The sequence below is a fragment of the Taurulus bubalis genome (assembly GCF_910589615.1).
Source record: "Taurulus bubalis genome assembly, chromosome: 1".
In the NCBI taxonomy this organism is placed as follows: domain Eukaryota; kingdom Metazoa; phylum Chordata; class Actinopteri; order Perciformes; family Cottidae; genus Taurulus; species Taurulus bubalis.
The window spans coordinates 35197235-35264594 of record NC_136589.1 but is presented as its reverse complement, the minus strand read 5'-3'; the positions used below and the strand labels follow the sequence as shown (position 1 = coordinate 35264594).

Genomic DNA, 67360 nt, shown 5'->3' with positions numbered 1-67360 from the left:
CTATGCTACGAGGATGAAAACCTCAAATAAAACCCATTCTACTTTTCAATCTTTTCTTGATTTGAGTGATTAACATTATGGCCGCCAGGACTTTGCTTTACTGAAAGTGAAGGCAAGTCAACAGTGAGAAGTCTGTCAGTGGGTGCAACACAGGCAGGGTCACTACAAGCGGCAGCGATGCAATTTAAATGTTCTATATTGTTGGTATGCCAGTGTTTTATTTTGTTTTCTGAATCAATTAAAGAAACACAGAACTGTACCTGCTGACTGCTCATGAGGTGTGGAGATATCATTATCCTCCAGATAATAATCCTGTTCAAATTGAATGGCAAAAATAAATACTAATACACAGGCTAGTGTGTTAGAACAGGCAGTATGGCAATTATTGTGAACTAGGATGCAATTTAATCTCATTAAAACACCGTATGTTTTGTTCGAAGGTTTTTCATCCGTAATGTTTAAATATTACATATATATATCACATACATATATTTTATGCTCCATGATAAAAGCAACTGCAACACTAATAATAATAATAATAATAATTATGCATCCATGTTTAATTTATTATGCCTTTTATCAAATTTTTCATCACGATTTGAATTATTTAATGAACACACCGCACCTCTTTACGCAGCCAAGCAAGGTGGCCCTTTGCCACCTTCTTGAGCCCACAGTAATTATTAACACATTTTTGTAATCAGGCTTCTGTGCATTTTGCATGAAAGCAATCTTACAAATGTGAAAACTAAACTCTCTCTGCTGAACACATTAAGATAACCAAAACATTCTTTTTTAAATCAAGAATTTATGAAAATAAGCTAATAATCTCATTACCTTTGTGATTATATATATTTTTTTAAGAAAACAGTGGCTCGTTCCCTGACTGCCTCCAAAATTAAGCTCTTGATAAGAAAGGAAGGCACTCGGGTGGATCAGCAGCAGCAGCAGCAGCAGCAGCAGCAGCAGCAGCAGCAGCAGCAGCGCCTCATCTATTCCGGCCTGCGCTCAGACAGGCTGTTCCTCCCCCCTTGAATCAGACAGGCCAGGCTGGTACGGCCAGAGACCTTGTCGTCTTCTCGCAGATCAATAGTGATAAGGAGGAATGCAGTTCGAGCCGCAAACAGTGAAGACACCAAAGAGGCACTCCGGACGCAAAGGAGCTCTATAGGCACTTTGTTTCCGAATGCTATGCCGGGAATATCACACAGTGGGAGATGATGATTTGATCATCTTTGCTCATGTGGATAACATGAGGATAACTTGTCATTGAGGTGACGTGTTGCTGTGCACATTAGGATTTTGCTGTACTTGTTTGATTACGCCATGATTAAAAACTTTGAATAATAAAAAAATGTTTGCCTTGTGAGGTTAATTGTTAAAGATTTTCTGAATGACATTTATTCTATTAATTAATATCGCGGTAAACGACTATTTTCTATATGTAAAGATATAGTTGAGTGATGTCTACCTGAGCTGAGAATGATGTCGCTCCCCCTCTGTGTGTGCTGTAATCTTAGCCGGGCCGGTGATCTGCCCTGCGCTCACGCGGCGTCTAGCGCTGAATTAGCACCTTTAACTCTGAATTGGCCGTTGGAGCGAATGTTTTTGCATCAGGTCGGTGCAGATTGGCGCTGCTGTCATTGAAAGTTACGTGGTATAATAACGGGTAAGTATAAAAAGCAAGAGTCCACTGAGGGCGGATTGGAAGAGTCAAACAAACACAGGACGTTCACTCGGGACATCGCTGTTCATGTCCAGTGTGAAATTAACAGTACATGTTTACTTTACGCCTGTGATGTAACTGTGCTACATTTGTTATGTAAAAAAGCGCTGTTACATTGTTACGTTATTGATTTAACACAAATCACAAAGTAGTGTTGCTGCTCAAACCTAGCCAATAGTTTGTCGTTACTGTGAAACATATTTTTGGTCCAGAAACGTCAACATTCAAAGTATCCCATAATTTGCAGAAACATACAGTGCCAAAAATGGAAATCTGCCGACTGGGTTGTGTTGTAGCAATACTGGTCTGTGTGAGTTATTTTAATCCAGACAACTCTCAACAACTGTTGGATGGATAGCTTGTAGAAGTTGAATTTGTTGAGTTTGGTTTATTGCCAAACTAATGACATAAAATGCTAAGCTACGTTAGACCTGCTGAACATCAGCATGTGGGCATTGGCATTGTGAGCATGCTAGCATGCTAATATTAGGATTCAGCTCAACGCACCGCTGTGCCTCGGTGCAGCCTCACAGAACCACAGCACCACCGCAGGCTCCTTCTCATGTTTCAAAGAAGAAAAAAGAAAGACTAATTCAATTTCCTCTATTCTACACTGCCATCTCAACGTTGTTGAATCATAAGTACGGGACATACTTGATACGATGATGAACAAATAAACAATAAACAATTTGCATGCAAAGCAAGCTTCTTGGGCGTGATTGGTTGGAAAGGAAATACAGGATAACGAGTGAGCGATGAATAATTGAGACGACCGGCTCTTTTGCACACACGCTCCGTTACAAATCAATAGCCTCACTTTTATTGCATCACTAACCGAGGATGCTCTCTTCTCTTCTTGGGTTGCTCTGGAGTTCAACACAATTTCCTTTAATCAGGCAATCAATCACTATTAGATCTGTGTGCCACACCAGCAAGCAGCAGGCAGATGTGGCCCCCAAGCGAAAAACTACAGTCCGTAAATTGGGACCGACACACACTTGTGTGAGCCCTGTGACTCAGTAGACGTCTGAGCTCACAGAGCAGCATTTTGCCTTTTTCTTCGTCGACAAGGGGGTGGTGCCAAGCTGCTTCCCTGACACGTCCTTTCACCAGAAATTACAGAGCGAAAAGAAATGCTCAGCCGAAATTGCCCGTCTCTGTCACTGTCACTTTGCTATGTTATACAATATAATTAGATCCTCTTTTTAAGGTTACACATGTTCCGCAAAGTGATTGTGCAATACTTTTGTCTCAAACATGCCGTGCATTATGTTTCGCAGAGCCTGACATGCTGTGACCTCGCTGTGAAATCCTTGTGAAAGCCAGACACAACATCAAGCTCCATACATCTAAACATATGTGTGTGTGTGTGTGTGTGTGTGTGTGTGTGTGTGTGTGTGTGTGTGTGTGTGTGTGTGTGTGTGTGTGTGTGTGTGTGTGTGCGTGCGTGCGCACCCTATTACACACACAGCTCTATTTGGCTCCATTGTTCAAATAGCATAAAAGATTGAATGAGACGATCTGGCACAAGAGGAGAATAATCAGAGCAATGCTGCGGTCCTCAGAGATCTGTTATTGAATGCATGACAATGGCGCTTGATTGGAATTGACAATGGCTTTGAGGACGGGGTTGCTCCTTTCCAGTCACTAATTTGCTCCAAAGCAACCTTTGACTTGGCATGGGATTGTCAATGACGAGGTAATATGACCAAGTTGAGAGGGGCGTACATCCTCCCTCTCCGATTGAACACTGGTAAAACTCTGGCCCCGCGCCTCCGTCAATTTACATAAGCAGCCAACGATTTCAAGAGGAGGGCTGCATGCATGCGTGTCGCCATCTATATTTGGCTTTCGGCAGGAATGACTGAGCTCTGTATTACAGTATGTGGGAGCGGAGTGTGAACTGTGTGATATTCCTGTATCAACACAAAGTCAGCATGAAGAAGTGGATGTGAAAGCGCTGCTGACCTCGCCCGTTTTTTCTTCCAGTGCCATCAAGGCCGCACCTGCATCCAATTGTGCGTAGCAGAAGGCGTTGAATGGAGGGCCCCCTCCGGCCACGAGTCCTTCGGACACGGGCGCTTATGAGGGAGTCAACAGCAGAGTCAACAGCAGAGTCAACAGCAGTGTCAGCAGCGCGACTGACATGTATCACCCGGCCGCCTCACACTTTGCCCGCAAAGCAGCGTTATCTGTCCACACACGGTGCAGCCCGGAGAATGTGTTCACCACAGACCGCAAATCGACCTTGAATTGCACATTTCTCCTTATGATTGCACATTTTGGAGCATGCCAAATGCAGGTATATGCTGCACACAGGGGGGGATTTTCCTATGAATCATGCAATATGATATTGTTTGATTGAAAGCACCAAGTCCAAATTGGATTACCACCAACGCTGCCCCCCCCCACCTTTTTCTAGACAAGTGCTGATGAAAGATAACCGCCTCTGCATTAATCAAAGAGATGGAGCATTTTGATCCCACTTTCAATTAGATTAGATTACATAAATTTGTACAAAACACGCTATCAATTATCATCAGGTCATTCGGTTTGATCTCTTGCCCAATTCTGCCAAAGTGCACACACGTTGAATCTGACTGCCATGGGTGAAAACAAGTTTCTTAATAGCTGTGGGGAAAACCAGACCATGAACAGTCTCTCTTTGATGCTATCTTAATGTTGTTTATATCTTAATTTTCTTTTCTTCTTCTGATTGCATTAATTACCTCCACAGAGAGTTTGATTATTACAAAAAGTGGATGATCAGGCTTGTTGATCAATGACAAGAGTGTTAAGTGACATGAGGGCCTTATTATGAGATGCAAGTGTGTATGTGTGTGTGTGTGTGTGTGTGTGTGTGTGTGTGTGTGTGTGTGTGTGTGTGTGTGTGTGTGTGTGTGTGTGTGTACTGACTGTAAGTGGGATGTGATAGTGCTCACTGTTTGTTTAGGATTACAAGACACTCTCAGGACCGGATGGTTTGATTTGTAGGAGGAGGGGAGCAGCATCGCTCCCATCACTTGCATGCGCCACAAAACGCCAATAACTTGGAAAACAACACATTGCCCAGGAGGAGGTGAACGAAAAGTCAGCCCTTGTTTATTAATTATTTGGAGATGCAATTAATATATAGATATATATTTTTCCTCGTCTGCCAAAACTGAAATATCTCGGTGTCACGGATGCAATCTCTTCCATGGGCTTCTTGGTATTTAATTAGATGTCAGCAGCACAACCAAGGTAATTTAACCTTCATCAGCCTGTATCACATGAGAAGATAATGTTAGGGAATTATTCATTGCATATTTTAGTGAGACATGAAAAAGCTTTTCTCACGGATTCGAGGATTAAGCGATGATGAATGAATAGAATGCACAATTCCACAGTGATAGTTTGCGAAACAGTGAGCTTCTTTGGTAGCAATGAGGGAGACTGCGTGTGTGTGTGTGTGTGTGTGTGTGTGTGTGTGTGTGTGTGTGAATGGCAGAAGAAGACACATACACACATACACAAATCTAGCACCAACACATTGACTATTAATAATCCTTAAGATCAAATGTGCAGTAAACAGCAATTATCTCAGGGCAATGTGATCAACATCTCCCACCTTATGATCAATAGCGGCTACTCTTTATGCAGGCAAAGAGACAACTGATTGAATCCTGAATTGCTCATGCCCGTGACATTCAGAAAGGGCTTTGAGAGCAGAGGAGTTTGTCGCTAATAACCATAGAATTTAAAACAATCCGGTGTATCATGATCAGAAATAACAACGGCAACGCAGTACCAATTTGATAACTTCAAATGTAACTTTCAAAATGAGACGCTGAAAACGTGTCAAGTAGTGCGCATAACGAGGTGCAAACACTGCAAAGTTGTGTCTGGTTTTTGTTTAGTCTTGCGTCGCCTTTCCATGCCAGCCCCGTTCCAACATAATGAGTGTGAGTAAGTGAAACCGGATCATGAGCAAATAAATGGTGACCTCAAACTGACCTTAACGTGCTGAAGAACTACTGTGTTGTGATCTGAAACGGTGAGACGGCGAGAAGATGATTTAATTTGGACCGGAAAAGGACAGCTCGTTCCCATCGATGAGAGTCATATTACAATTGGTCGGTATTGATATTGTGTAATTCAAATCGGGACATACAAAGGCTGTATCAGCAGTTTTGCATTTTCTATACAAAATAGCCAATGACCATAACAAATAAAATAAAAATAAATATGGATTAATGAATTCATTACAATCATTCACATTACTTTTATGAATTACTTTATCGCAACAAAAATACAATAATCAACAAAAATAAATACATGCCATAAATGTAAATAGCAAGACCACCATGAACTTTAACACTGACGGCCACACACTGTGAGTGAACATGACTATTATGTGTGAATGTTATAATACTCTGTCATTTGGGATGAAGGTTTAACAAAGGGGGGATAAAGGGGGAGAAGGGAGGGCTGCTCCGTCCCTGCAGTGAAATTGGCTGTGTGACCAGTAGGGAGAGACAGTGAGACGGGCGGTTTATCGACTCTTTTTTTCTGTTTTTTCTTCTCTCTCTTCGTGTTTTGTGCTTGCCTGGGTGGGAGGGAGGGAGCTGCAGCCTCAGTACCAGGCACCGCTCTCCCTCAGTACGGACTGGACAGAGACCGAGGAGGAGGCTGCCACATGCTGCCGCCGACGCCGCCACCACCACCACCACCTCTCCTCCTGCTGCTGCCTTTGTCGTAGAGGGATATTTATTTCTCTCCCCACCGCGGCCACGCTTTGTACCAGACGGATATTGTTTTGAATTTTTTTTTTTTCCTTGTATTGCTCCTTTTTTTTATTTTGAGGGGGTTACACGGATTCCAAAAAGCGAGCAGAGGGGAAATAAAGCAGTCGCGGGCGCACCAATGTACTCACTACACGAGGGCAGCGGTCTGTTTCTGCTGCTGGTCTTGGCAGGACTGCAGGTAATGTGTCTTCTTTTTTTTTTTAATATATTTTTTAGCTTTATTTGTCCACGGAGCGGTTTCAAGCAGGAGTTCCACCGGACAGTGTTTTGGGGCGCTTGTTTTGTTCGGCGGCGGCGACATTTGTTGAGTTCCGAGCTCGCCGTCGAGCGTGCAGGTTTTTTTTAATATTTTATATTCACGATAAAGTAGGTCTGGCACGTGTTGTATTGCCTGGCTAACGGTTCTTTTTGTGCGGGTATTACATGCGCACGAGGTGCCTGGTGTAGCTCAACCGCTACGCACGTTTGACTGAATTAATTCCAGCCCCCCCAAAAAAAGAGTTGAAATTGGCGATGGCGTAGCCTCGTTTCAGAGTTGAATCTGCTAAATCTTTTATTGTCGGAGAAGTTGGGCGACACGGGGCCCGCACTAACCCAGTTCTCATTTGGTTATATTTAGTGTAGGTTTAATATTTATGCAGACGGCTGCAGCGTGTACCACCCACCCCCGGCGAGTTAATTGCCTCTGGTAATAAAAAAAGAAGGAACGATGAAAAGTAGTCCAGTACAAAACACGGGCTACCCAGAGAGCATACACCATCACTGTAGGAATTAAGTGTGCGTTGTTATTAATATTGTTTTTAGGAAAGTATGTGACTATGTGGGTGTTTTTGCTAAACAACAGAAACAATAGCCCCCACAGTAATAATGCAGCTCTGGCAGCGGTGGTGAAGCACTGGTGTTTGTGTGGACACTTCTGTCCACAACTGTACATCTTGTTTGCTGAAACTAGAATTTCAGCTTTTATGCTAACTCTCCCCTCTCTGAGAGCATTTTCCATTTAAATGCCTGTGATTAAAAATGGCAAGTGGCACGGATACCCACAATGCTCTCTTTTTTTTTTTTTTTTTTAGCAGGACTCCTCACGTTTTACAGCTTTTTATGTGCATGCAAAGAGAAAAACAGGGCCAAGCCTCTGAATCAATGCTGATGTTGTGTGATGGGAGTATATTTGAACATGGACCTTCAGTTATGCTCTTCCTTGTGGTTTTCTTACTGTTCGTGATCTGTTTATCTTCTGCAAAATTCATGCGTAAGGGAAACACCCAGTGATTCCGCTACTCTTTTTTTTGTTGCTTTGCAACATCCCCATTATTCTCCAAACCCTTTGTGTTGACACCCTAAGCAGAGTTTTTCTTTTCGAGACGAGGCAAACAAAACAAAAAAAGCACTATATTGATCACAGTGATCGCCTTGCAGTTGTTCTTCCTTGTTTGTTCAGCTATTTACACTTAAATGTTTATTCCCATGACAGTGGATCGTTAGCATTTACTTTTATTTTTTTTATTGCTTTGTTCCTGTACTTCAGAGTGGAATGTTTGTCCAGAGTAAAGAGTGTGTTGATCAGAGGGACTTGGTCGTGGCCCCCTCCCTGGGCCCGGGCCCCTCCAGGGGTACAAATGGAGCTTGTTCTTGCCTAGCCATGCTTTTTGGCTAATGCTTAACCCTTTTGGCCTCATTATCCTAATTGCGGTCCCTGCTGCAAAAACAACAGATGCTTTTGTACAACTGTTGGGGACTTTCGGAACGTGACCAAGAGGTTTTTGGAGGGCAACAGAGTGCAATTTTTTTTTTTTTTTTTTTTTTTCAAGGTTGATTTATGACTCATTGTGACCCCCTCCCCTATCCCTCCCCCACCATTACAGATTGCAGCAGAGGGCAGGGGCGCCCCACCATGCAGACCAGGCTTCTCTGAAGATGTATACAAGGTTGTGGTGCCAGATATCACAGAGAAAGGACGTCCCCTTTTCAACGGTGAGTGGTGAACTATTCCCACTGCTGGATGCTTGTTATGTCTCTGTTTGCGCGTGTGTGTATGTGTGCATGCTCGCCGCCATGTGTTACATTTCTGGGAGGATCAGAACAAGCCTGACATATTTAAACAATTAGCTTCGGTGTAGCCGTGTTGTACTGCAAGTGGTGTAGTTTGCCTTGTAAACCAGCTCAAATGTGGTTCAACTTAACCATGTCGCTCCTGTCAGTTTTGCTTACATGCTGTTTTATTACTTTTTCTTTCTTTCTTTCTTTCTTTCTTTCTTTTTAGCTGACTCAAACATGTGCACGTTGTTCCCTAAGTCCTAGATCATACATTGCGACTAAACAGTTTGTGTTTTGTTTGCGAGGAATATTAACCACTGTCGTTAAAAGTGGGACAACTGTGTGATCGCACAGGTCAGAAAAAAAGTCCATTACACACTGATTTGAACACTTTTCACGCACAACTTTGATCAGGCAAATTATCTTGCTCCTAAAACGCCCCGGTGCCTTGAATACTGGTGCATTTCATTATTCCTCTTACCATATGCCATTATTGTGCATCAGCCTTGTTCTAATTTAACATCCCTTCAGTCCAGATTCAAACCATGCGTGAGGACGTGTTTCGGTCCGTTTCTTCTTTTTTTGAAACGAGTTTAAGCCTAAAAGGTTCCTGCTCGAATCCCAAATGGTAACATATCCATTCGCAGTGTTGCACCGCTAAGCCCACTCTGTGGCAGTAATAACAGCAATTTAATTATCTTTCAAAAATGTTTGTTACGGCAGTCGTCTTTCTGTGCCAGAGCTTTACAAAAACACATAACCTGGTGCAAAGAAGAAAGTGAAAAATAATGATTTTTTTTTTTTACATTTATTTTCCGCAGTAGCCCATTACACTGCAGCGAGCATGACCAATACTGCATCTTTGGAATTTAATATTGTCAAAATGAGGATGTAGGAACCATGAAAGAGTACGCAGGCCTACACACAGCAATAAAAAAAAGCCTGGAATATATCACCAGCGTGCTATTAGGGAGGATGGAGCCTTGAGGTCATTTGGACCAGAAGACATTCTCACTTGTGTTGGATTTCACAGTTTGTGCCTAAAACTTGCACGCTGTCGTTAGTGTGAGTCAGATAGGGGAAAAGGGGAGGTAGCAATGACGAGAGAAGAAAGGGGAGAGGGAAGAGTGCTTGCTATGGATGGGTACGGCTTTCATTGGGCTTTACCTTGTGCACAAGTTCCCTCCGTTTGATCCTGCAGGTGATGAATTTCCCTCTGTTGGCTTGTGGATGAGCCGTGACCTGGGGTAATCAGGTTCCCTTTTGTTTGCTGCCCCCCTCCTCTTTCCTCCTTTCTCTGACTCCCACCCCCTCCCCCAGCGAGCCAATGCTCTGTGGGGACTTCCTTGACAGAGAGAGGCACTCCTGTGTCATTGTAATGCAGCGGGGCTCAGCAGCACTGTGGGCTGATGTTAATGAAACTGCATTCTCTAATGAAAAAGCTCCTGTGGCATGTTTTTGAAAGACAAAGCCCCCACAGTGTGGAGGGCATGCACACCGTTTTTGTACTTTGCCTCCACCATGCTGGTTGGGGATATTGTTTTTTTGACCAGGAGCTGACGGTTGTTGTTTTTTTCATTTATATTGATGCTTCTATAGCCGCATGTAGCCTTCTTTTGCTTTAAGTTTCCTTGCATTCCATTAGCTTTGTTAATGCTGCCCCGAAAGGTCTCGGCCAAAGATTGGAGAACCATTGAGTGAATCGTGTTGGGGTTGTTTTTCTTAACCACACCTGAAGGTCTGAACCCGTTTCAACAGAATAACCCAGTCGACTAACTCCAGTCTCCCCGGGCTATTGGCTGGTAGTTTAGCGAAGTTGAAGTAGACCTCGCTCGCATAGCCGTGTAATACTATCTGTACATTGTGTGAGGTGTCCGTAATGGGAGTCCATCGCTTGTATTGTATTGCCTTTGACCCCGGTTTATGCATGAGATGCAGCAGGGGGGGAGCTGTTGTATATCTTTGTCCCATCTAATTGCAGTTTCTCCATTTTGTTACTGATAAAGGCAATACACATCATGCAGTTTGTAAAAACCTGGAAATGGGTTGGGGGAGGGGTGGGGAGCCATTCACATGTAAACGGTTGACATTGTATGTGCTAAACTAAAGGCATCCTGTGGATTTGACAACAGCAATTGTGGCCAATCAGTTAACGTAGCTATTTGACTGTAAGATTTTAATCACATTCCTCGATTGGGGGGAGGGTTAGACTAGACTTTAACTGTTAGTTGGCCAAGTGATGCCCCATTAATTCTCAATAGATGTGTTAAAAATGCATTTCCTAAAAGTTGCTTGGCAGAGCAGCACGGGGGAGAAGCCAGGAAAGGACAATTATTCCTGTTATGCGAACTCCTCTCCGGTGATCCATTAAAGGGAGGTTACGCTCATTGTTTGCAGATGCAAAACCGCGTCAGGATTAAGGGGTTACCCACTGTCTACCCTCTGGGGCCCCATATGACCTTGCTTTTAATCTCGGAAATATTTGCTCTGGCCTGATGCTGAGCGAAACCACCAAACGCGAGTTAATCATTATCAGACCATCGCGCAGATGAAAGTTTTGCGATGTTTTGTGCGGCGTTTCCTCTTATCTTGTTTAGTCGCTTGATAAAGTGACTTGTTTTACAGAATTACATTTAATTTCAGGTCTGATTGCGGGTGTTTTGCCTCTGGGTGTCTAATGGAATTCTAGTGGCTTTGGATAGCTGACACACATAGCATTTTCTTTTTCTTTTTTTTTTTTACCAGATGAGGCTTTTAAAGTGGGGTTGCAAAGTGAGTCAGTCGGTGCATTATTCAGCAGAGGTTTCCCTCCCTAAAAAGTGGGTTAATGAAAAGCCCAAAAGCCTAATTGAGCCTAATACACTCTCTTATGCTGCTGCTCGGCCACCCCTCCCCCACCCCACAACCATGTATTCTGCTTTAATTTTTCATACCTCCACCCCCCCACAGCCCTGTGTTTTGCTGCTGCTTCTCTTTTTTTCTTTTTTTTTGTGTGACTATTATGGCTATTGTCTGCTCTAGCTTCTAGGTTGAAGTGCTTCAAAAGTGAGCGTGTCAAGAGAGGCCAGGGAGCCGGTTCCACAGAATGAGTCGAGGGGGAGGGATTCACAGTTGTCCAGTTTAATAATGTGAATATGTAACAATTAGTGTCAATGTCAGTGGCAAGAACATAACCTCCAAAGTGCTGTCGCGTTATTTATATATATATATATATATATATATATATATATATATATATATATATACACATACACACACACACACACACACATCTCAGAATGTTCAATTAATCTATCATTACCTCTCTTTGCTGTGCTTGTTTAAGGCAACCCTTTTAAACAAACCAAATTTCACCCTTTTGACAAGAAAAACACTGCATTTGCGAAATCTGGATTTTTGCAGCGACCAAAACCATTTCTTGCGTCGTTCTGGCTGTCTGCACCCCCGTTCAAGATTCCGACGGCCCTGGGTACAGCTGGGGCCACTCAGATGTGTTTAAGGGGCCCCAGTGTTTGGCGAGACGTGACCCTGCTCGACCCTCTCCTGTAAACTAGGCCGAGTGCTCAGCAACATACTCGGGCCTTTTTCTTTTTTCCTGCTCTCGGATTTGTGATGATGGGGGTTTTCCTGGTGAGGTATAGATAAAACACCAGTCAAAGAGGCCCTGACCCGTCACTTGGGGAGGCACCACCACCTTGTGTTGTTCTGACGGAGTCGATCGTTCATCTCTTGGAGAAACAAGACAAAGACAAATTAACCAAGAAACATTGGGCATTACATCACTATTATGGCCCTTGTAATATGGACCAAAGATTATAAAGGGCCGTCTCTGGAACATTGCAGAATTTCCATTTTTGTGCAGCTGTGTCCCTTTTTATTGAAATATTCAGCTTAGGCGACAACCTCACACCAAGGGGATCTGCTGAAGTCCGGCGTCATAAAGAAAAGAGTGGCTGCCATTGAGATTGTTTGTGTTTGAGGTGTAGGAGGTCTTTATCGACGTCTGCGCTGATGCTGAATAATTCAGCAGTCAAACATAACTTTCTTAATATTCAAATCCCCCGTTTCAAGATGAGATCCATGAGGAGCAGTCATACAGCAGATGAAGCAAGATGACACACACACACACAGGTTTTTTTATTTTTTTCTGGAAGTGGATCAATGAGTCCAGGGTCTTCGTTTGCAGTGATCGATATATATTGTAATGTAGACAGCGCTCCAATTCCCAGCTCAAGCATTGCAGACCGGCTGGCTGGCTGGTTGGAGTGGAATTTGTTTGATTCTTTATTGTTTTCCGCCTGCAAACATTTATTTTCATTTCCTGTCACTGAATCTATTTCTTTTTCTTGGGAGCACCATGGCCTAGATAACCGCCACATATTGTGACAGCAGATTGAATCTCGGCAGTGCGAGGTTTTGGGAAGTAACCTTTGATGCAGTTTGCCTCCAGTGTGACGGGGGAAGGAGACTGGGCCGAATGCTCGTGCTAGGGCCACCGCAGCCATTTGCCAGAGGATCGCGGCTCTGTTACGGTCCTCGGGCCATATTGTAGAACTGAACGAGTGATGTTAGCGCATTAAAACGCAGGCAGCCATCTGTGGCTAATGTGTGGGTGTGTTTTTCTGAGTCTGCTGGGTGGCATTACAGAATGAGACTTAGTTTATGTATGTCTGACCTTTTTTTTTGTTGAGACACTTCAATTCTGGACTAAACCAAACGCTAGTCTGATAATACTGCCGCCACATTTGGATGCAGACGGGTACTTGAGCAAAGGCTAAATGTAGATAAAGTAGGACTGACGCTAACCTGATGGCTTCTCATCACCTCTGTTCATGTTTGCTCTTATCAGTTGCAGGCCCTAACCCCCGGCACCCGACGGTGTGCGGCTCTGACATTGGGCTGTAGTTTAGGTGTCCCTCTCACATGCCTGCCATGAATGTGTGTGGGGGGGGTTGTCCTTGGCATATAATTAGCTCATTCAATCCAGACAGCTCTTGGTGGTGGTGGTGGTGTTGTTGTTGAAGGGCAGTGCCTGGTAACAAGAGACTTCTATAACTAGCTGGTGGAGGTTAATGGACCTCGATCGCTTGACGGAAAAATCAGCAGCCAGGCTGCGCTGTATAATCCGACTGGTTAAATGCAGATTGTAATTTGTCTTCCGTAAAGGTTGCATGCAGCACACACACACACACACACACACACACACACACACACACACACACACACACACACACACACACACACACACACACACACACACACACACACACACACACACACACACACACACAGGATGTGAAAAAGCAGACCGTCCGCTGCATTGCACAGTCACACGGTCGCGTGATGGTTGGAGGGCTTTTATAGGTTATTTGGTTCTAGATCACACCTGGGCCCCTGCAGCCCTGATGCCCTATTGCTATGGAGGTTTTCTTTCTTCTTCTTCTTTTTTTAAATTGGTGTGTGCGCTTCTATTTACAACACTGTCAAAAGAGAAAAGATTTATATATTCTGTTAAAACAATAATTTCCTGTTTGCAGTTTGGCCTCCACATAAGAGCGGGAGCTGGGATCCTTCTCGCCGATTGTTGTGTTGCCTAGCTGGCCCACCGGCTCCGGACGTGTTTCTTTTATATTTATTTATTTTTATTTAACGTGAAGAACGCCCAGAACGTGCATAACATCACCCCGCTATGTAATGAGGCTGTGTATAAATAGCTGTATTGACCTGGCTTTCTGCATACATGCCTCCGTAGAACTAGGCTGGGGATATTTTTCAAACACTAGAACAAGTGTGGGAAAGGAAATGCCAGCTTGCACCTAGAAGACAATACATCAGCACTATGGAGTGAATTGTTTACTTTACCTGGGACTGATTTGTAGATTTGAGGGCCATTTCTCTTCCGTGAGACAGCCCTTTTTTTGTGGGGGGGGGGGGGATATGGAGCAAACAGCTCCATATCTCTTTCACAGATCCTGTCTCTACAAAGAGAGCTCTGTTTGCAGTGTTGCCCCAGCTGTTTATTGTGCAATACCCCTGTTCGATTAATTTTTTTGCCCACGGTTTCTCCCTCTGCCGGCCTTTTTTTTTTTCCTCATTACGTTTGGCTAAGTGAGAGTATAGAGAGCCTTGGCTTCACTTTTTACATTGACAGACCTGTGAAGACTCTCTCTCTCTCACTCTCACTCTCACTCTCTCACACACACACACACACCAAATCTTTTGTTCTAAAGGCAGTGCGTTTGGCTTCTGGTTTTGTTGCTTTCAGGGAAGAATGCATTCACTGGCTGCCCAGATGTAAATTCAACGAAGCTGAACCACAGACAACGGGCAGACACAAGGTCTTTTTGTGCAGGGTCAAACCGGGAAGCCAATACTCAAATGAATATATTAATGAGGGTTTAAACAAACGTAGAAAATAGACACAGAACCGGCCTTGTGTTTAGCCTCCTTCTTTAATGCGAGTGACACACATAGCTCACATTTTCAAAAAAAACTCTCGTTGCGTTCGAGGGAGGGGGACTACATGAATCGGCACGCCATTATTCCTCCTGCCAACAAAAGAGAGAAATTTGAAGCAGGGACACGTTAATTGACCCAGATACTGTAACCATGTTCACAAAAGCCAATATCCTGCCTGAGGGAGAGACGTCTACCTCCTGCAGGGTGGGGTGGGGGCATGCTGACTATTGTGTTCCGGCTGGGGGGGTTGGGCTTCAATTTCAACGCACCAGCGCCTCTCTGGACACCGGCCTCTGAGGAGTCGCTGGGTCGTATCTTGTGACATTCTCCATACGTCCTCCTTCCCATCCAGCCCTCCATCACCTCCGCCACTCCCCTCCTTCCCCTCCCCCTCCCCTGCCACTACTTGAGCTATAAGATGGAGCAGCTCCCTTGGCTCCGTACAATGATTGATGTGACTTAATTGAGTAATGCAAGGACAGTACTGCAGCATTTAGTGCTTTATTCTTTAACTGAGTTTGTCTCTCAGAGTGACCTTGGTCGCTCCACGGCTTCGGCTGTGGGATCTAAGTGGCGTTAGTAATATGTTTTGAAGGATGGATGGCGGAAAGTTTTTGGTTGTTGTTGTTTTTTCACATTAACTTTGTGTGTCCGCGTGATCCAAGAGACGGGATATAAAGGATATCTTTACTTACAGTAAAATTTAATTTGTTCTTTATTGGATTGATGACTCTGAACACTTCCTTCCACACCCCGCCCTCCACCCTCCCAAGCCGTTGACTCATCAGAAAAGCATATGTAGTCCGTCATATTACTTGTCTCAAGTGATCTACTCTTACCGGGTCTTGCTGACACCAGTGTCTGCCATCACCGCGCAGGTATTATGATTGACCTGCGGCAATATCTAGTCTCCATTTGAGCGCGCACACTATGGCAGTGAGCAACACATCGCTCTGCAGCCCGCGTTGTCTGGGTTTATATTATCTCTGCCTCTGTCGATATTTACTGAGGCATTAAAGAGCGTGCAGCATGTCGCCACTTTATTTCCTGTAGCACTGCCTGCTCAGCAGGACAGGAGCTTCGGGGGGGTAGAGAGGGGGGGTAGATTCCTGCTGAAGAGTGTAACTGCTGCTACAAGATGAGGGGCCTGCTAATTTCTAAAACATGTCGAGTCTGACTGAGTCTGCACAAACGAGCTGTCGAAGACAAAAGACACGTGGCATAACGGTCTAATTGCGATTTTTTTTTTTTTTTGATTTCTCCACTCGTAAACGGCTTCCTGCCTAAAAAGTTGTGAGCACAATGCATGGTATTGTGGAGGTGATACAACGGTTGTATTATCAACCGCTCGAGGTGGCTGTGTTCGTAAATCAGGTCGCACTAAAGACTTCATCACAGACCTCGCTACAATTTACATTTTGGTCTCCAGGCTCTGGTTTCCCTTCGGCTCTCGGTTCTTTCGCCCCTGGCCGGGCAGGTACACGTCCTGCTTGTGAGGTTGTGAGCTGGGAGAGGCCGTCCATTTAGAGCTGTGCGATTAACTGTGTTAAAAATCAATATTTACGTTCAAATCTCATTCGCACACGACAATGATTCTGCTTGTGTTTTGGATTAGCGGGAGATCATCATTTTCTTGCTAAATCGCACAGAGTAGGAAACTAGTGAAAATTACCGGCCAGGAAGTGAACGTATGCAAGCCAATCCAGCATGCCCACAGTCCATGCTTCCAGTATGGCAACATACGGGTTACATCGGCATGAAAACAGCTTTTAGATTATTCAATGATTGCTGTTAGCTGCCAATATGATGAAGTGTTCAAGTTCGTAGTATGACCAGAAACATCTGATAGGATCTAATCTGAACGTGTTTCAAGGAGGGGAAGAAGGAGAAATGGTCAAATGCATTACGGCGTGACGGTGTTACTATTTTCCGTTTCCCCATCCATCGTACGCTGGACATCGGCAACGCAGGTTTCCAAATGTTTACCAGCCTCCCATCCAACTGTCCTTCCGATTCCTCCAAAGTGCAACGCACTCGATCTTATATAGATCATGTGTCAGCCCTTCACTCTCACACTAAGTGTTCTAAGCACCGTGACCTTTGTAGAAGATAAGCTTCCATTCGGCCGACTTGAGGAGTTCGGAATAACGGCGTCAACCATTAATTTATGGCAGTGCTAACCATATGAGGGCTATGAGCCAAGGTTATTGACCTTTCACGCCTGTCACTGGTGATAGGGGAAGCGAGACCCAGCAGGGAAATGAATTGGGCTTATTAAGGAGCTGGGCTTTGAATCTAACCGGAGTGGAGTGGAGTGGGGGGGGGGGGGGCAGGGCAGAAACTTTATTCTCCAGTTTTCTCTTTCATTTAAATCATTATTTTCTTTTCTTTTTACACCGTTTGACCAATTGATAGCAGGAGTTCTACTGAATCATAATGCTTCCCTGACTGTGTCTGGGAGAGATCCGGGCGCAGTGCGTGAAATGCCTGAAGGATTAACACTTGGAGCACAAAACGCATTACAGAGGCACATCTTCAACTGAGGTCATTATTATCAGATGAGGGATTTTGTGGACTCGGAATCAAAGCTTTGACGCAGAGGCGATTTTGCAAGACTTTTAGCCGTTTTTTTAAGCCCAAAATCCTTTTTGCCAATGTGGGTCTTGTGCTTGTGATTTACTTTAGGTTTGCAGCTGTAAGACAAAGGGGGGATAGAGAGAGCTGCACGGGCAGATACAACAACAACAACAACAACAACTACAACATTTGAATAAAATGAAGCATGTAAAGAATGCCGCGGACAGAGGAGAACGAGCGCATGTTATTTCAGCCCCGTCCTCCCTTCAGAGCTCCCCGTCTGCAACAACCTGGTGGGAGGCAAGGAAGGCATGCATTTATATTGGATCAACGTGCTATGATATTTTTCCCAGTTCCACGTGTTTATAATCATACCCCGTTCCCTTGTGGGAGGGGGGTTCAACTAAAACCCTTTTTTATTGACTCTGGAGAAGCTCTTCTCTGCCTGATGCATTGTTTGTACATAGGGCCACAATCACATCCCGGTGGATACAACTTGGGAACTTGCACCGTGAATGTGCTTCTGTTTATTAGAAGCACATCCCCCGGGGGTCCAACTTTAAGGACGTTCTTAATATTGTGCATTTGTTCCGTTCATACCGCCGATATTACGAGTGGGCTTAGCTATAACCTCATTAGGAGAGCGAGAACAGAGACGAGGCCACTGATGGTGCTTCAGCCGCCCTCTGTAGTGTTCATTGAGAGCAGCCTGTTGAATTTTTCAAGTGTTTGTTTATCTGCGACCAGATAGCCAGAGGATCAGGTAAAAGGACTATTGCATGAGAATTGTGTGTGTGTGTGTGTTGAGGGGCGGTGGGACTTATTTGCATGCTGAGGTGGACTACTTATCAAAATGGACAGCGTGTGCAACAAATAAAAAAAGTTATCTTTGCCTGTGGGCAACAGCGGGGTATGTGTGAGTGGGAGGGCTATTCTGGACCAGAAAAGCTCCATATCGCAAAAAGCTTGTACCTCGAGGATGGACTGTGGACAAGTGGGTGCCAGCTGATTGGGGGAAACATGCACTCCGGGTATGATCGCACCGCGGCCAAATATAGCTGTCACTCCGAAGCTGAAGATGTTCACACAGTTCAGTTGCATACGAGGGGGGGACATCAGCTAATACTGGGGGGAAAAAGAGCTTTTACGAGAGGTTTTTTTGGGGGGGATTTAAATTATTTTGTACACAAAGGAATTGCCTCTCCCGCTTGGCATTCCTCCTCAGCTGTTGCTCCCACTGCGGGACACTTTGTGGTCCAGGACCCAATGCGGCACTTTAACACAGAGCGCTTTCCTCATAGGCACCATCGTTGGTAATGGATAACAACATTTATTGCGTTAACCAGACTCACCATGCTCTGATGTAGTGAGTGATTTTAAATCCCTGTAAGTGGTTGATGGAGCTGTCAATCAGCCACTCTCAGTGTAAACATCGAGGCTGCTCCCCTGAAGTCGGTGAGTCATTTTTAGTCAAAGATTGAGGTTTTCTTGAGACTGAGCCATTATCTGTTATTCCTCCCTGGAAACCTTTCAGGCAACAATTAGGGCGGAGCAACATGTCAACATCATATTGATCCTGATATGAGACTGGATATCGCCTCCAGATGTGGATATCGTACTCTGGCACGTGTGTTGTCACTTCCTGGTTTTAAGTAATGTCATTTCCTGAGTGCACCAGACTGCTCTCGCTGTTATATCACTTGCCTTTACACACATTACATCCATATTACTGATGATTATCTATCAGATATATCATTGTGTAAATATTTAGTAAAAGCACCAATGGTCGTTCGTACTATAAAGTAGTACAAAGTATTTGATCAAAAACAATTTGACAATTTTCTCCATATTGCCCAGCCCTATTTTGACATGTCAGTTAAAGGATGAAAAGATGAACTTGTTATGGTGGAGAATGAGCCTCATCTGCCGAGAACAGAGCACCTTGACTAAGTAAACTGTGGATGACTGGCCAAGAACATAAACCATCAGGTTGACACTGCATTATTACCTCAGTATTTAGTGTTGATTTAAAGCAACTCCCCCCAGCCTTAGTGCACATGCACAGCTTGACTTTTAAAGGGGCTCGCATTGGATAAATAGCAGAAAAACAACTGTGGTGATCCCGTTTGAATGTTTCCCCCTCTGTCCTACCAAGAATGTGTTGTCTCGGAGAGCCGAGGTCAGAAGACACAAACGGGGCTTTGTTCCGCCTTCACCGGGCTTATTCTGCACGGAGCGTCTGTGGCGGGCAACACTGGCACACATTGTTCCTTCATCCGTCCGCAGAAAGATTGGTGAGCTGATCGACGGAGAATATTTATTCATGAGTTTTTATTCATCATCATTTATTCATTTAGCCACACATTCTTGTCTTCCAAATTGGAATAAACTGAAGTGTGTGCATTTAAAAAAAACTAAATAAAAGTCCCTGACGCGCAGTAGCTGCATATTGATGTGTGGAAGAGATCTGTGGCTTTTTCAGTATCATAGACATTTGATGATACAAGACAGACTACAATAAAATCCACTTGTGTTTGACATTTCAGACGATGGGTGTAGTGCATGCCAGGATGACTTGAACAGTAACAGTTATTCATAGTCTTGAATCCGATATTTGGTACTAAAGCACAAGTGCATGAATGACAAGGCCGGCGGGTCATCCTGGTTTTTGAAGATGATTCGTCCAACGGTATCGCCGCCACTGACGAGTACAATCGGTTCAATCTCGCAGGAAAACGGTGCGGCCGGTGTTTCTTTTAACGGCAGTCGACCCAACAACCAGAGCCGTCTCACGCTGCGCACCTTATGAACAGGGCTGCTGCAGGCATTAAAGGGGATGAGTGTGTGGCAGTAGGTGTTGGACCCTGCTGACGGCTGGAACAGCATTGCATTGAACTCGGGGCCCCACAGCAAAACGCAGTGTCTAGACTCTCCTCAAACCTATTCTCCGATCACCCCCACTACCGCCCGACCTTCGCGCATTGGCCCGTCTACGGTGCGCTCGGAGAAAATGCAATTGCACCAGCATTGATTTGTGTCTGTTTGAAATAAGGCGGTCCAGACACTGTACTGTGCACATGCATAAATGGGAGTGTTTTTCATTCTTTCTCCATATCCATCCCCGTCTCTCTCTCCCCACACATACACACTTCTCGCAAATCCACTCTCAGTGTGCCGCACAGACAAGACGGCGGTGCCTCAGTCGCTTATCATGCCTTCCACCAGACCACCAGAGGGGTCTGAGCATGTGTACACAGGCAGCTGTGCACCACTGTTAAAGTCCACTCTGTGTGGGATAAGTGGGGATTGGCATGTACTCTGCCCTTCAGAGCAGGTTTCATCTGCTCAGAAATGCGACGGCTGGGCAGAGCTTCCTTTTGTGTGTGTGTGTGTGTGTGTGTGTGTGTGTGTGTGTGTGTGTGTGTGTGTGTGTGTGTGTGTGTGTGTGTGTGTGTGTGTGTGGCTCCTCCCACATGGTAAAGATGGATGGATAAGTGAGACGTAAAGAGAGAGAGACGGAGCGAAAGGAGGGACGTGGAGAGCTGAGCTGCCACAAGCTTTCTGGCTGTGGCTTGGGGTAAAGCAAATGTTGGCACATGTGTTATGAGTTAGCGCTGACATGAGTGTTTTTGAGAGCGGCCTAACACATTAAGGATGTGTGCCTGGCTCCGTTACGTTCTTCCTTTTTACTCTTCACGCCGTAAACCCTGAGCAGTAATGGGAGGAAGGGCATAAGAAAAGTAATTTATGTGCGGAGAAGCCTAAGATGAGTCCTCCCTCCGGGATTAATGGAAGTCTCTGTTCACAGGAAATATGAAAGGCCCTTTGTTGGTAAAGGGCTTTCTGCTGCCAGCAAATAACTACCCCCCGACATATTGAAAGTCCCCCTGCCCCCCCAACCTCTAAATTCATTGAATCCTCTGCTGCTCATCCTTCACCCCCCCCTTTTTTCTTTTTTCTATAATCCTGTGTTTTCTGTCAAAGTCGCTCATTTATGATTCTACGCTGCGCCTGCTGTACAGAAGCCCAGGAGACACCAGCTCACGTTGTTAGTATTCACTGTCACTTCTAGAGTTCCGGCCATTGGGTGAGCAGAAGGAAGAGTGGGAGAAAGCGAGCTGTACAGGTGGTGATTCATACTTTCACTGCGTCCAGTCTTTACCCTCTCTGTTTTTTTCTTCTTTTTTTCCCTCTTTGTCTGATGTGTTTTAATTCAGAGACTGGTTATCATATCGGGCGGCGAATAACTTGTTTGCCGTGTTTAATATGTGACCGGCGGGGCTTTGCTGGTAGTAAAAGGTGTATTTGTGTGTATTTGTGTGTATTTGTGTGTGTGTGTGTGTGTGTGTGTGTGTGTGTGTGTGTGTGTGTGGAAAAAGCATAGCTCCTTAGGCTAGGCTAAATAAAGAATGGCCTATCAGTGAGGGGAGGTTTGTCACTACTCTGGCAGTGTGCGTTTCATCAGGTCACACATCGGCCTCCTCACACCTGCGGTTCAGGACAGGAGGGCAAAAGGCAGTTGGCAGGTGTTAATTGCTGAAAGAAAACAGAGGCTTGAGAACTCCTTTCTCCTGATCTGATATATCAAACTGCTCAGAATAATTTCTGAACAGTATTCTGAAACTCAAATGGGAAGACTAAAGTATTTCACAATCGCTCTGTTCTGTTCTGTTCTTGATCGGCCTTTTCATTTGAATTTCCTCTCGCACTTCAATACAGAACAGAGATTAACGTTTGGACAAAAAAAGAAAACCTTTTTCCGGGGCTCTGAGGCCCTCCCTCATGTCCAGCTTTTCATTTCAGCACAAGGCCTGTTAAAAAAGAAAAGAATTTGCTTGTACATTGCTCGGAAGAAAAACAGTTTACTGGAACATCGGTCACACCTGAATACATCTGAACAGACTGATGTGTGGAGAAATTACAGTATTCTTCTTCTTTTTTTTATTTATGTATACCAGCTCTTCCCTAAAAAATATTTTTTTTTAAAAAAAAAACGTGCACAGTGATGGTTGTTTTGAGTTGTCCGTGATAGTTTCAGCAGTATTTGCGATCCCTGCCTCGGGAGCGCCACAGTGAAAAGCAGAGAATCTATTCGCTCCATATTGACTTCCCCAGGCTGTCTCCAATGGATTTGACATGGATAACGCGGTTGTGTTTGTAGCGAAAGGGGGAGAGGGGACTTAATAAAAGCAGGAGACCCCCAACTATTTAAAAAAAAAGGAGGGAGGGAGGAATAGGGAAATGAAGAAGAGGGGAACTTAAATGAAGAGGGCTCAACTAGGCAAAAGCCTTGGGGTTGTCAGGGGCAACTGAAATGGCTTTCACCCTCCCCTTTAAGACAGCTCAGATGGAGGCGTATATAGCAGGACTGAATATGAGCCCTGACACTGAAAGGCTGAAACAAAATACACACGTTGGATGTCTGCCTTTTTTATAAATGATTTATAATTGAGTTTTTGGAGTACATGGAGTTGGGCTTTAATGAGCTTCATGTTATTCTATGCTTTGATTGTAATACTGAATACTCCATTCATTTGTTTAATTCACTAGACCGGGAGCTGATGGTTGGGTTGGGCGGGGGTTAATGGCCATCCTCTGGAAAGGATAAGGCTTATTGGGTCTGATGGGCCTCCTGTCTCATATAACCTAATGTGGCTATGATAGACAATGGATTCTGGGTTTGGCTACATTGGAACTATAAATCGAAAGCATTTTCCCAGGCCCTGGACTTTGTAATGGCCCATTATGAGCCATGTTTGTAGATGGAGCGGCCAGATGTCCCTGATGTGGCGGAGGGTCCAAGGTGGGCTTTGAGGCAGCATGCTGTTAAGCTGGACATGGCTCCTCATTAAAGCGTGCTTTCTGCAAGGAGACTCATACAAAAATCCCTTTAATGTTCTTACCAGGGAAGATCCACAATTTGCCCACAATTCCACCGCCGTAAAAGAAGGGAATTGAATGCCATACAAATGATCTGCTGTCATAGCTCACGGCACCAGCTGTCCGTCCATGTTAAAATCTAACCCCTGGGCGCCACTCCCCTCCCCGCCAGTTTGGTGTGTTCCATATGTCGCATTGATCTAAAAAGCTCGGCTCCCACTGGTCTACTTGAGTGGAGGACCTTAGCCTGATTGAGTGGGACATATGCAAGGGCAACATCAAACATTTCAGTGTTTGGTGTAAGATCACATGGCCCTGGTGATGTTATTGTGATTGATTTATGATGCAAATGGTCTTTCTCATGTTACCACTCACCTCGTTTTCTCATCCCCATCCCCTCTTTCTTAGTGTACTATTACCAGGGGTGCCCAATATGTCGATCGCGATCGACCAGTAGATCGCGAAGGTAGTGCGGGTAGATCGCGGGTAGATCCCATGGCATAAAACAAAAATTTGACTTTTTTCAAAACGCTGTCAAATCTAAGAGCCAATCAGCTCTCTGATGTGGCGACAGCCAGGCATTTCCCATCATGCACTGCGCCACAGAGTCGGTGGAGAGCTACTGCAATGCCAAGCTCTGAAATCGGGGGCTGCCTTGCTCTTGTGAGAATAACGTTGACCACGTGTGCATGACATCAGAGCAAGTCGGGATCAAGGCACAAATCTAACCGGCAAGCATTGCGCGCCGATCGCTGCCAATGGATTCTGTGCAGAACTGACTCGAATGGACCTATTCTTGTCAATCACCACGGACTGTGCGCCCGCAATGGTTGGCTGCTTGAATGGATTTATTGCCAAGCACAGGGAGGACAATGTTTTCCCCGACTTCCTTAATTACCACTGCATAATACACCAACAAGCATTATGCGCTACAATGCTAAACATGAAAGAGATCATGGAGGTGGCAACGAAGATCGCCAGTTCTGTTCGAGCGAGAGCTCTTCAAAGATCTGGAGAAGGCCGACTGTATAATAATATTATAAAAATATTAAGTCCAAACACCGTTCCACTATGACTGATGACCATTTGGAAGTCTGCCTTAGGCTGACCAGCAACTACTGTCCGGACTATGCAACCCTGCTGGTTCCATTCAGTGGAGTCATCAGAGTAAAATGTAATGACCAAAAATGTACAGAATTGTGTCATAAGGGTTCATGCAGTTATGCAAGGTACGTCAATATTGTAAATATAAAGTATACTCGGTAGATTTATACCTTAATAATGATAGATATATATATATATATATATATATATATATATATATATATATATATATATATATATAAATAGGTATTTATCATTATTAATGTAGGTAGATCTTTTTGATTTGGTCATTTTAACCCCAGGTATATACACTTAAAAGTGCGCTTGATTCCATTGAACTGGCTCTCATCAAGTGGTAATTTAAATTAACCCAGGTACGTCGTCATGGATAGTGTGCCGGTGTCTTACTGTACATGCATGGCAGCACCCATCCATCTCTGGCCACCCTATCTCTTGTTTGTTTTTGGGCTATGAACCCCCGAGCACAGCTGCCACCGGGTAATGCCGATGACCTCCTAATGTGGATTCCAGTCAGGCAGAAAGGCAAATGTTTGTGCTTCCAGGTCTTCCTGGTATCCCGGGTCGCTACAGCTGTCATGTTATCCCCTTCTTGCCCAGACCTTCCAGCTCGGGATGCAACACAATATCTGCTAGCGTCACAGCTGCCGATGCGTTAAGATATCTGCTGTTATTTTGGCAGACGCCCGCATACTTGATCAGCAGGCTTCCTGCTCAGTGCCCCCCGCCCCCTCTTTGAGGCTCAAGTCCAAACCGGAAAAACAACGAGTGTACTTTTCAGGGTAGGAATCTGATTGAATACCCTCATAAAGCCATGCTCTTTCTACTAATGCCCAACGAACGACACACTTTAAACAATGTACACTCTAAAAGTTATTCAGGGTAAAAGGTAGTAAACGCTCTGCTTAGATACGCTTGGTATCGGTGTGCAAACCCACCTCCCCCCATGTCTTTAATTTCATTGTTTTCGGTTCTGTGGAATGTTATGGCCTAGTTTATATGCTGGGCATGACGAGTGCCAATGGAAATCTTATTTACACTAGACGGGTTTAGAAGTTCTAGCCAGCGCGGTGGAAAGTGTTCCCTCTCTGCCAGTCTGCGGGGACCACACTGAACTCTGTTTCTGATGGATGGGTCTTTTAATGTGACAACTGAAAGAAGCCCCGCCGTTTTCGGCCATGGTCCGGGACACAATATAACTGCTATGAGTGGAGCTCTGGTTCTTGTGCCCTCCTTTCTCTTTGTTTCACAAGTTTTTTTCTCTCTTCTTTCTTTCTCCCATTGCCTTAGATTCTTTCCTCTCCTCCAGAGCTCTCCTTACTCTCAGTCGAAAACTGATATGCAATAGACGGCTTCAGGTTACAGCGCAGGCTGCAAGAATCTTTTCAAATGGTAAACTCCAAGAATAGGATGCAGTGGAGGTGCGGGTAAAGGGATGGAGGAAGGCAGCACCGAGGGAGGAGCCGTTCTCCCCTTTTGCCGCTCGGCTAAAAGCATTCAGCTCCTGCCCATTGTGAGTCCTGGCTCAAAGGGATTCGAGATGGGGCTGATCTTTGACCCCTCTACGCCCACAGTATGTAAATTAACGTACAAAAGAGGGGGATGATACGATTATTTTCCTACACACACACGCTCGCACAATGTATTTGGAGTACGTGTGCGTCGATTTTTGTGAGTTCGCAGCACGCAATGTATCCAAACCGATGTGACATTATGTGTCTAGCAACATTTCAACACTGCATAGCAGTAAACATTAACGCACATACAGGAAATAAAGTCCTGAGGCAAGATCAGGGAAGATGAACCTGTTGTCATCTACTAAGCTTCCTCCATATGTTGTTATGGCAGTGGTTGGGAAGGTAACCGGATACCTCCCTCCCCCCACTTCGACCCAAACGCTGTTATTGTCCCTGTGCACAAAAGGATGGGGTGTGTGTGTGTGTGTGTAACAGAAGATAGAGCGACACGCTGAGGTTCATGGACAACGCCCTTTCCCAGACCGTATCTCAGCGTATCCACTGACCATTTTTGGTCGTAGAAGCTTCATATTTCAGTTTTCTGACCTTGGTCCCTGTCTGGGATCTGCCTGATTTTGGTATGAACGGGAGAACACTGGTTATCATGCAACTGCACCATTGCAACAGCACTATTTATACGAAGCCTCGTCGAAATAATCTGACCCCGTATATCATTGTGAAAAGCTTGTATGTCGGCCACTAAGGGGGGACATCTACCAACCTCTTCCTTTCTCATTGATGTCGAGACAAACCGGCCTAGTAGCGCTTAAAAAAAGGACCTAATACGCGTGGCTTGAACCTCTGTACAGTAGCTGCTTCAAAGCAAGGTTCAGAGTGTCAAAGGGATAACGGCCTCCACAGTGACTCATTAGTTTTCTAACATGTTCTCGAGAAAAGAACCTATTTGCTGTGTTGGTTTTCCTCTGCCTTCTGTGTGCAGGGTTAATGAATACAACACTACCCTTCTTCACGCTTCAGTAATGAAAAGTACACAGCTGGATGGAATGGCTCTCAGTATACAGTATTGTCTTTTTATGTTTTTGCTCTCACCTTTTCTCTGCGTTATATGTTGATGTTTGCGCAGTATAGCGTTGTTCTTAAGAATAATGCATCGAAGATTGGATGGCCAAACTCAATGAATATAAAGAAGCGTTTTTACCTCTGTGTGGCCGGTAGCTGCTGGTCACTGTGTGTCTCCGTCTGCTTTTAACAGCTTGTAGTCTAACGGTGGATTTCCTCAGCTAATGAAAAAGGGCTGTGATCGCTGTATTCAATTTAAACCACTTCGATTTTCTTGAATATTTCCCACCTGAACAAAAGACGTCTCTCGATACAATCAGCACTACGTTATGGAATGAAATCCATGATTTTAAATTCACTTCAAGTTTGACCTTACTGTCGCATGCTGTTAGGGTTTTAACTCAAAACGGTTTACACTGAAATAGTTAGCAAAGTGGATTCTTTTCTTTTGAATTATGTGGTCTCATAAGTACACGGTCAGCATTTCTACACGTCAAGATGCATTTCATGACGCGTTCTTGAGTATTTTAATGAATCCAGCATTTTGCAAATACATGGACCCATCACTTGTTTTTCTTCTTCAGTATGACTCTGATGTTCTTGATTCGAACCACATGTCGAAGGGGCTTCAAAGGGTTCTGCAGCATCAACGGACACAGCTGGCTGGATCTCATAGCGTGCCGTGCTCGCCGTGTTTTGCTGCGCCCGCCAGTCTCGCCAAATGCCCCGACCTCCGCAAACTAATCTCTTGCCCTCGTACGGCGGATCTCGTGCCACTGAATAACCTTCACAAGTCATTGGGCATTCCTGAGAAAAACAAGGCGGGTGTATCCGACAAGAGTGGTAGCTTTTTAGGGATCCGCGAGTTCAACGCCGACGTCACAGAACTGGTATGCGTGTATAAAAAAATATATAAACCTGGTTAAATCGTTGTTGTTTATGGGCGCTGTGGAGGAACTTCCTTTTCCATGTCCACAAATAGTGTTAACATGAGAATTAAAGTCTGCATCGGCAGTGGACAGTGAGTTACAGCCCAACTGCTCTCAGCGCTGATCATTAACAGTTCTAACATACTGGGATATTAAAGTTTGTTTTACTGCGCCCATCAACTACCAATGCAGGGCTACAGACACGTGTTATTGAATTCATATGATATGAGTTATTATGCCGTACATCTTGCGTGTCCGTGTATATTGCCGGATCTGTCCGGCGGGGTCCTAGAAGATATAGAGTAGAGGAGGAGATCATATTGGTTAATAAGCAGCTGTGCTATAACCTGATCACAGAAGATGGGAACAAAGAAAAGCTACGGTTGTTGTTATTAGTATTATTATTATCACCCCTGGACTGCTTGTTTAAATCCCTGCATCCATCTGAGCATGCTCAGATGCCTGGTGCAGATGGACTTTGTGCACAACAATAAATAATACGCTTACACTCAGTGTAGGGTTTCATCAGCCAATGAAAGTAATGAGATTAAGCTAGTAGAAAAGAAACATAATTCCTGTACCCACTCCAGTGAATCAGAGGCATGTGGATAAGTGGGGAGGACAGCCTAAGATCAAAAGCAGTGTAAGTCAGAAAAACAATTTACAAACCATGTGACGCGACCCCTGTCCTCCTGTTGGTCTGTTTGTGCGCTTTAAACAAATCGGATCAATTCCAGCCCTGTGGAGCGGACGTCTGAAGGCACGTTTTCACCAATAATCTACTAGTCATAGTCAAACTTTGAATTGTAACTGTTCCAGTTAAAGTACGTGTGTGTGCGTGTGTGTGTGTGTGTGTGTGTGAGAGAGAGAGACCTATAGGCAGCCTCGTTACAAAATTTGAAAAATAAAGCCTTTGCAGTGAGTGATGAAACCGCTTACATCTTTTTTAAAAACCAACACAGCGTTTCATCATTAAGTTAGCTGTAGCTTTTCTTGTTGGCAAGTAAACTGCAACAAAGGAACGTCGCCTGTGTGTCACGCTGCCACGTTTCAAACGCATCTTATTGTGGGATTAATTCTAAGTAGTGTTGGAAAATCGGCTCGTCTCTACTTGTATGTATGTATGTATGTGTGTGAGAAGGAAGAAAGCAAGACAAACGGGGTGCAATGGCGCGGTTTGATGTCTCTGAACACTCTTTATGCGTAAGCTCTTCTAAGGGGATAGAGAGGCTTTTCAGTAAGCTCTAATGGTGGTGGGACGTCTTCCACGTGAGGCTGGCTCCTCTGTTGGCGCACCACTTTGTGAACCTGCACTTCGTGTTTGGGCCCGAGAGGTTCCTTTGAAGCAGAATGACAGGACGGCAGCGGCCAAACGCAGCACCTCGCAACAGCGTAGATGCACTGTCTGGCCTGAAAGCATTGTGTAATTGGACGACAATTACACAATGCTTAATGACGGATCAGACTGCTTTGAAAGCAAAGAAACAGCAGGGACCGCCACGTCATTCGCTATTAAACAAAGGGCCACCATAAATACAGTACTGATTTGTTTCCTTGACACACACACACCAACTGCACCAGATGCTGATTTGCGTTCGTGCCACCTGCTTGTTTGTGCCGTCGTGTCGATGCTAGCGCGACCCATGGCGAACGTCGCCATCACTGCGAGGCGACAGACTACTCCTGAGAGTCTCCCCCCCCCCCCCCCCCCCCCCCCACCTCTCTCCCAAAGGTCTGGAAAACGTTTCCGCAGGCGGCCTTTTCAAGCGGAGACAGATTTGTACATGGCCGTGCTTGTGGTTTGGTGTTATAGCTGCAGACAAACCGGGGACAGATGTGTTTGGAGTCGTTTTTCTCCCTCCATCCTTCTCCTCCTCGCACCCCTTCGCGATTCCTCTCTCTCCCCCTCCCTCTCCAGTACCAGTTCCCCTAATCTGGGACTCATTGTGTCTGTAATAAAGCACAGCTGCACAGATCCTTCTCTGAACCCACTCAGTTCAGCTGATTACATGGGAGTAAGAGGGCTCTCCTCTCAGAGTCCAGTCACACAGCCGTGTTCCCCACATGGTAACGCTCTCCTGTTCCCTTAACACAGATACGGCTTTTGAGAGAGACTCTTCCTTATGTTGGACTCATGCCAAGACTAATTGTTCACACCTGATGTTGCATGAGCGCCGGACAACTGTTACATTCATTTGTATTTGGAATGCGTAAAGCACATGTTGCTCACATGAGGGGGGGCGGGGCATGTTCGTTCATTTATGTTCATGTGAAAACATTTTTTGAATCCATATTTTATCGTCGCAGATGTGTATTTTTATTATGTATTTTTTTCAGTCGAGACACATTTTAATGAGAAACTTTTTCCGAATTAGTTTATGGTTTAAATGCTACTCGATCGCGGCTCCGATGCAATACGCACGTTTGTCGGGTCGGAGTCTGTTTAAATTGCTTCTGCTCAGAAATACAAAAAAAGTCATGCATATGAAAGTGAGCAGCCCTAATAGAAAGATGTGTCTCTCTTACAAATTGATTGCCGCATTGAGCATCAGAGGCTGAACTTCTGCATTTAAAGAGATATATATATATATATATATATATATATAGTGATTTATTTGTCTAACTAGAAGTATGTGTTTGCTATCAATTTGAAAATATGACTCATTCCGCCTTGAGAGGATCATGGTTTGCTTTGCACGGATAGAATTTATACCACCATCTATCCACAGAAGAACCTGCCTGCTCTCCTTTTTTTATTTATTTAAAATGATTCTCCCTTTCCGCCCAGTCGATTTCTTTTGAGCACCAGTTATTTGTGTGTGTGGGGGGGGGGGGTCAAGCAGGTCAAAGTAGGTTAGCAGCGCCTCAGCCGCAACTCGATATCTCCGTAGTACAAAGGGGATACGCTTTGGCGACACGTTAAGACTGCGACGTACAACACGCACACTTTCCTGCAGCGGCACATAACAAGCTGTCATGCATCTGAAAGAGCGACGTATGTGTTGAATATGAAGGCTTTCGAGGGGAACATCGGGGCCCCGTCTTTAATCTCGCCTCTGTGTATTTTTCGTCTTCCCTTTTAAGGGCGGACTAATTGTGTTGCAGGCGGAATTTGAAACATATTGATTCAAACGCGCAGTGGCAAATGCGCACATCCCGTGTATTGGCAGCCGCCCTAATCCCTCTCTTTGAAGAAGCTTCTACTTTTTTTCTTCTTTCTTCTTCTTGCAGTCATTGTTTTGCCGATGGATTTTTCTTTTTTCTTCATTTTCTGTTCTCCTCAACCTTTTCAGAGGAGGCATGTTTCTAAATCCAGTGACGCTACAGCCATGGGGTTTGTTTTGGTCTTATGATGGGGTTTAGAGCGAGATTATTATTTTTTTTAAGTGTCTTGTGATGTGTGGCATGGGGCATGTGTGTAAAATGAGATTAATGGTTGGTAGCTGTAACTGTGATGGTCTGCCCACCACAATGACTCAAAAGAGAAGCATTCACATATCCGTGGGCAGGCCTCTTCAGAATATTATTTATTTTCTTGTTTTCCATCTTTTTTAATCTAGGAATATTTGAATTGATTATCAATAAATGTACTTTTTCGTACAATCTACAGAGGTTTCTGTAAGCAATAAGGCAGAATGTACCATTTTATGTTATGTATGTGCAAATGACCCAGTAAGTCACGTTTCTTTACTCTGAGAGAGACGCAGAAACAACCCCTACTTTACAGTATAATGGTCCTCTCCAGAGGCTGTCAGCCTCATCTTCCTTTGTCTGCCCGCTTTGTTTCCCAGCCAAAGAGGATTCACATGCCTTCTCCTTGTCCCCCTCGCACCCCGACTCCTCCAAAGGAAAAGGCAAGGAAGCAGGAATTCCATTAGCTTTGTTCTCAAAAACTCAGCATGAACCCGTGACTGTGCTACACATGACATAATGGCCCCCAGAACTGGTCCCAGATCCCCGTTTTTCCCTCTCTTCCGACAGCTTTCATTTTACATCTCATGATGTAGGTGAGTGCATCATACCCCACCGTGTCTTCTCTTGTTACAGCCACTCCGGGTGTTGTATAAAATCCCTCACTTTTTGAACGTTGCTCAAATTGCAATTGCTGCATCTTTCTGCTTTGAGTACACAAAAGGATAAATTGTGTGTGTGTGTGTGTGTGTGTGTGTGCGCGCTAAAAAGAAAAGGGGGAGGGAGTGGACATAAATTGTATGTTTGTGTGTGCGTGGTTGGGTTTGTAATTGGATTCAGTGGACTGTATCAGTCTTTACCTGAGCTAGTCATTTGCATGGGTTTGATTGACAACAGAGCTATGCAAAGAAGGCGCAAGTATTATTCCCTATGAAGGTAAAGAGGAAGCACAGACCATGTCTTTCTCATAGCGTTCACTTGTTAATTGGTATTGAGTCATTATTGCTAAGGAATTTGCCTTTGTCATCAAACTTTACATACCAGGAAGAATCGGAAACATTTGAGTTTACACCATGTAATGAACATTTAAATGCGTTTTTAAATTGTTACATGTATCATTGGCAGATGAATACCTTAGGATGAGCATGAACCACGTACTGCTGCGCGTCTGCCCACGTCACTCATGGTGGTGATTATTTACGGTCGCTGAACCTGCCTCCAGTCAGTATTAAATGAACTCTGTGTCAAGTAATGACACAGGAGGTTAAAAAATGTGTCGGAATTTATTCACGCCCCCAACATGCATCTGTTTTTTTATTTGATCAAAATTGATAACTTACAAATAGCTTCCTCGGTGGTCCATCTCCCGGGAAATGTATTTTGTCTTCTTGAACATTCATTTTCCCAACCTTTGCCCTGTTCAAATCAAAGTTTTAATGAACAGTTTAGTTAACAGCGCTGTGTTTTCTCCCAGCGGAGGTCCCGTCTGTCTTCTAACCGTCTCGGAACATATACGATGTGAAATGTGGTCAAACTTTTGTTTTTGACTTTCCGTTTTCATAACCATTAGTGGAAAACTTAAACAAAACCAGCAGTGTGTATATATGTGGAGAACTGGTAACATGTTTAAGAAGAAAAAAATGAATCAAAAAGCTGTTTAAGCTTCTCCAACCACTTGTCACTAGCGAGAGTAATCAGGATTTGATTGACACAATATGTTTCCACCCTTTTGTTGAAACATGCAACGTTTTTCACACACTGGCATTTTCTGTCTGGCACCAGACGTCTTCGGCCACAGAGGCACCAACGGTGCGCTTTCCGCAGTGATAACAGTTTACTCTCTTTCTGAAATGAGTGAGTACCGTCCGTGGTTTGTTGATGTGATTTCCATAAACACAAACTTCTGACTGAATCAGAACGGTAGCGATCCTGTGCCAGCGCACAGCCGTAGCTTTGGCGTTTGACAGACAATATTTACTACAGCTGGAGACAGTGAAGCCTAGACCCTAACAATGTGTGGTTTTAACACTATTACTTTTCCACTTGGTGAGAGCAGTGGGCGACACTGACATCATTACGTAAGTCACCTCTTCAGTTTCCCCTCCCAACAAGAGCCCTGGATAATGATTGTCCCTGCGGAACAATGATTGGTACAGTTCTGGGCAGAGGATATATTTGTCTCTGCTCTCTGCAACAAATCCAATACAAGACACTCTCTGCTGCTGTAATTTAAAGAAAAGAAAAAGTCTTACAAGGCCCAGCGAACATGCCAGCAGAGGTTACCTCATCACTGGTCACTGCCTCCTTCTTTGTCTCTTTGATTTTTATGGGGGTATTTTGATGGGAATGATCAAGGGGAAGAACTAAATAGATCTGAGGCCTCGCTTTCGAGATCAAAAGGAACTAATAATGTCACATTACAGGTTGCACTGAGGCAGTTTTAGTGCCCGGCCCTTGTCACGAGCCTCTTCAGAAAATATCAGCTCAGCTTGGAACCGGAGGCACGGGGGGGGGGGGGGGGGGGGGGGGGGGCTCATAATGATCGGCTGAGCTAGCCATTGGCTGCTGCCCTTTTTAAAACGTCTTTTGAACATTAACTGCCAAATATATACCACCAATTCCTTCATCTAATTCAAGCAAATTCTTCCCTGTATATCTATGCAGAAGAGTGATGAAATGGACATAACAAATAATCCATGTTTTTGGGGGATCTGACGGTGCCACAACACTTGAGCTCTTTTCTTTCAAGTAGCATCTTTGCTTGCATCTCAGTCGATGCATAATAAATGGACGCGATCAATATCTGATGTTTTAATATTCATGCTTATTTTTCACCCAACGCGAGCCTCAGGCACAAGTTCGCTTCCTGTCTGGCTCAAAGTGCCCGCCTACTGAGCACGGAAACATCAGCACTGTAGTGAGGCGGAGATGGATGCACGGCGTCCTCTAACACGTGTAGTACTGCGGCGTGCGGTCACCAGAGAGTGACCTCCGTGACACAGGAACCATAAAAAACAAAACTATAAGACGCATGTGGCCAACTTTGAACGGCTGACTGTTCCGACACTGATTTGTAAAAGGCGCCTCAACTCGCCTCCAGCCTCACACACACATCGCTTTATTTAAAACCCCGACCTGCTTTTGTTCTGAGTCCCTATCTTCATCCGTCCGTTAATCATGAACGCCTTTTGTAGATTGAACAAAGTGACCAATGCCAGTAGTTATCAGGTGAATTAGGGAATAGAGAGCAATTAAAAACGCCTGACCTTTTTTCAAGGAGGACAGAAGGCGGTCAGAGAATAGCTGTTGTGGTCATGAAGTTCAACACCTCATTTTAATAGAACTGTGATTTACTTCTGTGCAGTTCTGCCAACTAGGCGTTGTAGACAAAACGGCTTCAGTGATTTAGAGACGGGAGGCGACGTCGTTATAAATGGTCACATTTACCTAACACTTAGCCCCATCACAGTCCACAGTAATTAGAAGTTTCATTCGACACAGGAGTATCAATTATTGTCCTTTGAACTCGAAAGAGAAAGGACTCTGGGAGGCAGATTTTCTGTCGCTCTGTACAGCATCGGCTTTCGTCATTTCAGCAGTTTGACCCCCCTCCAGCATATTCATGTGACGCGTTTCATAATGCGCTGCAAGCGTTCTGCAGAGCTCACCCGAAAGACACCACGAGTGGGGTTTGACATCCTGGTAATGTGGTCAATTTAACGCCCCACTAAAGTCTGCGTATCAAGCCGCTCGTCTCAATAACTTGCGGAGCACAATCCCAGTAGCTGTGTGCTGATAAGTGCAGAAGGATGTAGCTTAGCCTTATCAGCTCTTGGCTCCAGTGACACAGTAATCCACACAATGCTCGGCTGTCATTGTGCTGGAAGAACACCGAATCATTTCATTTACACAACAAAGGCCGGAGAATAATTGTGATGTCGTCCTCCACCGCCCCCCCCACTACCAACTCATCCAGATTGCTAATTTTCAAAAGGGCAAATATTACTTATTCAAAAGAGCCCAACTGTCATCATGCATTTTTCTTTTTTCTGCGCAGAGAAACCTGTTTTTGCGAAATAAGAGGCTCTTACTGAATGTCACAGCCAGGTTTTTCTTTCTTTTTCTTTTTTTCTCAGTCAGAACCCAGCAGCTATTTACCAAACATGTAGCTGATGTGTAGCCATGAAAACAGCCAGTGGAGAGGGTCGTGCTAGTTCGTCGTCCTTAAGGCCAATTGCAACAGAGAGAAGTGTTGTCTTTCTAAAGAAAATGGCGGTGACTCTTGGGGAGTCTGCTAACTTTTGAAATGTCCTTTTTTAAATGCGATATTTGCCGAACGTGTTCGCCCTGCCCGGATGTGCCAATGTGATACCAGTGCACCTCCTTAAAAAGGAAAGAGGGAGCACATCAAAACAGTTTTCCCTCTCCTCAGGGCCACTTGCTACATCAAGGAAGCTTAAAGTGTGTGTGTGTGTGTGTGAGGGAAGGTAGTATTGGTACGTCCTTTTGAGGGCCTCTTCAAAATTCTCTAATTGGGGCATCGATTTTAGGGAGGAAAAAGTAGCTCCAGCAATATGCATAAACCACGAACACCAAGTGTTGGGGGGGATTGGTCACTGCAATCACGCTAGGAACGCAAGCCAGCCGCTTATTAAATGTGTTTATGCTCTGGTGCAATCCCTCTTTAGTTTTCTTAATTGCGAGAGACATTGAACAGAGTACAAACACTGCATGTCTTTTTTTTTCTTCATGCAAATCCCTTTACATATTTTAGGCCAAGCTATAAATGCATGGAATGCTTTGCGTGTTTGAAGTGCAGCCCATTTGTAAAACGTCTTCAAGGGCTTAGTCTGGCAAAAGGCAGTTTCGTCATTCCCAGCTCCAAGCTTTAGCTACAAACGGTTTACTTTCTCTCAAGAATACCCTATTTTCTGAAAACGGACAAAGTATCTTTGTCTCGTCTCTGCGTCCCATCTCAGAGGAATACGTGGATATTTTAGACTCGTCTCGAGTCAGCATTGCAACATAGCGTCACCTCAAGCACCACGGTTGCCCCCGCCAGCACCGGCTGTTTTATTAAAAAAGAGATTGATGATGTCTTCACAGCCCAACGTTTATTGACTTCATTCTTGACACAATAGAGCGCTGCTGGAACGAGTCCTGAAACCCGGGAAAATGTTTTGCTCTTGCGGTTCCCTCTTCTCGAAGTCTGTTTTATTTAATTGTGTTTCTTTGATTAGATGCCTGAAAAAAGGTCCGCGGTCAACACAAGCCGAAGATAATTTCATGTTTGTTCAATAAAATACATCAGCGAATACCGCTCGTATTCATATTTTAAAGCTGTAGCTTGTCGCTGACGTCGTGCACACTGCCGCTTATTTTACCGTGGCGTAGTTCCTTTAATAGCCCAACGTCGGCGCTTTACTCCAGCTGATTGTATACGCGCTTCAAAAATCATAACAGCGGGGTTAATTTTTGAAGATTATCTTGCGGGAACAAACAGTGTCGGTTTCATACTCTTGTGTTTGTCACAGAGCTTATGTTCTGCAATAAGAATCCAATGGAAAAATGCCATTGGCATTTTTTCGAGGGAACCCGTGCCACGCTGACTTCCGGGGCTGGCCTCCAAAAATACGTTACCCATGCAGCACTCTATTGGTAACGGTGTTTTTTTCCCATTAATTTAAATGCGTATATCTTATACATATTATTATTATTATTATTATTATTATTATTATTATTATAGATCCATCTTTATTATGGCATCAGATCAGAGAGCAACAATACAGTCATTTTTCGTGAGGCAGACTTACTTTTAAAGTGTTTTTTAAGCCTCCACATGGAAATATCCCGAATTGTGAAAAATTGAATGTAATAAGTTGCTTCCCGGCCTTAAAGCTGTAGAATAGACATTCATAATAATACATTAGAAAAAAAAGTATAGTTTGAGAGAGATAATACCATTTGCATGCACAATTAGACATAGCAAAGCAGTCATTTTTTTTATGCGAATTAGGGAGAAAAAAACATGTGTATTGTGCTTTTAACATTTTGTTCAATAATTGGGCAATTACAGAATACACTGTGAAGAATGTTTTTGTGGTCGTGTACAAAGTCTGTACGCTGTAAAAACAATGCTGACCTTAATTTGGCATGTTCTCCCCAATTTTGGACTGGATTAGAATTTCATATCGCAGCACTTGTTATTGAGGTACCAGAGTGCGAGCTCCACCGGGGCTTAACAGGATCTTATGAAAAGCGGCGCAGCGCATTCAGCTGGAGCCTCCGCTTCATATTGCATTGTCCCGTTGCCAGTGCAGGCCACCTGGTCACATTCATTTGCGAATAATGCATTTGGTCAGGGGGTGTTTTACCATTCGCCAGGGTTGAGGGCGGGAGGACCGCCACTGGGGTATTTGCCTGGGTCGGCATTTATCCTCGGCCACTGATGAAACACCTATGCCGGGTATTTCTCGCCTGCCAGTCACCTCACTTCCCGGCAATGAGTGACGGTTTATTGGGATGATCTCACATGAGAGGTTTCTGTCTCGTCACATTCACAGCACATTAGAGGGACTTTCAGCCCGCTCACTTGCAGCCAGCGTATATATTTGGCGGGCAGGCGTAAAAAGCTAAGATTGTGGAACGTTTTCTTTTTTGCCTCGGCGCAGTCTCGTAGCCCACATTCCATGTTTGAAATTAAATGTCTGTCTCTCTCTCTCGCTCTCTTTCCCCCCCTCGCTCCCTCCCTCCAGCTCTCTCTAACTATTTGTGTCTATCTGAGTTAGAGTCATCACGTGACGGAGCAGACAATAGAGGCGCTCTGGCACTACGGAGAGGTTAGCCGGGGGTTTTGTGTTGCTTGTCAGTGGGGAGGGGGAATTGGGCATCTAAGCTGTGAATAGAACCATTGAGTCGGAGGTAATTTTGGGCCCCGGTGCAGGGTATTAGTTGGACAGGCCTTTCTGCTGACAGGCCTGTTTTTTTCTTCTCTCCCCTCCCCCCTCTTTTTTTTTTTTTAAACCCCCAACCCCGAGGCCCCCGCTGCTGCATCGGCATTTCTGTCCAAACCAAAGGCCATTATCGTTGCACCCATGACGACATGTCTGTTAGGGTGTGGCAGCCAGGAGCTCCTCTCGCCCTGCACCTTGGGGAGCCAATACGTCTAGATGTATGGATAAGTCGCAGCAGCCGGGCTGTTGCCGGTGCCACTCTACACATTCCTATGGTTTTTATAAGCCACCAGAGCGAGCCTGATAAATGAATAGACACATGCTGGACACGCTCATTCATTATCATTTGGAACGGCCGTGCCTGCTGGGAGTTTGTGCAGCGATTGCCGTGGGGGCCCGGCCGCTGAAGAGGCCTCTCAGAGGGTTCCTGATGGCCAAAATTTCAGACAATGTTAAAGAGCCGTAGCGCAGCTCTTGGGCTAAAATAACTCACAAGGGGAGCGCTGCTGTCAAGTTCACCGCAACACACGTTTTTCACGAAAGAAAAGAATGAACAGTCAAAAGTGCCATGAGGACAGAAAATAGAAGCACATTGTCTGCGGCTTCAGTGAAGCCAAAATTGTGTTGGACACTTAAATACATTTAGTGATGGCTGTGCTGATAAGGAGTTGGTTAAAGGCATACATGTTTTGTCTTAAACCATATAAATCAAGCCAGATAGACATCTGTGGTCTATAAATTACTGTTTGTAAGATAAGAAGAATCGGTGCTGCATTACTTCCTCTTCGTACTTAGTGGAGAACGGATGACTGGAATGCCCGAAGACGAAATAACCCAAAACATTGAGCCGTTCCTTTTAATCATCAGCAAACTCAAACCCGCATGGAACTAATTTACCTGAATGCAACTCATTTATATACATTTATTTAAATTCTTCATATTATCAGACTAATGGGCCATAATCCAAATATCTTTAATTTATTTAAGTATCGATGAATCAACTAACGTTTTGGCTCTCCTTCCACCTGCTGTATACCCTTATAAAGCATCACCGCCTCAGTCGGAGCCGTGGGAGTGAGACATTCCCCGGCTATGGACTGTGTTCTGCTGCATTGTGAGTTATCTTGACAGCCCCTTACTCTGTATTCTCCCTCTGTCTGAGGATCTGCTGACTTTGGCTGGCCGGTGATTGCCTCAAGGCTTTGAGTTTACAGGCGGCTGGCTTTGGGGGAAAACCTCCAGAGAAAGAAGGTCATCTATCTAATGTAAGCTGTGTCGGGTTCAAAGAGGAGGAAAAAAAAGAGAAGAAAAGCTAATTGGTCAAGGGTAATTAAGCAAAAGCAGCCAGGAAGGAGATGGTCAATATCAAGTGTATTCCAGTATGGAGGAAAGATCTCGTCATGATCTTCTATTTTCATCAAGCGCTGTTTCACCGGCAACGCTGTTTCACCTCGCTGTGCTGTTATTTAGACACAATTCTTCAGTACAGTTTGCAAACTTTTGCAGTGAAAGTGTTCTAGTTTCGTCAGTGTTTTAAATCTTTCAGCAGTAGCCGTAATGGAGTGCAGCTCACGGGCCTGTTCGATTTGTTCTCCTCATTTCGGTTTTGATGAAGTATAACAAGACTGCATTTCCATTCATCTGGGGTGGAAACGTTGCGGCTACACTGCATGACAAAGTTCCCTCACGTGGCCTTCTACTTTTGATTCATTCGCCGTCTCTTTCTTACTTGCATTCTGTTTCCCACATTCAAAAAACAAAATAAATACCAAAAAAACAGGCTTTTTATAAGAACATCGTCCTTAAGCGTTCACAGGTACATCTGGCACCAAGGGTATTATATTACATTTTAGCTGACGCTTTTTGTCAGACTTACATTTTTGCTCTATACACCGTAGTCACAGCAACAGGGAGCAATTCAGGGTTAAGTGTCTTGCTCAAGGACACATCGTCATGGAGTAGCGGAGCCGAGGCTCAAACCACCGATCCTCTGATTGTAAGACGGGCATGCTAACCACTGAGCCACAGTCATCCCGCCTGTATCTACCTGGCAACGTTTGCCATGACTGCTGTTACGAGCAACAGGCGCCGCATTCAGCCGTCTTATGCTGTTGATGTCGTGATGGCGTTGAGGTGTGAATCTTCCCTGTAGTCACGATTCGATTACAAATCACCTGTCGGCGACCTGTCCTTCGCTATTTAGAAAGTGCTTTAAAAAAATATGACCACAGGCGGGGCTATGATTTATAAGGCTGCATCTAATCCACGCATCTGTGTGAGCCACCTCGGTACATAAACATTCCAAAAATTCAACATACCCCCGTCTGCTGTGCATTACAAGTGTGCCGTCATCTGCGAAAACAAGTTAGCGGCAAGCCCCGCCTTCTGTGAAACGCACAGGTCAAGAGGACAGGAATGAGTACGACAGACCGTAAACGACAGCGAAGCCTAAAGTAAAGACTCCCACTGAACTGACAGCAAACTCGCCACGTTGAGTTCCGTCTAGGGTTGCAAATGGGCGGAAATTTTTCGGTAAATTTACGGAAAGTTCCTGGAAAGTTTCCACGGGAATTTTGGCTCGGGAATTAAAAAAAAAAAAAAAGTGTTCCCTGGTTGGGATCATTGTCTGCCAGAAACGTAAACATAAAACGTTCTGTTGTTTTTGAACGTCTTTGTCATCAGTGTTGCGTCTGAACGTTTCAGCCCTATGCCTGGCAAGTGTGAGAGCGCCGAGTTGCATATAGAGATTTCAATTATAGCTCGCAACAAAAAAATTGGGTTGGAGGGTGGTGATCATAGGGAATACACCTTTTTTCATTCAACATTCATGTTTTTGTTGTTCGATGAAAGAATAGTGAGTTCTACTCACAAAATGTCAAAAATGTCATTTTTAAAAGTTGTATTATAAATGTTTGCATGCATGTCTGCTTATGACAAGGTAAACACAGTTAAATTACCCCAACATGTCCAGTTTATTCCCGTATATTCCCGTTTATTCCCGTGGAAAGTTTCCAACTTTGAGTATTCCCGAAATTTTGCAACCCTAGTTCCGTCACTACGGAATCGTTCATGTCCTCAAAGTGAGTGGCGCACTTCAGGACAATTGATTGCATGTGTTTATGTGGCGATTTATTAAATTAGGTCCGGGGGCTAAACGTATGACTTCCTTTGGACCCTGAATGGATCCACCCCCGAGCCCAGAGGAACTCGATGCGCCTCCGAGTGCACACGATACTCTGGAGACATCTGTGGGTCTCCAAGGTAGCAGCACAAAGGAAGATTAGGCACCCTCCTTCAAGGCTTTTGTTAAGTAATTCCACATCTCCTTTTTAATAATTCAAAACGGCACCAGCAGAGCCTCCATACAAGCGATATATGGTAACGTTGTGATCTCTGTGGCCGGAGGGGGATTTTTTTTCTTCATCTTTTCCTTTATGCAGTTTTGTGTGCCCTAAACAGGAGGGGGTCGTGGGAGTGGGGGTGGTTTCAGGGAAACATATCCACACAAAAGGATCAGACAATGATGCTCTTCGGTGTTGAAGGGTGTGTGTACGTGTGTGTACACATAGGAGCTACATAGGCTTTGCTGTACTGTCACTCACTTGAAACATGAACCAGTGTTGTGCCACTGAGGCAGCGGTGGGACTCGAGACCCCATGAGCCACCTGTCTGCAGTGTATGTTTGCATGCACGAGTTTCTGTCTTGTTTTTGTGTGTGTGTGTGTGTGTGTGTGTGTGTGTGTGTGTGTGTTTGTGAGAGAAACACGCTGATGAAATAAACATCACACGCGCTTACTTCTGTCTCTCGAGGAGCTGAGGATCGGCAGTCATCCACGGAAAGGCAACCCTGTATGTCATGGGGGGACAAAGCTAGCATGTGATGGCCTCAGCTGAAAATAAAACTGGACTCATCCAGCGGAATCCCGGAAACATGTTTATATGCTGGATGTATTTTCTCAAGCGCAAACGCAGTGGGGGCGTTTAGACTTGGTCTAATTTACGCTTCAGGATTTTAATGTAATGTTTGGGTTTTCAGGTACTCATTTAATAGACCTTAAGGGGCACATTTCCCTTTTTTCTTTCTTCTTTACTTTTCTCCCCCTCCAACTCTCTCCTCCACTGCACCTGTTTTGAGCAATACCTTTGGGGCACAGCTTGAGGTGAATAATGCATGAGCGAGAAGAAAAATCAGAAAACCTTTGTGGACCCTCTGTGTCTGGCTGGCTGTCTGTCTTCCGCCTCCTTTGTCTCCATCGCTAGTTTTACCTCCAGGTTTCTCTCTCACTTTGGGGCCAATTTACTTATTTATTTTCCCCTCCCTGTCTCTGTCTCTCGCAGTGAGGTTTGTCGACTGTGGCCGAGGGGGCCTGGTGCGGTTTGAATGCAGTAACCCGACTGACTTCCGGATAGAGGCCGACGGAGTCGTTTACGCTGCCAGGACCATTCAGCACTCTGCGTCTGCCGCGTCACCGTTGCAGATCAAAGCCAGTGACGCCACTACTCTGGAGCAATGGGTGGCCCAAGTTAGCCTGACACCCTCCGCGCACTCCAGCCAGCAGGTGAATTACCGTAACCGCCTCCATGACATCTCTGACTTGTTTGTTGACTGATGTTACCGCTGCCAAAAGGTGGAATGATCAATTCTGCCCTCGCATCAAATAACTTATGCTTATTAGGCACACTACACATTCACAGACGACTAGTTCCCTAAATTGTAGCAGGTGTTCCGGGAGACTGGATGGATGCTCGCTAATTAAAACTTAATGTGTCAATTTACCAGGAGCACAAACATATACTCTACACGGTCAGTGGGTAGCAAGAGCAGATGCAAAATGGCTCCTCGTAAAGTTGATAATTCAGTGAGCGGGCCTTGTGATTGTGGGGTTATTGCCTTATCATCCAAAAGGGGACACACCTCTCTCAACGCTGTGGAAGACGGGAAGCATCTGCACCGTTCCGCTGGACGTGCTGCGCAGTCATCTGCAATTAGTTAGAACGGCCGTGTGCTCATGTGTCAACGTTGTGGTTGGCCGGGGATCAGAGGAAGTGCACAAAAAAACAGCACTGCTCATGTCCTTTCTGTCCACCTTGTAACCAGGAAATGAAAAGAAGCTCCAAAGGCCGGGTTATTGTAGAGGTTTCTGACTTCAGTGCCAGTGGATTATGTGATGCTGCGGAATTAGATAATATCTGTTGCTTTAAACCTGTGGGGGTGGCGCTACACACACACAAACACACACACACTTTCTTTTTTCTTTTATTTCTGACCTGCAGACATTTTCTTTCTTTGGACGAGCTGTAATTGATAACACACAAACAATTGTTCTAGCTTCTCTTGAATGGAAAATTCTATCTTCTGTTCATAAATTAGGAACATCATGTGTTTGTAGTATTTACGTATCGGAGGAATCCGAGAAATTATTCCATACTGTGTATGTATGCTTTTTAAAGAGTGTCAACTGCTTTTTCATCTACAACTATGTATTTGTTTGCTGGATTCGGACATGCCAGATCCAAATCAGCTGAATGATCAGTGCATCTGTACTTTTCTCTGCTCAGTGTGCTGCTGTCTATCCGGACCCACTCTGTAGCGTATGAGTGAGCCTTTATGTGCATACGTTAATGATCATTGCCGCAAGATCTTGGATCATTAGCCTTGTGGCGTCTTAATGAACGCCCCCCCGAAAGAAATAATAGTGTTTGTTTTATAAAGAGCAATGTGTGTCTCTTTATCTAAAAATTTTTTATATCCCTGTTATACAGTTAAGCAAATGGCCACAAGTGGCCGTTCCAAAATGAGCAGCAAAGCAGATGATCTCAGGAAAGGCGGGTGTTTTTATTGTATGTGGGTGCAGATTAAAAGTTAATACCACCAGTTGTGTGTAGTTACTGTCTGCTGGGCCCAAATTAAACTTGTGGCCGTTAATGATTTCATGGCTTTACAAAACATCGTCGTTAGCCACTGACACTCATTTACTATAGGGACTCCTGCAGGTATGTGCTTTTAATGGTACCATTACTCACCGTCGGCTGGTCAAAGGCAAATACATGCTCGTCCCAAACAGGCCAAAAGGCACTTTCAGGAGGCTTTTTTTTCTCCTTAGTTTTTCCAATAAAAATCAGAACCCCTCAATGGCTGTACATTGTTATACAGATTATCAGCTGCATCACCAGCAGCTGTACTCTGATCTGTATCCGTAGAGAGTGGTTGGGGTTTGCCCCCGATTTGTCCGTAATGAAATCACGGATTGACTTTCCCGTATCTCCCACGTTTATGAGGTCATGAGCGGTTATCTTCCCCCTCAGCACAATTATTGTCATGAATCATCACGCATCTCTTAATCACATAAGCAATTTACTCTATTTTTTGTATTTGTCCATGATTGCGGCTGCCTTGGGGAAACATTTTAATCAATGACAACCAAACAATATCCTCATTAACACGAGTGTCCTCGGCCACCGTCTCCACCTCTAGTGCAACCTCAGCTCCGCTGCAGTCCGTGAGGAGAAAACATGTCAGGGTCTGAAAGAGGGAATTTTTCTAAAAAGGGCAAATACACACATCAAATTCCCCGCCACACACACACACACACACACAGAGACACAGGCACGCAGGTCATCACTCAGCCGAACACTCCCCTGGACTCTAAAGTAGACTCCTAGTCAGAAGATGGAGGGGGGTTTGGAGAGCGTAGATAGGCGCGGGACCTCCAGCGCACCGCAGATAGCTGCGTGTCGGGCTGAGCGATCCCAGCGTGCCATTCATCATTCCAGACGCGGGTTGCAAATAATTACTGCTCTCACTCGTGCCCATTCTAATAGGGTAATAGATATTTTCTGAGGCATGCTCCTTCGCTATCTGTCCGCTTGCCTCTCTGCATTTCCAATGTGTGAAAGCAGTATAATCGGATTTCAAACATGATTAGTGGAAGCTCTGCGACAGCTCCCCAGATGTTAGGAGGTGGGGGGGAGGGCGAGTGGGAGATATGGGTCACGCTATAAGGTGACAAAGGGGTAATTAATTTCTGTATTTGAATGGGACACTTTATGGTATTCTGTAGGACTTGACTACCTCGCAAACCAATCAACATTCAAATAATTACAGGCAGCAGTAGGGAAGACACTTCAAGGGACGTGACGGCTCTGTTGAAAGCCCAGCTATCATTCATTGACATTGACTGATTTTACATATTGTTTTTCTGTTTTCCTTCCTGCCTCATTTTGTTCAAGGTTATTTTAACTTTCCCTGGCACTACTTCAGTCTCCTCAGTCTCTGGAGCGGCATAGGCAATTTGCGCCATCTGTGTGTTTAGTGTCTGGCTTGCAGGTACCAGCCTCCTTTGTTTCAAATCTCATTCATTACAGCCGAGGGAGGATGGCAGATCCATTATGGAAGCTGGTCTGTCTGTGTGGGCGCATTTTATCAGGACATAAGAAGGGGTCTGCCGTTTAAAGCAAAGAGGGCTGGCCGTGTGCCGCCGCCGCTGCGGTAACCACACCAAAGCATTTCAAGGCATATCATCACATGTTGTCCTGTAGATATTTTAAGCTACAAAGAAAGTCACAGAAAATGGATTGTGTGATTGAGCACACATTCGGAATACATATTCAATTACATTTGGAAGAGCTTATTAGTTTAGCAGGAAATTGCAGCCCGTTTCCTTTTATCACCACATCCGCTTGATATAACCAAGATGGAAGTCGGCCCGCAATAGCGTTCTTTGCAGTAAGGTGTCGCCACAGTGTTTTGGTTGGCACTGGTTGCTATTGACTTTTGCCTAATGATGGATACACAATCAGGATTAAGTATTTCATTCCTGCAGAATACCCACAATAACAAGACTAAGAGTCGACAGCAATGCTAGCATTTTTGTGTGGCTGACCTTTCGGCTTAGTTTAGCATGTTTGCCAACCAGCTATCAAAATGACACGACAGGCCATTCGTTTTATCCTCAGGTATTGGAAGTATTGACATTTTGACCTGATTATGGCACTAGATTAAACAATGGAGCGCTTGAGGAGATCACTGACGCTATAGGGTTCATCCCCTGGGGATCACGAATGCCCGTCTAACATTTCATGACGATCCATTCGGCAGTCTTTCAGTCTGCAGGTGGACCGATCGACCAAATTAATCTACCCGTGTGTTTTTTTTTCTTCTGCAAAAGGTATGATCACTGCCCAGCCCTTGAACTTAATCATTTCCTTTTTCACAGGTCCAGCAAGTTGCTGCCCCTCCAGTCACGTCCGAGGATTTGAAGGAAATAGTGTTTCCATCACGAAACGTGGACAGCCAACTCAAACGCACGAAGAGAGACTGGGTCATCCCCCCAATCAATGTCCCAGAGAACTCACGAGGCCCATTCCCACAAGAGCTTGTCCGGGTAACGTAACACACACGCACACACACACGCACACCACTCTCACGGCATGAAAGAAAATGCCTTTTGCTAGATATGACAACCTTGAAGGTCCCCGTTGCCCTAAGTGCCCACTCAGAGGGTCACAGACGTTAGACTTATGCTTTCACCAAATGCTTCGTATTTACAGCACTTGGCTAAAGGTCAAGGCTCTTTCCCCCCCTCTGTTATTTATCTTTTGTTTCAAGGGGACGGTCGCCGGTCGTTTTTAATGTAACCTGGCATTACTTAGAGGCAGAGAGCAATCTGAAGTGGCCACCAGCACAATTGTTCCTTGGTTGCCTGTTGAGATATTATACTCTTTTTATCATGTCTCAAGGACACGCACGGAGAAATTCATTTTCTCCCATTCTCTGGTCAGCGCCGGGTGTAGATGGCAAGCAATACTCGCAGGGACAGCTAAGAAGTAGATCCTGTTTTCAACATGTTAAGCTGACTTCCGAACAGAGTTATTTAAGTCCTGTACATGCTATTTGTGTGCTTTTATATTTAATCCGGTCATATTAGAAGGATGTTTCTGGGCTGTAATAGATGATACTAGGATGAGGAAATACACGGTTTGCTCAGCATGGATCCAGGGTGTAGGCACAGAGGGTCTCAGCTTACATGGCAAACAGGATAGACAGCCCAGACACAGACACACACACACACACTCTCTCTTCATATGCACTCTTTTGCTTACACAGCAATCTATTTTTATACTAATACTGTGATCGGTGCTGAAATAAACATCACATTGAACACATAGACTTCGGTACAAGCGTTTATATGTCGATGTAAAAAGAGCACAGTCAGTCAATGTTGTTATCAGATATGATATATGAAGTAGGAGCTAGGGTACGGTCAGCATTGCTTTGTAGCTGTCATTGACACAATTTTCCACCCACAGATCCGGTCGGACCACGACAAAAACCGGTCCCTCAGATACAGTGTGACGGGTCCTGGAGCTGACCAGCCCCCCACCGGCATGTTCATCATTGAACCGATCTCCGGAGAGTTATCTGTCAACAAGCCCCTGGATCGAGAGCACATCTCCAACTTCCATGTACGTCAGGCACGATGGTTAAAAATAAAATTGTTTGAAATAATATCCCCATAATTGGAATATGGCGTTCTCTCTGTCTGTGCAGTACATTACTGCCAGTTGTGATGTGCTCAAGGGTCATGTGTAGCCTATACAGGTCTCCTTAGACCCTATAAAGACCTGGGGCTCCCAGGAAGTGTGACTTATCCGTCTGAGAATGTCGAGGATTTAACGTGATGCTTTTGAGTGAACGGAGTGTGCTATATGCATTATGATAACCTCCAGCTCCTTCAGAGCTGCTTTATTCATTAGTGGTTCTCCCATTACATTGCAGTGGTCTTTGAATTATATAGCTTAGCTTTTAAGGCTATTCAATCATGTGCTTTAACCCAAAAGGGTAGACACCAAGCAGAGCTGTAGTTAAATCTACTTGCATGATGTTTAAAGGTCACAGAATACTTTCACGGCAAGAAACCTTCACAGACGCCCATGCTGAAGTGTAAACTGTAGATTTATACAGGAGGAGTCATTTTTACTATTAAACCTACTGTATGCATTTGATGCTGTTCAATATTCTGTAACATTCAGTATATAATTCATTGATTTATTTACACTCCAACTCTACTTTAAGGTATAATACCTTAAAAACAAAAAAGGCTATGGACACAATCCTTCATATGTAATACCGTATTACATATGAAGGATTGTGTCCATAGCCTTTTTTTTGTTTTGTTTAACCTACATTTATTCCAGAGGATGAATGCAGCAAATATAACTCCTGTGTAAGGCACCAACCTTGCAGTATGTAGGAGAGATGTACTTGAAGTACGCAGAAAAAAAATGCAGCAAATCAGAGTTGTTTTCTTCAATCAGAAGTGAACTTGTGCTGAACCAGTGTAGGCAACAGTGCTGAATACTGTATAATCAGTTTGTTTTCAAGAGCGACAATGAAAACGCCGCTAAAAGGCTTGTGGTGTTGACAACCCTGTGGCAGGTATCTCCCAAAAAAACAAACCAAACCAGAATGAAATACCAATTGGAAAGTACAACTGGTGACATTGACATTGAGTTTGTGTTTGCACAGTTGAGAACGGTTCTACAGCCCAGATGTGTTTGTGTTTCCTCCAGCTGAGAGCTCATGCGGTGGACCTGAACGGCAACCAGGTAGAAAACCCTATTGACATTGTGATCAATGTGATCGACATGAACGACAACAGACCCGAGTTCACTCATCAGATCTGGAACGGCACTGTTCCAGAGGGTTCCAAGCCAGGTAATGCACCACGCGAAGCCAAGCTCTGCACCACACTGTTTGAGCAACCGATGGGCTGCAGCCCGAGCCCCAGGCGTCACATGCTGCCGTAGTGCCGGCAGCTCAAACGGTATCGATGGCATTCCTGGGGTGGCCACTTTTTTGTAAACTTTGCATTAAAGCATTTCAGGGTATTTTAAGATGACAAGAAAAGAACATTTCTATGCTACAAAGCTTTAAATCCAGTAGGGTTCAATATGGCACCATTCAGTGCCAATTAAAAGAATGAGTTAAAGTATTTGCTTTCTATCCTCCAGGAACATTTGTTATGACGGTGACATCTGTTGACAAAGACGACCCAAAAACAGCCAACGGGATGCTGCGTTACAAGATCCTGTCTCAGAACCCAGAGAGCCCGACTTCCAACATGTTCACCATCAACAATAAGACGGGAGGCATCATTACGGTGGCGGCCGGCCTGGACAGAGAGGTACTTAACCCGTCGTCTTTCCTACAAAGCTTTTTTTTCTATTTCTGGAAACTTAATGTTTTTATGAATGTAGTATTGAGTATTTCAGCATTTAAGTGAGACTTTCATTCGGAAGGCCAACTATTATATTGATTCATTTTCATCTTGCATTTGCCGGCCGTTGTAGATTTATATCAACGCATCCATTTTTCATGTTCACATAAATGGGCTGAACATTTCTTTTTTCTTTTTTTCGTTTTCTAAATGTGATGACAAAACACAGCGTAGTATATTTGCTGATATCCAGACTGTCTGGGAGCTAATGAGCCAAAGTGAATTTTGTTGATTGCCGACTAAATGAGAAGTAGAAATGGACTTTGCTGTTTCACACTTATTTACTCTTACAAGGAGGCAGCGTGCATCACTGAGCAGCTAAATGTTTCCTTTCCTTCATCCTCACCCTCTCAGTCTTTCTTTCTCTGAAAGGAGAAGCTTTAATTGGATCGCATGGCTGTTTGAGAAAATACATAAAAATAGAAATATAGAAAGCTGGAGCCAGTTGGTGCAATTCTACTGAGGGCAATCTGGCTAGGTGGCTGCTCAATCACTTCCACCCTGGGGCCGCTGTTTTATGTCCGCCAGTTGCCACCATGAAAGTAATTTGCCCCGACTCTCATTACCTAGCAACTGGTCCGTCACCTGAGTGGCTTTTAATGTGAGGAGAGTCATTTGTTAGCTTTGCGATGGTGTACATAGCAGAGGTGCAAGTTTCACACATGCACTCGCAAACTCGCGCCCCCCACAGCGAATGAAAGGGATTTATGTAGAAAGCCGCCATTTCTCATCATAGTTAAGAAGCGGGCCAGATTGGTTTATACTGATGTGCATTGAGGTGCCAGCTTACTAGGGACACACATTGCAATCTGAACCATCAGTCCAGAAAACAAAACAATTCTGAAATCGTTTATATATTGCTGACAATTTGTTAGAGCGGTGTGGCTGGTCTAATCTTTTATTCCTCATTTACATACAAACTGACAATTAAGTGAGATTCTCCAAACCATGGCTCCAGAGTTGATAATATGGTTCAAAGAATTGTGCTTTAATCCTCGCCATTGCCTCTCTTCCCTTTCCCTCCAGAAAGTGCCTCAGTACACGCTGATCATCCAGGCCACCGACATGGAGGGCAACCCGATGTACGGCCTCTCCAACACGGCCACCGCTGTCATCAGAGTCACTGACGTGAACGACAACCCGCCAGAGTTCACCGCTGAGACGGTAAGAAGCACAGTCGGATTATATATATATATATATATATATATATATATATATATATATATATATATATATATATATATATATATATATATATATATATATATATATATATATATACATACACATACATACATAACACTCAACCGCCAGTCCGGCTCACTTGCCTAGTTCTGCTTGACCAGCGTTTCTGAAGCCAAACAGATATTCAAGCAGCCAGCCATGCGTAAAGTGTTATATCCTCCTCCAAATGTTGACACATGCAACTACTGGGATGCATGCCTGAGTGAAAGAGGCACTTACTGAGTCACTGAAATTTGTAATGCCACTGTTGTGCTGTCGGGGGAAGACGGGGAATGGGATGACCATGACGACATGATGAGTTATCTTTTTTAGATGTCTGTTTATCCGCTGTGCCGCTTCGGGAATATGTTCTGCTGCCTCAGCAGTATCGCTAACGGCTCGCTGGTCTGTGTGTTCATGGTTTATTCATGCAGTTTTTCGGCGAGGTGCCTGAAAACCGCGTGAACGTCATCGTGGCCAACCTGACGGTGACTGACAAGGACCAGCCCAACACGCCGGCCTGGAACGCCGTCTACAAAATCACCGGGGGCGACCCCACCGGCAGGTTCTCGGTGCCCACTGATCCGACCACTAACGAGGGCCTGGTGACGGTCGTCAAGGTGAGGCCTCCTCTTCAAACTCCGCCCCCTGTAATTACGTGGAGATGCAGAGGAAATGTGGGCATGCTTGTATCGTGATGTAACAACTACACAAAGTGTAATGCATAGTCACAGTAGACACATTGTGTAATACCGCCCTCATTTTGGGATAAAAAGACACATTTTGTGATCAACAGCTTATTATAAAATGCAGGTGAACATTTGTTACACTTAGTCAAGTGACATGGTGGTATTGGATAATGTGTTACAATGCTGCACTGAGAGGTTCGGGGGAGGTTGTCTCTCCATTAATATCCAGTACTGATCAAATTAAAGGCCACTACAGCAGATTTGTCACATATCATCATAGTTTTATTTTTGTTACAATCAATTTCTGACCATAATTAGTACAGTGTAATTGTACTGGTGAATTCTAATTTGAAAATGCATAATTAACACTGAACGTGACTCTAAAAGGCAGAAGCGGTTGCGTGCACAGCTCCTATGCCAGCTCTCTTGCTGTTGTGTCTGCACCACAAATGGATAAAGTCTCCTTATTGCATCACATAGTCTATTGTTAGCTTTCACAATACGATTTTTCAAGCAAGGGGAAGACAAAGCTCGAGTTCTCTTGATTTGCTCTCGCCGGTTTCACATTACAAAAAATGTAATGCGATTCAATTTTTTTTTAGTTCATCCTGCATCCTGCTGCGTGATCCCCTCTCTCTCTCTCTCAACACTCCTTCTCACTGTTTTGCAGCCCATTGACTATGAAATCAGTCGGACGTATGTGCTGACAGTGGAAGCAAGGAACGAGGTCCCCCTGGCCAGAGGCATCCACTCTCCCCGTCAGTCCACCGCCAGCGTCTCCATCAGAGTGGTCGATGTGAACGAGAGTCCCTACTTTGAGCCCAACCCCAAACTCATTAAGCTGGACGAGGGAATTATGGCCGAGTCGACGCTGACCACCTTCACGGCTCAGGACCCGGATCGCTACATGCAGCAAAGCATCAGGTAGATTTTACAGTAACAAGAAGAAAAAGAAAAAAAAAGGTGGCGAAGTCAAGTCCCTTTTTATAGTCTGTTTTCCCTTAAACATTCAGCACAGATGTTTTATCACACGCTCAGCTGAAATATTTAGCAACAACCGAAAGGAAGATACTGACTGTAGTAGCTCTTAAGAGTGACATGATGATTGAGATGACTTGCCACTTTCTGCTTCGTTCCTGCTCGAATAACACGACGCAGCTATAACATCCTCTAATTTCCCCCCCCTCCCCTCCCTCCTCCGTTCATCATCAAACGCCTCGCCTCACAGCTGTTTGGCCGTGATAGAGTTTATCAGCCTGAAAACAGTCCATGTGAAATAAGCTAGCTTTGTAATGCCTCGGTTTGTCCTACAAATTAGTTTGAGCTCCTGATAACGAGCCAGTTTGGTCTCCCATGTGAGGCTGTTCTCAAAAGTTAGAATTATGTAAAATGCATGATGTCTGAAATATTTATTCTGCGTAAACAAAAGGCATTTCTTTAGAAGATGCCAGAACTGGAAATGGAAACTAAATTCTGCGGCAATAATTCCTTCTGCAGAAAAGACAATTGAACCTTCTCCCTAATTTTAAAATAAGAATTTGCAGATTAACTCCTGACTTGATATTCAGCTTAAAATAAGGATTATAAATCACTGTGTAAACCCCTTTTTTCTTTTCTTTTTTCTCCTTCCCTCAGATACTCCAAACTCTCAGATCCAGCCAACTGGCTAAGGATTGACCCGAACACCGGGCGCATCACAACAATTGCCGTTTTGGACCGAGAGTCGCCCTTTGTGAAGAACAGTCTGTACAATGCAACATTCCTGGCTGCCGATAGCGGTATGTAACCATTCAAGTGCTGCCGCATTTGCCAAAAATACCCAATTGAGCTCCCGTGACGCACCGGTCGCGCCCTCTCTGCGTTTCAGTCAGACGGTTACATGAGCACTCTGTTCCATGCCTGCTGTTGTTAGAGCATTCAGAAGGAGATAATGCAGAAAGAAAACCTAGTGGATGTTCTACAGTAGCCCGCCTCTCGAAGGTCAATCTTCTACCTAGCATCACTTTGACTTCCACTGTGATACATCTGAAAGTCCACCAACGCACACGATCAGTTGAAAAACACCCAACAACAACACCAACTCAGTTACAGCCGCAAATACATCCTCTGTGCTTGAAGGTCAACCTTGAACCAGGCTCTTGCCGTGTCTGGAACGCCGACCACCTTAGTTGAAGGTTAATGTGCTAGCAATCCCAGAGCCGTCCAGCGTGTGGATGCATTCACCTCTTCCCCGCACTGCTGGGATTTACCTCTGTTCAGGTTTACCCTGTTCTGCGGAGCATAGCTTAAGGCCAATAGGCTTAAAAACTCTACCAATAAAGAGGTTTCTCAGCATTAATGGGTCAGGATTGGATGACTAGCTCCTTTGAGCGTGGCCTGAATGGTTAAAAAAAAAAGCCTCTTAGCTGAGCGAATACATAGAGGAGCCTGAGAGGAGCGACAGTGGGCTCTGTTTGTCTGCTTTAGTATTCCCATCCCGTGTCCTTCGTCAGGAAGACGGTCTTCAGGCGCGCACGCACGCGCACACACACACACACACACACACACACACACACACACACACACACACACACACACACACACACACACACACACACTCCCCAAATGTTCTGATATCTCCCTCTTTCTGTCTGCCTTCTCACTTGAGATTAGATTCTCAGATCAGTATGCAGTTTGGATGAGTCTTCTCCCACTAGAGTAAATAGCTGTTTAGAGTGTCTTATTAAAGCATGAGACCCAAAGCATAAACTCCATACTTTACTTTTCTCTGTCGACTGCATAATGACTGCAAAAATGAGAAGCGGCATTCTCATAGTATTTATTCCAATCCATGTGTACTCTCCCCCACTTTATAAATATGTATGTGCTGAGTGTGTGTGTGTTTGTCATTTTATGGCCCACGCAGGTATGCCTCAAGCAAGCGGCACAGGTACTCTGCAGATCCACCTCCTGGATATCAACGACAACGCTCCCAAGGTGTTCCCTCAGGAGACGGAGGTGTGCCAGAAGCCAGAGCCAAATGCCATCAACATCACCGCACTGGACGGAGACCTGAACCCCAACGCTGGGCCTTTTGCCTTTGAGTTGGCCCACCGGCCCTCTGACGTCAGGAGAAACTGGACCATCACGAGAGTCAGCGGTGAGACACAGAGCGCTCGGGTGGACACGAATCTTCCTCTGACGTTTTCATTCAAATGTGTGATAGAAGAGAAGATAACTCTCTTTAGCTTCTTTTTTTTCCAATTAATCACGATTTATTATTTCAAAATAAATATGGTTTTAACATTTATCAGTCGTTGTTTCGTAATTAAAGAGCGAGGAATTGCCCACTGCAGTGGGGTCAGGTAGAGACCAAAAAAAAACAATTAACAATACCGTGCAGTCATTAATTGTTTATGCTAATTTGAAGGGGAAAAATGACAAAAACATGAGTGGTTTGTGTGTTCAGCTATTAGAGGGTGTGAGTTGAAAAGCAGTGAATATATCTTAATAGGATAATGGCATTTGGATTTATTGCAGCTGGGAATTGAGCCTAAGCAGCATTATCAAAAAGGTATTCAGTAGATTTATAAGCTCCAAATCTAAATCCCGACCATGTTTTGGATTAGATATGCTGATGCAACTTCCAGGTAGGAATTTACGCTGCATATTTGCGGTAAAAGGAGTGTAATCTTACTGTGTGACACGGCCTATACAAACGACTATTCAGAGTTTCGATTTAATCCCCCCTGAAAGAAGCTGAAGAAACACGGTGTTATTTAATATTTTCATACACATTGAGTAACTTAATCTCTCATCTCACTGCTGCCTACGTGTTGGCTCTGACGAGGCGCCACCGTGGATCACTCACTCACTCTCCCTGCCTCTTTTTTTGTTCTCCCGCTCATCTCCCAGGTGACTATGCTCAGGTGAGCCTGAAGATCGGCTTCCTGGAAAGCGGCATCTACGAGCTCCCCATCATAATCACGGACTCGGGCAACCTGCCCATGTCCAACACCTCCTATCTGCGGATCAAAGTGTGCCAGTGCGACATGAACGGAGACTGCACCGACCAGCAGCACATCATGGCGGCCGGTCTGGGCACCGGGGCCATCATCTCCATCCTCCTCTGCATCATCATCCTCCTCAGTGAGTGTCTCAGCGGGCCCTCTCGAACGCCGCATCACACAAACGCACACGGGGGATTACAAAGACAGCTAAACGTTATCCGAGATGCGGCTAGATTACTGCAGGATTACCAAAAAGATAGCCTTGTTCGGGCGCCCATCCAGGCTCTAAAACATCGGATCCGATTACATTTGTCTGAAAACATGTCATTTATTATGTTTTGTAATATGACATCTCCCTCTCGCTGTCCATCAGTCCTCGTGCTGATGTTCGTGGTGTGGATGAAGCGGCGCGACAAAGAGCGCCAGGCCAAGCAGCTCCTCATCGACCCAGAGGACGATGTGCGAGACAACATTCTCAAGTATGATGAGGAAGGCGGGGGAGAGGAGGATCAGGTAAGAATGATGTGGAGTGCAGACTCCTTAGCAATGCTGTTGTCCCTGAAAATCTATTTTCTCAATCTGCTTAGCGATCATGTCCTGCATTTTTTTCTTTTTCTTTCCCCAAATCAAGGTATTCTGCTCGTCTCAGTGAGACGTTGCATTACACACACACAGCGACAATTTCTCAGAAGATATCAGAAAAATATATATATAGTTTTGGTTTCAGCACATAAAAATGTCAAACAACACCCGAGCCAAACGAACCATGAAGCGGTGCAGTGTTGCTGTAAGGGTGACATGAGGCGAGTGCGTTGGGGAGGAAACATTCAGGTCACATCGACAATATGCAGCAGAGGAGCAGTTTCTGTAGAACTGAAGCAGTGTACAGACAAACGGGGGCACCTAGACTCTTCCCGCAAGCACACATGTACTTACAATGCATTCCTTCTAGTCCTGCTTGTTATGCTGCTCCGAGATGCACTTCACAGTCGCAGCGTGGGAGGAAGCCTGGAAATGGCGGCCTTCTCCAGAAAGAAAGGAGTTGGGAATCGAAATCCGGAATCAATAAGACAAACACATTTTCAATCGGTTCTGGAAATATTGGAACCGCTTCCTCAACTGGAACTGGCTCCCGTAACACGCACACACACGCGCGCTAGAAATGCAGTGCCAAAGGCATCAATAAAGTCCCATCTCTTCATCCCCCTGTGCTGATCAGGCATACACAGACACAAACTCAATTGTCCTAATGACCCCTTGTTAGCAGAACGGAATCATTTTATGAAAAAAAATAAGTGCAGCATTATACCAAATGGGCTGTTTTTCTTGCCGCTGGCTGAAACGCTCCGGTGGCTTAGGTAGAGCGGGAGACCCCGGTCTGACCCAGCACGGTGCCAAATTAGCCTCGGAGACTTGTAATTGGTGAGTCGATGTCATTCGGAGATAGACATCTGCTGTGGCACAATAATCAAGCTCCGGCTAAGGCGACAAGACAACTGCATAACCATTAAACATCAGCCGATTAGGCGGGTGGGAGTGCACCCACTCGTCCATTCGCATCCTCGTGTTCACACACAAAATGGTCAAACCTGCGGACCGGAACATGTCGAAAAGTAAACTGTTGCATGATAATAAAAAAAAGAAAGAAACATTTTTTTTTTTGAGGGAGAGCAAGCTTCCATGCTTTGAGTGACACAGAGGAGGTCAGAGCGCCAGGAGAAAATGGTCTTGTCTGTGGAATCAGGAGAGTCGGTGGGGGGGTGGTCCTAACTCTCCCAGCGATGTGGTTTTTATAACGCCCACCTATGTTCTCCCTATCTCCCGCTGAAAATTTTGAAATTGAAGTGTCAGACCATTGGGAGCTCTCAGAGTATATGATTTTAGTCGCCCCGGCTTGTTTTGGATTGTGAAGCACTCATTTCATCAAAGACAGACAGCTGACATGGGGGAGGGGGAGGGGAATAAAATAAGGGAGAAAGAATAGCAAATCAAGTTGTCGTGCACAGGTTTCGCATGGGTTTCTTTAAATGACCTAAGAATGATTTGATTGATTGATTGAGTGAGTGAATGATTTGATCATTAACCTCTGAGACGGCGAGGCTTCGGTGGCATGCTTTAAATAAAAAGGTTTGTTTTTCTTTCCCGTGCCGTAAGTGGAACGAAGCAAATCAGACCTGTTTATGCAGATCGCATAAGTGCCTGGTGTTTTTTGTCACCAGAGACAAGTTTAACATGTCGGAGGAACTGTATCATCTCCAGCATCAACATAATTCCGGTTTATCACAATCTGGGGCTTATTTTTGCACCTCTGGTCATAAGATACTGTGCACATTTCTAGTGCGGTTATTAATTAAGCTTAACTCGGGCCTCCCACTCTTTTTCTCGAGATCGTTTTCCAGGACTTTTCCAGGACCTTTTCAGCGATGAGCTGGTGTGACAGACGGGGATCACGCCACGTGCTAATATGTTCCTCTCTGTGGACTTCTGATTTAAAAGACTAATCTAATCTAGTTCACATGTACACAGGCGTTCTAGTTTTTTTTCTCTCCCTTCATTCTCAAAAACAAATCTCTTCCAAACGAGCATGGTTTCAAAAATCTGTGCAGACAAAAATTGCACACAAAAAACAGTATTGCAGTGGATAACGCAGCAGTAACCTCGTAGAGCATTCTGGCGCCTCGGTTCCTCAATGCAGTGGAGTAGCTGTACCTTTTTTATGTGTTAACGTGTAAAATGATCCGTCAAGGGGGTTATTTGGCCACGTCCGCTGTTCATAGACGCGTCTTTGCCGTAGTTGAATGATGCCGGCTCAACAGTGACGCCTTACAAAAACGGAGATAGCGGCGAACTTTCAAGCTTTCTGAAAATCTTTCACCTAAAGTCTGGTAAAAGAGAGAAGACACGTCTGTTCCCAGTTTCTGTGCGAAGCTAAGCTGACCGGCTGCTGGCTCCAGTCGTCTATTGAACAGACGGACAAGAGAGCGGTATACATTTTCTTTTCCAAGTCTCTGCAAGACGGCAAACTTCCAAAAATGCTGATCTATCTATTTAAGTGTTATTGCCAGATGATATAAACTCGTATTTGGTACAGCCACAAGTGAGCATACAGGAGAACGTTTGTAATATCCATCATTGCACAGGGACCTGTGTGTGTGCTCACCCTGCAACTGGAAGTGCCATGCATCCTATGTGATCATGTGACACATTTATTGCTCCATTTAAAAGAATTCCAGAATGAAATATGTGCACATTGTTATTAGTAGTAGGAGTTATGTTGTATGGCAAAAACGATGAATTAAATAAACTCAGTCCCGTTATCTTTTTAATTGCTCAGCTATGTCTCGTGACGGATCAAGTGTGCAAGGCTTAGTGGCGTTCAGTCTGCCGTCTTTGAATGTGGGTCATGAGGGCCAGGGGCGGCCATTTCAGCGGGCCAGAGTACATGGGAGGAGTCAATTCCCAAGAGAGGGGCTGGTGTGTCATTAGACCTTCCTGTTGAGTCCGGCCATTATACGCCTCATTGCCTCGTCCTGACCCCGCCGCTGTAAGACCCCGATGAAGGTCAGACAGTAGTTCAACTGAAATGGACCAAAGATGATGGATGGCGTCTCTGCGCGATGTGTGTCAACCATTGTTCGTTCTCCAGCGAGCCTCGGGCTTCACCGCTATTCCCCACGAAATCAAATTACACATGAATAATCAATGTGTTTGTTTTGGATTTGCCGCCATACTTTATGAGTGTGGACTCAGGGTTGGTGTTTGTCAAGTGGCCACATGCTTTGTCGTGTTTGTATATCTGGGCTGTTTGTGCATCATCACAGGGTTTATATTTATTCTCATGTTTATTTTTACATTTGAGCGTTGCAGCCTTTTTGGTCCTTTCTTTTTCCTTGTTTTTTTTCTCCCCCCCTGGGAGTGAGCGTGCAGGCGTCTTTGTGTGTAGGTGCATGTACAACTGAGCAAAGGCAATTTTGAAGGGGGGATATTAGAGATGGATGGATTACCGAAACTCTTCTAAAGAGGGACAATCCATCATGCACGCTTATTAGGCACACACCCTGATTCTCAAATGGCATTTTCTTCATCATATCTGCTGTCACCGGGATGCCATTCAGCTCCGCTCTGCTCTTCACCACAGCCTCTTTCTCCTTCCCCAACTCCTTTTCTCTCTCTTCACTCCCCCTCCTCCTACTCCTCCTTCTGCCCATGACTTTGCACAAACTGCGCGCCATTCAGGTTGCCTTGGTAATGTTAATAGGATTAGCGATGGCTTATGCATATCCACCATCCCGTGTCTGGGCATTGATTAGAGCAAAGCAGTCGCCTGCACGTCCTTCCTGCAGCACACCGCACAAGTACAAACACTCTGCGGCGTGTGATGTGGTCCTCAGCTTGGACCCCCTCAGTGCTGGCTCTTTGGATGTGTCAAATTGTCCCTGGGCTTGTGCTTCACAGACAAGAAGATTTAAAGTTTCCCTCGGGTACCCTCAACTCTTTTCCGCTGCGTTCAAACTTTAAACCCCCCCCCCCCCCTCCACTCAGTTGAACTTCCTCGTCCTCTGTGCAATCACACTTCAGTTTGTGGTCCTGCTTAGCTAACTCCCATCTGTCCATGTGTCTCTCCCCCCCCCCCCACCAGGATTACGACCTGAGTCAGCTCCAGCAGCCGGACACGATAGAGCCTGATGCCATCAAGCCGGTGGGAATCCGCCGTCTAGACGAGAGACCCCTCCACCCTGAGCCACAGTACCCCATCAGATCAGCAGCACCCCACCCTGGAGACATCGGAGACTTCATCAATGAGGTAAAAAAAAAACACACGCGCACACACACGGAGTTCTTGGAAAAACTGAGATTGCTTCGTTGTACAGCGAAATTAAATCCCGGGAAAGCGGATGAAGTGCAAGAATCTGTGCGGTTCCAGAGCTCGCATTTCATTTTCAAGCTGAATGACTTTATCATCACAAAGTTGTATCTAAATAAACAATTTGGTTTATCGGACTCATCAGGCGGTCGCGCACTCATCGCTTTGTACACCGAGGAAAACTTTTAAATTGAATCAATTATTATTATTATTATTGGACTTGTTTTCGTCTTTCCCCCAGCAGAGAGCAGGCGCTTCTCTCATCGCACGCACATCCACCCGAGCACACAAAAGGACCAAAGAGTACATGATGCTAACTCACTTCGACATAATTGTTTTTCTCCTCACTTTCCGCCAAAGTTGAGTTATAGATGTGTCAGCATAGAAATAGGAGATGAGAGAAGCAATACATTGGCTTTCTATCGGAGTGCACTATTCCGAGTGCCTTCGTTTGCCTGAGGCCATCATTGACTCCAGCATGAAGGGAGAATGTAAAACGAAAAGAGCAGTCATGTATTTTTCACAAGCTCCAACAGACAAGAGTTTCACAGCATTACAAATGGAGTTCTCTCCTAGTTTTTGGATGGCGCCCATGTTTTTAAATTAGAACTCGCTCTCTCAGCTCTGCTCCCCGGCAATCCGTCTCTCAGATCCCTTTTACCCAGACACCGCTCTTTTTCGCTCTCGCCGCGTGTCCTGAATGCACCGTAATTCATTTGTCGTAGCGGCCGAGTTGAGATTCAATGTTTTGGCCGGCGCTCGGTGAGGGACAGTTGGACGACGCACACATCGGGCTTTTTATTTTAGCGTTTCTCGAAAAAACGTCGAAACATTCCCAGTCTGAGCGTCCTGACCCAGAAAAAAAAGGGCTTGCTGCAGCCAGACGACGCTGATCTGTTTTACAGTCCCAGATTTCAGCTCGAGCTCAGTCATGGTGGCTCCGGTGCTCGCACAGAGCTGGAATCTGACCTCACTGATAAGGGCTTGCCGCCAGAGGAGTGGGGAGTGGGAGGCGGAGGCGTCTGATCTCCATCCTGAAATGTGCACACGCCCTAGGAGCTTGTGGCTCTTAATTAAATTAGAGGGACAAATACATTGGGCAGAGGTTTAGCATAAGGACTATAACCTGGCATTCGGACAAACAAAGGTCTAGCTGACAACTTCTGGTTTGTTCTGTGAGGGTTGGGGGGGAAGGGGCACCGACTTGACTTGACATGACCTTGTTTGGTCACAAGTGGACACAGTGCCAAACAGAGGGAGACAAAGCTGAAGTGATTGCGTTCGTTGTTTTGTTTTTTTGCAGCCCTGGCAAGGTTGTTCTCTGAATAGAAACACGCGAGGACGGCTCAACATTTTCATAGTCGCGAACGTCTCCGGCACAGGACCCCCCCACCCCCGACTCAGTTATTATGAGTTCTGTGATTGACTAACCTTATGAAACTGCCAGTGGGTTTTTTTTGGTTGGAGATGGAGGGGGCCATAACCAGCAGAGCGATTATGGTTGTAATTGTAATGAACGATCCATCTGTCATATTTCCCACCAAATTATCAGCATCGCAGCCCTGAGCAAATACTTAACAGAAGCTAACAAGTGGAAACTAATCGCTAAGTGCCCAGGCACTTTAATTCAATCCGTCTTTTTATTTGAGAGTATTTCAGCGCTGTAATGGCGGCACAGTGGAAACTATAAATCTTTGACAAGTTCCCAATCGGCCGAGGTCTCGATTTTCTTATTTCTTATTTGTTGGGTTACCTGGCAGAAACCAGGGTTGGATCCAAAGTGGTTCATGGCCAAAGCACATCTCAACTCCTAGATTCGCAATCCATCAAGCCTCATGAGTAATAACGGGAATGGGGCAGGAAATCGATAGCAATCCACGAGGAGCTCTCGTGCCGCGACGAGGATTCCTGGGAATGTCGAGCACAATCTTCAAAATAGAACCGCCCCGAGATAACACACAGGTCCTCTCGACTACAACTACTGTTTAGGCAGGACTCAGCGAGAATATGATTATATTATAGAAGCTGCTATCTAGATTAACAGACAGAGAGCTGAAATTGTTCTGCCGCTCTTGAGGAGGACGGGAGGGGATGATTACAGTCATCTGAGGCCGCTGGACAAATCTATCTTGGCTTTTGATCAAGCGGCAGATAATCCGAGAATCCCAGAAACATCAGGAGAGTTCAGACCCGAAGACAGCGGAAACTCTCAGGACCACAAGAGCCTGATTAATCTGACTTCCTGAACGAGCGGAGGTAGAACCGTTTGGCTGGGTTTGCAGGATGGATTAGTCTGTTTGTGTGCAGAAGTGTCGTCGCACAGACTTGATTTAATCTTCTCATCTAACCGCGGTTTTGTTTCCTTCTGTACAGGGACTTAAGGCGGCAGACAACGACCCCACCGCTCCTCCCTATGACTCCCTGCTGGTGTTCGACTACGAGGGCAGCGGCTCCACAGCTGGCTCCCTAAGCTCCCTCAACTCCTCCAGCAGCGGGGGTGACCAGGACTACGATTACCTCAACGACTGGGGCCCGCGCTTTAGAAAACTGGCGGACATGTACGGTGGAAGTGATGACTAGGAGAGTCTGAAGAAGAGATGTGTAAGAAGAAAAAAAAAAAATGAAAACGAAGGAAAGATTTCCTGTTGATGGACACGGACGGCTTCTGATATTCCCTGAGAGTGACGGAACTGTGACAGAAAAGATACACACAAAAAAATACAAATAAACAAACATTGATTCAGAATTTTTTTCAAAAACAACCAACCTAGGCTTATTGTTGTAGTCTACGCATACATATGCTTGTTGAAAGCTTAGGCATAGGCTGTGGTCCGGTTATGGAGGATGTGGGGAGGGAACACTGGTGGGCTGTCGCCACTCGGATTGTTGGTATTGAATGCGCTCAGTTACACTTGAATTTCACAGTACAGAAGCACTGGGATATAATGTGCCTTTTTGTACATTTTTTGGATCTAAATGATTAGTTTTATGTTCAAGGCTTTAATGGTACTGACTTTTGGAGTGATTTCAAACAAAGTATGTTACACTCTGGTATGCTTCTACATGCTTTTTCTTTTTCTTTCTTTTGGTTACACAACGCTCCTGTTTGTTAAAGATTATTTAAATATACTACAAAGACGAAGAAATGAAGGCTCTTCTGTTAGCTTGGACGGAAAGAAAACCAATTAAGAACAGCACTGTACATTACGCTAGACTTCTAGACTTTTTTCACACAAAAAAATCAAATTATGCAGCTGGTTGCAAATAAAGGGAGTTATGAATCATACTTTTGTAGCAGATTTTTTTTTTTCATTTGTTTCTGAGGTGATGTAGTATTTTGCAAAAACAACACAAAAAAACTGTTTTGGTCTAATCTATGTACACTTCATTTGCCTTAGTCATCATCTGATATTTTCAACTTTACTTCACTGTAAAAAGATGTGTGTACATAATGTTTCTTTTTTCTCTTTGATCTTTTTCTTTTATTGTAGTATATGGAAAAAGTGCAAAAGGTTCCAAAACTTGTAAATGTATAATTTGGACTACAAATTCAAGTTTTTTGCATGTTTTTATCTTTTCATGACAACAAAAATTCAAAATGTTGTTTCCCAAATTTATTTACAAAGTGGAAAAAAAAATAAAAAAATCTGGGTGACATTAAATGTGTAGAAGTTAAGTTCTTTTTTGTATAAAACGTAAAAAAAAAAATTGCATTGATAAAAATGGAAAAGTAGTGATCTTGTCAGCACAACTGTTGAATTTGTACCAAAAAGGGGGTGGGGGGATTGGTGGGCGGGGGAGGGGATGATATGCTAGGCACTAATTACTGAATCGGCTTTAAGACTGGAAAAGGTTTTGGACTTAAGCCTTTAGGATAACCATGTGTACTGGAAAGCAAATTATACATCTCTGACCCCGACCATCCAAATAAAATGTTAATTTTGGAGCTAAAAACTAAACTGCCTCTTTATTTATTTGTTTTTTCCTCAAACTCAGCATTATTGCGGAGGCGTAATTAGATTGTGAATTGTGCAATCTATCTCTCTAGCTATCTAGCTTTAAACAAAAGAAGAAGAAAAAAAGGTCATTCTACAATATTTCACCAGAGGGGGAGAATAAATCATTTATACGCTTATTTGTTTGCACACGTTGTACACAATCCAAACTCTTCCGGCCAAGTGGTTAGATGATAAGTTGTGCAGCTTGCAGGGTAAGAAGTAAACAATGAACTCCTTCTGTAACACTATCTGTGCTTTTTTCTAAGCCAAGTCAAGGTCAGAAGCTCGTGGAAATGCCGAATCCATCTGGCACCTGTCTGCTATCAGCCGTTTACACTGTAAAGTACTGGAGGTCAGATTGGACCTGACCTCAAGATGAAGCATGCCTCCAAAAACATCGTATAGGGATTCGCCGTGCTTCACCCCTGGCACACGTGGAAGCATGAAGCCTAGACTTGACGCATGTGTGTGCGCATGCGTGTTTGTGTGAGTGCGACGACGCTGCGGTACCGATCTGCTATAGTGTGCGGTGAATCTCGGGGATGAACGTCGCCCCGTTTAGCCTTCCCCTGCCCTCCCTCTCCCCTCCGTCACCGTGGGACCTTTTCTCCTTCTTACCCAGTTGAATATAAATGTGAACCAGGCTTATTAATTCAACCAAATTAGACCGGAGCAAGTTTGGTCTTGTCAGCCTCGCACAAAACCCCCTTGCATGTCTATTATCGAGTGACCATTGGACCGTACCTGCCTTTTGTTTTTGCGCCGGTGTAATCAGTGTAGCTGCTCCGTGTTCCTTAAGGGACACCAGTCGTTTTAAAAACATCATTGAATTTTTTTTTTTTTACAGACTTGTTTTCAGGTGACCTTGTCTGGCGCATATCACTTATCTCAAAGTATGCAAAGCTGCACACTCCATTAGCCAGAAGCAACATGACATTTCTTTCTCTTTCTTGTGAAAACGTTCCACAACAAACTTGTCGGACCACCAGGTGCTGTTTCGACTGCGGCTGAGTCAGATTTGTTTTGCCAATTTAACTTCTTTAAGCTCCGGGGTTTTCGAACCAGACGGCCGGCTTGAACGTACTTCCTTTTGTTTCTGCTTTGCCAATTGAAAGCATTACTCCACTTAAACCTTTGCCTAACTGCTTTCCCTGCTTTGATCTCGGGTCGGCACGGATGTGGCTGGTGACTCAACATCTTAAAAAGGGGCTTCATCATATGCTTCTCATGGCTTATACGCTAACTACTGTGCAGCCAAGCGGGACACATTTTTTTTAAGAGTCGGGTTTTCACAGCATTAAACGGAGTAGTTAGACATTTTGTACATGTAACGGGCGGATTTATGAGCTGCATCGATCTTTCCATCAAACTCTCTGCGAGACAATCCCAACTGTCTAACCACTTTAAATTACACGCAAAAGATGAGTAGCTTTACAGCGGCAGCATGAGGCAAAGCGGACTCGTCCCCGGCTTTACCTCCTCTCCAGGCTCTCCCGCCCCGCTGTATTGTCATCTCGATGCTCAGATTGCTCCAACGGGTTCATATCCACCAAGCAGTAAAGTCCTGTCTCTTTTTTATTTATTTCTTAACCCTCAGCAGCAGGGGGAGAAGAAAAAAATAATTGATATTCCAGCACTGTACTTCCATTTCACAACATGGATTATCCCAGAAGGAAAGCTGGCAATCCACGAGAGCCCGGGACATATAAAGGCCCCTTCACTATCCACGCCCAAAACATATACAGCTCTGTTCCATTTCTAGACACGACGTGGTGTGAAACAATGCAAGCTAAAGAGTCCGCTTCAGCTGGAGTGATGCTGGAATGTATTTTATGGGAAATTGAAGGACAATGTAGTTTGAGGATTATCGTCATTGACTGAGTGAGCGGTAATTGGAATGACCATTGTGTGAGCAGCACATTTTCATCATTTATTTGCCATATGGTCCAGTAAGGATGGGTGAAATAATTGCTCAAAATACTTTCTCGTTTGCATATTTCAGATAGCTGACAAATGGATAAAAATAGTAATGCAAGGGAATGCAAATCGGCCAGAATTATTTGCAGAGCTAATTAAGTTGGATGGGAATTTTTTTTAAATGAATAAAAAAGAAGCAAACACCTCAGGAATACAAAGATAAATAAATAATGAACTATCATTTGTTGGCTAGCATCGTGGGCTTTGTTGTGCATCCTTCTGGCTCCCGTGTGCACATTGCATTCCAGTGACTCCGTGTCTCTTCCCATTAGATACTGCAATATGTGCTGGGCACATTATTGTTTTAGTTTTTTTTCCGAAATATTAACTCCAAATGCGAGTTGCAACTCAACTTCCAACCCCCTGAGTACTCCCAAGATGTTCTCTTTGGAAAATGGCTGCAGATTGCTGTTCTTACAAGCACCCCAGGGCCCCTTTTATTGACTGTGAAACAACGCTTTCACCGCCGCCCCCTCACCGCCGCAGATTTACTCGACAGCCATCCTAAGCTGTGTGTGTGTGTGTGTGAGCAAAGTGTCACAGATCCAACCCAGTCTCCGGGGGGAGGGTGTCAGTAAACATGCAGACTACAGGCCGATGCAAAAACCGGCTTCTAAGTTATGCCGCTCCTGACCTTTGGTGGACTTTGGGAAGATGGATGCTACCCGGGCTATCGATAGAAATTTCTCGCCCGCAGCAGCGAGACCATATTTCTTATGGTTTTCCCCTGCCCCTGCATGCTACCTTCGAATGAATAAGTAAGTAGGCTGAAAGGCGGCGAGTGCACTCGCAGGGCAGGTGCAGTCTTTAATGTATTTGTGTATAGACCTAGTCACTGGTGTAGAATCAATCAATTTAATTTCTACGCTGTTGCCCTCTAAGTGTAATATTAGATCGATTCGTTTGGATTGCTTCCCCCACT

At 44.7% G+C, this 67360-nt stretch overlaps 1 protein-coding gene across 1 annotated transcript; it reads left to right on the top strand.

The window, feature by feature from the left end:
- Window positions 1-6631: 6631 nt before the first annotated feature.
- cdh2 (cadherin 2, type 1, N-cadherin (neuronal)) lies at window positions 6632-63146 on the top strand (the record flags this gene model as incomplete). The annotated part of the gene is made up of 16 exons (XM_079218541.1): window positions 6632-6691; window positions 8379-8487; window positions 42757-42977; window positions 46635-46802; window positions 47728-47883; window positions 48991-49135; window positions 49432-49604; window positions 50724-50861; window positions 51356-51541; window positions 52281-52534; window positions 53246-53388; window positions 54516-54749; window positions 55505-55738; window positions 55973-56112; window positions 60239-60403; window positions 62837-63146. The coding sequence occupies 16 exons, from the start codon at window positions 6632-6634 to the stop codon at window positions 63041-63043; spliced, it is 2733 nt and encodes a 910-aa protein (XP_079074667.1). The 3' UTR covers window positions 63044-63146.
- Window positions 63147-67360: the final 4214 nt, after the last annotated feature.